Here is a 72,089-nt window from a genome sequence, read left to right as displayed (position 1 = left end):
TGGCTGAACTCCAGGGATTCTCGCAAGGATTTAAATTCCCGGTGTAGAAGCTGGACAATCGTTTGTCGATTGACTCTAGGATGTCTGCAATATCTTTGCCGGCTGGCGATGTTGTGCTGGGGGAATCTGCCGGGCGACACCTTTTCGATGATGGCGTCTCAGTTTTGGCCGGGGAAGATGCACTCTGAGCCTTCTTCATTACAAGATCCTGGAAGCACCGATCGATGTAATCTTGGAGAGCCTCTAAGCTCTCCCCGTTGTTCTCCAGGGTGTTGGAGCTGATTTAGACAAATGTTGTTAGTTATAAGACAATTGATAAGTGTATTTGGTGATACTGAAGCTTAAAGAAATTTGTTCAATTCTAAGCTACCATTTGCTTTAATTTTCCGCCAAAATCTCCGGCGTCTGACATCAGTTAGAACATGAGTCGCTTACCTCTCCTTTTCTGCTCTGTTTCAGTATCCATTGTTGTGGAAATCTTAACAATAGCCCGCAACACTAGCCCACTTCAAATCACAGTGAGCGTGATTTGAAGTGGGTTTAATAAACATAGTGCAATGTGGAGAGAAACATCCCAGCCAAAACACCAGGGTGATCTCTGACATTTGGGTGAAGTTGCTCATCTTATATACCCACACAGACAACATTTCACAGCGCTTACATGTTGGCCCATCTCACGGGAGGGGGGGCTATACCTTCTAGACCTTGTTTTCGGCTTAGCATCACCTAGTGATTTACATCCCTGATAAGCAGAAGGATTCTCACTATCTGTTTAATGTCTCCCATGAACTTACAATGACCCCACTGTGTCTGTGTGTAGGTGTGAGAGAGCGTAAGGCCCATTTGTGGTGGGCATCTATACAACTGGTGACAGTGTAATTCTACAATTACTAAGTGATATGGTAAAATATGTGATCAATACATGAGAAAAGAAATCTGCCACCACACCATCCACCTAAAGTGTCTGATGCCATCCTCTCATTTTAAATAAACATTCCCACATGAAACTATCACAGCCTCATCGGGACTATGATGTGCTTTTCTTTAGTGCAATTTGCTGCAAATCACGTGTCTTAAACATTACAAATTAGGTTTGCATAATTCATCTGTGAGAAACTCCTACAAATAAGGTTAGCCATCTCTGACTTTCAGTCTCAAACTGACACGGTGCCTTATTTAGTGATTCAGCAGCTTTTTAATGTCAAAACAAGGCTCAATGCTGCTGCCCCTTTGTTCCTCCTTCCTCCGCCTTTGTGATAAAGCAAGTTTTTTGTTTTCTTTGGGTTTTTTTTGCCTGTGCTGGCATTTCTCCTGCGGTGTTGCTATCAGTGTGTGAAGAGTGGGAGAAGAGGGTTGCATTGACAATCCAACACAATGGGCAGCACATTGAACACATTTTATAAGTGGTCAGAAACTTGTAAATAACTCATGAAAGAATAAAGTTACGTTGAAACCAAGCACACCATTGTTTTCCTTGTAACATTACCAATAAGTTTGATGTGTCACAGGGCCCTCTTCCTATTGAAAAAACAAAAGTTGTATCCAAGATGGCCGACTTCTAAATGGCCACCATGGTCACCACCCATCTTGAGGAGTTTGCCCCCTCACATATACTAATGTGCCACAAACAGGACTTTAATATCACCAACCATTCCCATGTTATTACGGTGTATCCATATAAATGGCCCACCCTGTATAACAGTACACTGGCGTAAATTCTCGACCATCTCACACTTGTGTTTAATCAGTTTTCTGTTTGTCGTTTATTCAGCTGTGTGAAAACCAAGGAGGAACCCACCCAGGGGATTATTAAAGTTTTATTTTATCCAATCTAATCTAATAAATTTATTCTCAGCCAAACCGATTTGCTCGCGAACAAATAAAACACTTAAGTTATCTAAGTGAGTTATATATCACATTTAACCTGAGTAGCGAAAGACCGTGGTGATCTGAAAATGATGTGCCGGGAGTTGTGCCGTTCTCGGCGGTTCTAGTGACCCTCAAGCTCCCGGCAAGCTATCGAGCTGGTGGTAACAGACGTTTCCGAAAACGTTGGAGCACTTTTGCAAATATGTGATATCTTGATAAACTGAGCAGATATTTGAAGTTTACACACCCACATTCTCGCCTGGAAATATGTTAAAATTTTATTTTGTGACCCAGAAACATTAATAAGAGTAATATTAAAACTAACTAGCGGCGGCCATTGTTGAAAACTGGAATTGGCTGGGCCGCGCTATGAATTCTGGGATATGGTGGGCCACAAAGGACACACCCGACCCATCCTTCAAATCTGGGGAAAAGGAGGACGCATTTGTCGGCTGCATTCGGAGAAGTCTACGAATTTGGACAGCCTTCGTTGCGTCAGTGTGACGTAATCGGCCTACAAATGAGGCCTCAGGAGGATGCAGCCCATGAATTTGGACACGACCATTGTGTCCGAATTCAGTACACATGTCAAGGGAACTCACAACTGTTGTTACCATGTTTACTCAGACAATGAGGACCTAATGTACTTACGCATCAGGAACTGACATACCAGAAAAGCAGTCGAGCTACCCTGCAAAACGTGCACAAGTAATTATTAGTCAAGTAGCTGTAAAACTTGCATACTATAATTACTCCAGTCGCTTTTACTCAGGCTCAGGACTCTAAAAAGTCCTAAGCCTGATGTTCGGAGAGTCATGTTAATGTGTCATTTGTAAAATGACACATTTGTAAAATGATTCCTTTTGCAAAAACTATTAGAAACGTCACACCTACGACCACCTTAGCTTAAAAACACACAGAACCTTTTCAGACAAAACTGCCTGACTATTTAATCAGGTGTTATTTAATCAGTCTCTAAAAGGACCCTGTGGAGTGAATGAGACACGGCGGGTCCAGGGATCATACGTTTGAGCCATTTTATTCACTATTTGTCACACCACAACACCCCCAACCCCTGAGTCCCCGTGTTTTTAACTAGGCGGGCGTGATTAAGGATGCCGTGCAGGTGCGTCCGCCCTCCCTGCACGGCACCGCAGACCACGCCCCACCACAGACCCTTTGAGAGAAAAAAAAAAAACATTAGCAGTGGAGCGTCCTGGAGGTCAGGCCTGGACCAACAGATCCCAGAGGTGCTGCTGTAAATCATGTGGCCAACAATCTGCTACTGTGAACACTGGCTTCAACACAGTATATTTTCCAACAATATAGTGTGAGACCATAACCAACACACAGCAAGTAAAAACACAGTTTCCTTCACACAAAAATCAGTAACACAGAAATGTGGCAGTTAAAGGGTTAAGTCTGCAGGGCCCACACACAATCATGTGAACCTAGAGTCTCCCCTCTCCTCTGGTCTCTGTCATCCTTCTGCTCTTGCAAAAACACACATCCACCCTTTTTTCACTGTTTGCAGTGGATTAGGAATTAGATGTGACTAATCCAAAAATAGGTGCAGTCTTTAATCTCAATTACAAGTCAGGCACACTTAGTGTACATCATCAGTCCATCACAGTCCAGTCACATGCATTCATACCAGTTATTACTGATGCTTTCTTCCTGGTCTAAAACCAGACTTAAGAGTCACTACATCTGCTCATTTTCCCCACATCATATTTACTGTGATATTCTGGAGCACAAGTGCTGGAGAGTCTGGGATCAACTGGCATAGTTTCACATGCTAAATACTCAAATACATTTTTTCCTTTTTTATTAGCAGCTGCACAGTTCACACAACACTAATGTTCACCATTAAACACTTCCTAGACATTTCATGGCAATGTCTCTTTACTGGAATGTGAGTTTCTCCTCTAGGTCTGTACTGTTGCATTCATTTTGATCACAGACCCAATCAATTGATTTATTTTTTATTTTTATTTTTCCCCAAATAAAACATGTAACATGCTGTCACATATTTCACAAAACAAGTTTGTTCCCATGTAATCAGAGTGTGTGCCTGGGTGCAAGCTTCACCCGAACCAAAATCAACCTGTTGTCCTGCAATCTGGAGAGTTAATTGTCAGCAGTGAATGAACTCAACATTTTATAAAAACTGTCAAGTTTTCCCTGCTTTAACATTGATGAGAGATATGGGCATGTTCATGAGTTTAAGCTGAACTTCATTGCATGTGTGTGCTGTAAACAGGGCTGGACTGGGACAAAAAATCAGCCCGGGCATTTAGACTAGAGACCGGCCCACCAGGTATTATAGGAAAAACCATAAAGCCTTTGAATGAAAACAAACACTGTTGTCACAGTGATATACACTGTCTTGTTGGCATATATGTATCAATCTAATAAACTTTAAGTTTATTAGATTGATACATATACACCATCCTCCCTATGCTGGCATACTAAACAGTACCCGAAACCCAAAGACTGCTTGGTTGAGTTAACCTCCTGAACTATCTACAACACATGGTGGGAACCTGAAATTAAGACAGAGAAGACTAGAGGTGAGACATGACCATTAGTGAATATTAAAAATAATAAATGACAGATTTAGAGATATTTTCATAAACTATTCATTTACCACATAGGGGCGATCGTGGCTCAAGAGTTGGGAGTTCGCCTTGTAATTGGAAGGTTGCCGGTTCGAGCCCTGGCTTGGACAGTCTTGGTCGTTGTGTCCTTGGGCAAGACACTTCACCCGTTGCCTACTGGTGGTGGTCAGAGGGCCCGGTGGCGCCAGTGTCCGGCAGCCTCCCCTCTGTCAGTACGCCCCAGGGTGGCTGTGGCTACAATGTAGCTTGCCATCACCAGTGGGTGGATGACTGGTTGTGTAAAGCGCTTTGGGGTCCTTAGGGACTAGAATAGTACCATTTACATCAATAAACGGCAGGGCAAGATATTTTTTCTAACATGGCAACCTTTAAAAAGTGAAAGGAGACAGAGAGACAGGTGAGAAAGAATAAAACTTAATTGACTTTTTGATGGCATTTTACACAGTACTGGTACAGAATCTAGAAAATGTGGGAAAATACTGGCATCATATACAGTACTTATTTCTGAAGAAATTATGATGGGACCCTGAAAAAATTGCTATGTACAATAATGGATTTCTATACATTTAGTCAGATGACCACTTTTGTTGTAAGATTCAGATAATTATGTATTCAAAGTTTTTAAATGACATAATGTCACAGTTACCAGCTGTCAGCTACATAGAAAAGGATCCTGGTGTTATTTGTCGCTCCAAAACAGTTCATAACTTCCCTTCAACTCATTCATGTCACCTAAAAGGTAAACCTGTTTCTCCATCACCTGTTCAGCTCTGATGATTCAGTAAGGACATCTCCTGGTTTCATCTTCATGTTTCCCTCTCACCACATATCCAAACTGACATCATGACCAGCAGCTTTTACAGCTGTGTCTCCAGCAAACATCAGATGATACTAGAAAGTAATATTAAATAAATTCTAACAACAGCTGATCAAGCTTAAATGCGCTGCTGTTGTTTAGCGCAACATCCGCTGCTTTCTTCTTTCTGGCGCAAAGTGGGCGATAAACAAACAAGAGAGAAAAGCGTTCAGCTGATCATTGATCAGTTTCATGATTGAAATAACAACAGGGGGAGAGAATGAGAGAAGAAGAAACAGCTGTGCACCATAAAGACACAGGATAACTCCAGCTTTGTGTCTTTTTCATTGTAGCTGAAGTACCGGACAAACTGTGTTCCTTTTCAGCTCAATACGAAACGCGTCATATTTTCTCTGAATACGGGCCGATTCCGGGACGGTTGGCAACTCTAATAATTAACCTTATGAATTAAATAAAGTTCACTATCGGTAACATCATAGCACCCACCCAGCTGTATAGAAACTCCATCATGCTAGCTAGCACGCAGTACGAGTTATTGTAACTGACTGTAAAAAGTCAGCATAACGAAAATAAACTCCACCTAAACTTGGTTTATATCTGACCCAGATAGACTGCAGGTCACAACTTCTTACCTGAAGTTCAGTTCACCTGACACTCAGACCGGCGGCCGCCTCGGGTCTCTGCTCCTCCTGCCTCACCTGCTGGCCTCCACCACTTGCTAATGTTACTGAATCTGTCGAAGCTCCGTGATAGCCACCACCAAACAACTGAGTTATTTTTACACATCTCCCAGCATCTGTCCAATCCACCACCTTTCAGTGTTTATACCATTACGGAAAAACAAACAAAAAAAAAAACATCAGCCCATAAAAACGAAAAATCACATCGGCCCACCAGGCCAGTCCAGCTATGGCCATAAAGCAGCAGTTTAGTTGTTGACGTGTCTCAGAGGCCCAGTGATACATTCTTGTTCAGCTTTGCCTTGTTTTATAAGTCTTTACCTTTGCTATTTCAACTCCAAGTGTGGCAAGTATCAAACTCAGACAGTCTTTCCAAGTCCATTCACACACAGTGATGTCGCTGGTGAACCTCCCAGCTTGTGATTGGGAGAGCATGTTTCCATCTGAGGCAGCTGGCCAAAATTAAGCACTTTCATGCGCGACAGCCATTTGAAACAGTAATCCATGCCTTTGTAACCATTCGGCTGGATTACTGTAATTCTAATGGGGTGAGTTGATCTTCTGCTTTCCAACTGGAGCTAGTTCAGAATGCTGCTGCACGTCTTTTAACTGCCACTTGTAGATGCGAGCATATCACCCCAGTTTTATTTTCACTTCATTGGCTGCATTTTTAAGATCCATTTTAAGCTGTTTTTAAATGTTTGTCCAATGCTGCCCCCCTGTACCTCTCTGAGCTTCTTCATCCATACATACCTTCCCGGTCCCTCAGGTCGGCAGACCAGCTCCTCCTGAGTGTGCCCAGGACTAATCGTAAGCTCAGAGGGGATCGGGCGTTTGCTGTGGCAGCACCAAAATTTTGGAATAAGTTGTCTTTACATGTTAGACAGGCACCTTCCTTATTGTGTGGCATTCACACTATTGTGATCCTGTTTCTCTTTAAACTGTATTCTTCTGCCTTATTCTAGTTGCTCCGACCTTTGCTGGTTAACTACTCCGTCAGTTTTCATCCGATTTTCACCATTCAAATTTTTAACTGTTCTGCTCCTTCTGCTAATGCCAGCTATATCTTTTGGCGCTCATAACTTTTATACTTTTTGAGATATTAAGCTTTTTATGCCATTTTTTGGCCCATTTTGCTGAATGGGACCACATTATCAGTGTGATCACCGGTTTTGCTTGCCGGGCTGAGCTATGTTTTAGCTCAGTGAGCTAAGGAGCCATTCTCAGGGTGAGAGCCCCGGGTTCGAATCCCGCTTATGGCAATATTTTTTTTGAGTTAACAGTTCAGCTTTTTTTTTTTTTAAACTCTTTTCAGCAAAAATTTCTGCTTCTTCACCTGTTTTCAGCAGAATTTTCAGTTTCTTCACGTCCTTTCAGTACATAGTTTTACTTCTTCAGCTGTTTTCAGCAGATTCCACTACACGGCATTCACACTGCATTTTCGCAGAAAATGCAACTTTTTCTAGTCTGTTTTTAAATCATGTCTTAAAACATATCTATTTACCTTGGCTTTCAGCACAGTAGGACTTGTTGATGTTTTTTAATATGTTTCTTATTAATTATATTGTTTTTAATTTTAAGATATTCTCTATGTCATTTAAACTGTTTTCTCTTTGTTTTATATTTGTAGCACTTTGGCCAACATTGTTGGATGTAAAGTGCTTTATAAATAAAGATTCTATGCTATCTACAATGGTATTTGTACATGCTGCTGAACCCTTTAAGGTTTAGGGCAGTGCTGCTATCTGTTCACCTGCTGTTGATTCTTGAAGTCAACGCCGTTACTCTTGAACTGCATTTTGTCTTCAGGAAGAGGTTGACCATCCTCAAAGCTTGTTTTTCAGGATAAGGTGTACATGGAGGTGAAGCTGTAAAATATTCAGCCAAAACACGGCCCGAGTGTGGTTCCAATTATGTTAATCTATCATTTTGCTCCAGTCACCGTGCGCGTAGAGGAGTCGTTCCCAAACTTTTCACAATGAGTACCACCCTTTAAAATAAATGGCTCTTGAAGTACCACCCTTATGACCAACATTAAAGTACAGTAGTATAGGCCTATTTAACACCACATACAGCTTACACAGAAAATGTTATTTCTTATATGTGTCACGGTCCTGGGTCGGTTCGACCCAGCATTTTGTGTTTCTTATGTTTTGGTTTCGTTTTGCATTAGGTCTTCTCTGGGGATGCTGTTTTGATATTAATTACGTTCTGTTTCGTTAGCTGTCTGATGATGATGATGATGGTGATTATCATTGTTTGAGTTCTGTGTTATATATATTCTGCCTTAGTCTGTGTCTTTGCCTGTATATGATGTCACCCCGTCTGTTTATGAATCTGTTTAGTTCAGCGTCCTGTCTGGTTCCCCGTGTCTGAGTTTCCTGTTTTATTGTGAAAGTCGGTGTCTTATGTGAGTGTGCTCAGTTTACGTTTCCCCTGTCCCGTCAGCTCTGAGTTCTCCCAGCTGTGTTGCCCTCCTGTTTCTCATCCCCTGATTACCGGTGTGTGTATTTAAGCCCTGTGTGTTCTCCTGCCTGTTGCCGGTTCGTCTGTGTTACTCTGTGTTACTCTGCGTTGCTCCGTGTTCCATGGTTCCTGTTCGTCGTCTGCATCTCTCTGCCTCTCATCCCTTTTTCGTATGTTCCCAGGTCTGTTATGTTAGTTCTCCCAGTTTAGGTGTCATCAGTTATTTGTTATACTCCACCCTGTAAATAAACTTCACCAGCATTTTCATCCACTGCTTGCGTCTTGGGTCCTCCTTCCTCCAACACCACACGGCTCGCCTCAGCAGCCGTGACAGTACGAACCGGCCACTATGGACCCAGCAGCATTCAACCCGCCCGAGGAGCTCCGGGAGGATATTATTTATTCTGTGGACCGTTTAATTAATTTATGGCTGGGGCATGAGGAGAAGGGATTCCGCCAAGCCATAACTAATAGATTGGAGCAACTGGTTTCCGGTCTCCCCTGGCTGTTCAGCTCACTCCACCCACTTGTTCAGAATTTCCTTCTGAACGAGCTGCACCTTCACCCCCCTACCGCTCGTTTGCTCAGCCCAACGGAGGATATGCAGTCCGAACTGCCGGATGCGGAGTTACCCGGCCCGTTGGAGCGTTCTCCGAGAAGGAAGCAACGTCCGCGTCGTAGGCGCCTCACCCCACAGCCGGATGGTGGGACTTCAGAACTGCCGGCTGTGGTGAGTGAAAAAGACACTCTTTCTGTTTCACCAGACTTTGGGACTGTTAATTCTGGGGCTGTGTTTATTCAGTTAGCCGCCCGGCCCGAGGCTCAGTTAGCCGCCCGGCCCGAGGCTCAGTTAGCCGCCCGGCCCGAGGCTCAGTTAGCCGCCCGGCCCGAGGCTCAGTCGCCACCTCCACCACATTCAGTCTCACAATCCATAGCTCAATTACAGCCACAGCCGGACTTATTACAAACCATGTTACAAGCCATAGCCCAGTCTGTAGCTCGGTTGGCAGAAGAATCATTAGCCCAATCATCAGTTCAGCCTCCTGTTCAGCAGCCACTAGCCCTGCTTCCTGTGTCACCTGCTCCTCCAGTACAACAAGCTAAATCCATTCTATCCGAAGGGAATCCTTTGTCATCCGTCCATTGTAAGCAGAGAGACAAACAAATAAATAACAGAATCATCCATCAACAGCTGGCCTGTTTAGAGACTGTTACTCGCCCCAGGGCCTCCCCAGAGGCTGAGTTTCTGCCCTCAGCCGACTCTGGACCCCTGAAGGCCAAGACGCCAGCTAAGACTTGCACCGTGCCAGCGCTGCCTGGGCAAAGCCAGTGCCCTGCGCAGTGTCGGTTACCGGCGTCACTGCCAGAGGCCCGTGTGCCTGCTGGTTCTGATCTGTTCCTGCCAGAGGCCCGTGTGCCTGCTGGTTCTGTTCCGTCCCTGCCAGAGGCCCGTGTGCCTGCTGGTTCTGTTCCGTCCCTGCCAGAGGCCCGTGTGCCTGCTGGTCCTGTTCCGTCCCTGCCAGAGGCCCGTGTGCCTGCTGGTCCTGTTCCGTCCCTGCCAGAGGCCCGTGTGCCTGCTGGTCCTGTTCTGTCCCTGCCAGAGGCCCCCGCGCCTGCTGGTTCTGTCCTGTGCCTGCCAGAGGTCCCCGCACCTGCTGGTTCTGACCTGTTCCTGCCAGAGGTCCCCGCACCTGCTGGTTCTGACCTGTTCCTGCCAGGGGCCCGTGCGCCCGCTGGTTCTGACCTGTCCCTGCCAGAGGCCCGTGCGCCTGCTGGTTCTGCTCTGTGTTATCCAGAGGCCCACGTGCCTGCTGGTTCAGCCCTGCGTGTGTTAGGGGCCCCTGTGCCCACTGGTTTATGGACTGTTTTTGCTGGGGGGCCCGAGGAGCCCGTCCAGCCACCTGCCTTGTCTGCTGGGGGGCCCGAGGAGCCCGTCCAGCCACCTGCCTCGTCTGCTGGGGGGCCCGAGGAGCCCGTCCAGCCACCTGCCTCGTCTGCTGGGGGGCCCGAGGAGCCCGTCCAGCCACCTGCCTCGTCTGCTGGGGGACCCGAGGAGCCCGTCCAGCCACTAGCTGCTCCACCAGCAGCCTCATCCACGCCTACTGCAGCGCCTCTGTCGCCTGCTTCCACGCCGCCGCCAGCTGCAGCCTCAGGGTCGTCATCCTCGCCAGCTGCAGCCTCAGGGTCGTCATCCTCGCCAGCTGCAGCCTCAGGGTCGTCATCCTCGCCAGCTGCAGCCTCAGGGTCGTCATCCTCGCCAGCTGCAGCCTCAGGGTCGTCATCCTCGCCGCCAGCTGCAGCAGCCTCCTCATCTGCATCCTCGCCGCCAGCTGCAGCAGCCTCCTCATCTGCATCCTCGCCGCCGGCTGCAGCAGCCTCCTCATCTGCTTCCGCGCCGCCGGCTGCAGCAGCCTCCTCATCTGCTTCCGCGCCGCCGGCTGCAGCAGCCTCCTCATCTGCTTCCGCGCCGCCGGCTGCAGCAGCCTCCTCATCTGCTTCCGCGCCGCCGGCTGCAGCAGCCTCCTCATCTGCTTCCGCGCCGCCGGCTGCAGCAGCCTCCTCATCTGCTTCCGCGCCGCCGGCTGCAGCAGCCTCCTCATCTGCTTCCGCGCCGCCGGCTGCAGCAGCCTCCTCATCTGCTTCCGCGCCGCCGGCTGCAGCAGCCTCCTCATCTGCTTCCGCGCCGCCGGCTGCAGCAGCCTCCTCATCTGCTTCCGCGCCGCCGGCTGCAGCAGCCTCCTCATCTGCTTCCGCGCCGCCGGCTGCAGCAGCCTCCTCATCTGCTTCCGCGCCGCCGGCTGCAGCAGCCTCCTCATCTGCTTCCGCGCCGCCGGCTGCAGCAGCCTCTGCGTCATCTGGCCCAGCTTCAGCTTCACCCACGCCGCCGCCTGGTCCAGCCTCCTCATCGGCTTCATCGTCAGCTGGTCCAGCTCCGGCTTCATCATCAGCTGCCTCGCCTGGTCCAGCCTCCGCCTCAGCACCGCCTGCAGCATCCACATCACCGCCTTCAACAGCCCCGCTGTCGTCAGGTTCCGCCTCTGTGTCTTCACCAACGCCTGCAGCAGCCCCCTCATCATCCACGCCAGCCGCAGCCTCCGAGTCTTCGTCCACGACGGCTGCAGCCTCTGCTTCTGCTTCATCGGCCTCGTCTGGCCCAGCTTCATCTCCGCCCTCGTCTGGCCAAGCCCCCGTCTCAGCTTCACCCACGCCGTCGTCTGGTCCAGCCTCCGTCTCAGCTTCACCTGGTCCAGCTCCCGCATCAGCTGCCTCATCCTCGTCAGATCCCCAACGGCCGCCTCCACATCGTCGGTCATCTGTCAGGCCGCTTGTTGGGCCTCTTCTCCGCTGGGGACATCCTCCTAAACGCCGCCACTGCCTTCCGCGTGGCCGGCCTCCGGACTGGAATTGCCGCCGCCGTTGCCATCCGCACGGTCGGCCCCCTGAACTGCTTTCTCGCCGCCGCCGTTGCCGCCCACACGGTCGGCCCCCTGATCTGCTTTCTCGCCGCCGCCGTTGCCGCCCGCACGGTCGGCCTCCTGAACTGCTTTCTCGCCGCCGCCGTTGCCGTCCGCACGGTCGGCCTCCTGAACTGCTTTCTCGCCGCCGCCGTTGCCGTCCGCACGGTCGGCCCCCTGAACTGTCTCCTCGCCACTGCCTACTGCGTGGCTCGCCTTCGGACCTGCCCCGCTACCGCTGCTTTTCGCATGGTCGGCCTCCGGAACTGAACTGTTTTGGCCTCCGGTGCTGTCGGCCTCCGGGTCGGCCCCCTGAACTTGGCCGTCTGGGCCTTTTTGGACTCTGTCCCTCCGTCCTGGGCCCCCACCGCCCGCCCTGGTCGGGTCGTTTTCTGTTCTTTGGTTTTTTGGGGGGGGGTTTGGGCGGTTTGTGTTTCTGTTGGGCTGTCTGGAGCCAGCCCTTGAGGGGGGGGTCCTGTCACGGTCCTGGGTCGGTTCGACCCAGCATTTTGTGTTTCTTATGTTTTGGTTTCGTTTTGCATTAGTTCTTCTCTGGGGATGCTGTTTTGATATTAATTACGTTCTGTTTCGTTAGCTGTCTGATGATGATGATGATGGTGATTATCATTGTTTGAGTTCTGTGTTATATATATTCTGCCTTAGTCTGTGTCTTTGCCTGTATATGATGTCACCCCGTCTGTTTATGAATCTGTTTAGTTCAGCGTCCTGTCTGGTTCCCCGTGTCTGAGTTTCCTGTTTTATTGTGAAAGTCGGTGTCTTATGTGAGTGTGCTCAGTTTACGTTTCCCCTGTCCCGTCAGCTCTGAGTTCTCCCAGCTGTGTTGCCCTCCTGTTTCTCATCCCCTGATTACCGGTGTGTGTATTTAAGCCCTGTGTGTTCTCCTGCCTGTTGCCGGTTCGTCTGTGTTACTCTGTGTTACTCTGCGTTGCTCCGTGTTCCATGGTTCCTGTTCGTCGTCTGCATCTCTCTGCCTCTCATCCCTTTTTCGTATGTTCCCAGGTCTGTTATGTTAGTTCTCCCAGTTTAGGTGTCATCAGTTATTTGTTATACTCCACCCTGTAAATAAACTTCACCAGCATTTTCATCCACTGCTTGCGTCTTGGGTCCTCCTTCCTCCAACACCACACGGCTCGCCTCAGCAGCCGTGACAATATGAGTGTTATTTATTTTAACTGTCATAAACAGGATGTGATGAGTGATAATAATAACAACTGTATTGTATTAAAACATTCACAGCAGGTGTGATATCCGGTCTTTAAGTGATGACCTGATGAATCCTGTTTTTGGGTCCAAACTACTCTGCATTTATTAAGGCTGTTGTGTTTTTAACATGTTTTAATGTTTTGTATCTTGTTCTATTTCATCTAAACAAGCCCCTAAAACAGTCAGTGATCACTGTCGGCTTCTCTCGGTTTTTATCATCACTGTTCATTTTAAAGCAAATTTTTTAAACCCTTACGATGTAGCTACAGCCCAGCCCATGCAGCAGTATATTAATGACTAACCTCGTATTGTGGATGGATTATCTCAGTTGTTCTCCTGACTGAAGTTTGGTCCGTTTACGGCATCCTGTTGTGCAACTGCATTTGTCCCTAACCATCGGGCACCGCTAGCTATCACGTAGCACATCATTATATACCAGCTAGTCCAACTTCAGTAACCCTACAAACGTCACTACTGTTTAGTTTTCTGACTTCATTTAGGTTGGAAATGATAGCAGAGCTGTACGTTTTAATTTTTGCTGTGGCGGTTAAGCTGCTGGATTTTTGGCTTCACAACCCTCCTTCATGGTTCGTGCACGTCAAAGCTCAGTTTGCTTTCGTGGGCGTTTCAGCCAACGACATGAAATACCATCATGTTATGGCCTCGCTGGATCCGCTGTCAACCCGACGCGTGATGACCCTCCTCCGTGATGCCCCCATCCAGGGGGGATCCCAGGGAAATACACCGCTCTCAAGGTGCTGCTGCCGCGGTGCAACTTCGTCTCTGATGCAGAGCAGGCTGAGAAACTCCTCTCTCGGGCCTGGGTGATGGTACCACTCTCGATGGAGCTCATGGAGAGCACGCGGTCTTTGCTAGGAATGGATGAGGCGGATTCCTCTTCACTCACCTCTTCCTCCAACAGTTGTCGGCTCCTGCGTGAGCTGGCTGCGAAGGATTATTGCTCATTCACATAAAAACCAGATCGCATTCTCCTGGCTACTAGGAGCTTCACCATCCAGGTAATAGTTCGACGACATCTGCCGCGCCCCCATCAATTCTCCCGGGGGCCTCCGACTCATTGATGGTGGCTGGGAACGCGGCACCGCGGAAAAGGGCATTTGGCACTGCAGCACAGCGTTGTCTGCCACCTTGCAGTTTTAAGGTCCAGGGAAACGAGCCCAACAGCACTCTGTTGCGGTCGCAGTGCTGGCGATAAAGAAAGGGCGCTCTTCATAGAGGACTCATGCTTGGACAGACGTTTTCTGGTTGACTCCGGCTGCCAGAAGAGCCGTTAAACCCCGAAGAAGAAGAAGCCGTCTCTGGTATCGTAGCTGGGTCCAAATTCAGGGGCCGCATCCTTCGGAGGCCGCATTTGTAGGCAAATTACGTTACAGCGATGCAACGAAGGCTGTCCAAATTCGAAGACGCCTCCAAATGCGGCCCACAAATGTGTCCTTCATTTCCTCAGATTTGAAGGATGGGTCGGGTGTATCCTTCGTGGCCCAACCTATCCCAGGATTTATAGCGCATCCCAGCCAATTCCAGTTTCCAACAATGGCGGCAGCTAGTTAGTTTTAATATTAATCTTTCTGGGTCACAAAATAAAATTTTAAGATATTTTCTGGTGAGAATGTAGATGTGTAAACTTCAAATATCTGCTCGGTTTATCAAGACACCACATATTTTCAAAAGCTACTCACATTAAACATGATATAAGTCACTTAGATAACTTAAAAATGATATTGTTTGGCTTTTTTCAGTGTTTTACTTGTTCCTGAGTAAATCTGAAATTAAAGTTACAGTTTTTACACAGCTGAATAAATGTCAAACAGAAAACTGATTAAACACAAGTGTGAGATGCTCGACAGTTTACTCCAGTGTCCTGTTATATTTTAGATAGTAAGTAGCAGACGGCTAAGTTTATTAGACTCCACCGACGCAATCTGCAAATTTCATTAAAAGTTTAATAAACTATCATCTTGTCTTTCTTTTTAGTTAGCACATACCTTAAGCACTTCAAGCTGTAAGCTAATGATAGTTTTATAAGAGCAGATGCTGCTGGTGCAATAAGCTGTATGTTTTATAACCAATGGATGCATGATCTGATTAGTCGACTAATCGCAAAAATAATCGGTGACTAGTCGACTATCAAAATAATCGTTTGTGGGAGCCCTAGTAATTATACACACAGTCACAGTATAAAACCAAAAACTTATTTTTTTATTACCAATTTTCAACATCAATATTATGTGAAATATCATGGTTTTATTACCAAAACTGCACAAATTTATTGTTTAGATTGCAGAAAAACAGAAACAAGCATCACTACCTTGGATGTTTTATCAGTTTTCTGATAATTCAGTGGAGAAAACGTGTATGTCTATTTATTGATCGATAGATACACATATAGATACACGGATATATAGTATTACATACAGTATGAAATAAATTTCAAAAAAATCATTTCTGAAAAAATAAACAAGCAAAAGTGCATAATTGTTGGACTATGATACAATTAACAGCATTCACAAATAAGAAAGCAAAGAAGTCTATATTAATACCAGTAAATGCAGCCATTAGCAAATATGTGCATATTCTTAACCTGTGAGCATTAGAAAGAGTCAGACATAACTTGGATAACTGTCTGTTGTGTGTACTGCAACAATAGCCCTCAGTCTCCACCAGTGAATGTAGGATTGGCCACAGTGGTGGTGGCGGTCTGGAACAGTGGATTGTCAGCCTGTAACAGAGAGAGCCGAGTAATGAGAAAGAGATACTTCCATCTGTATCTTAATCTTTTTTATTCATCGTGACTTGAATTTTCAAAGTAAGTTGAAGTAAGCTTAAATCATTATAATACGATACACAGGTTGATCCCAATATGCTGGACATGTGCTCATCTTCTAATTTCAGTCACTTTTAACTTTACAAATTTTCAAACCCTGTTAATCTCAAAGAAGTGACTGCTACTGTGCATCAGTGAGTCACAGCTACATTCACTGTACTGCTGCCAGAGCAAACACAATCCTTTTCAATGCTTAAACTAATAAAGCCTACAGACTGGTTGGCAACCCCCCAGAGAAAAATGAGTTGTGAACTGCTGACCAAACTGTACTGAAATTGAAAAAGTGCATTGCAACCAGAAAAAGACAATGTTTGCTTTCAGAGTAAAAGATTTGCCTGACCACTAACCCTAACCCTCAGAAGGAACAACTTTTATTTTGATGACAAAAATTGTCTGTTTACACTTCTGTTTGCCCAGTTGTTTATTTCTTGCTTGAACTTGCAGTGCTTGCTTGCAGTGCTCCCATTACTCGCTACAGGAGCTGACTGTCTGGGATTTTGAATCCATGTAATAGTCATTCTGACAGGTATTAGCTCTCGGGGTTTGTTCAAAATCACTACCCTTTCAGCTTGTTCATGGCCAAAAGTGGCCACCAACAGATTAGGTCTGTAATTTTTATTATTTTTATGGTTTTTTTGCCATTTTTTTGCATTAAGCTTTTAAGTAACTTCAGTTCTTTTCATAAATATAAAATAATTATTACTTTTTAAATTTTTAACCCTTTAAACACCAGTTTGTTTGTCCACTGCACAAAGCTGGAAGACAACCTCAAATCTCGCAATTTTATATAATTGCATTGCTACTGAAATTTCTTGTATTATTAATAGTAGAGTCTGGGACATGTAATTGATTCACATCAACATTGATTATAATGCATTGTTATTTTTGTGCAGGGAGAGCACAAACATAAAAACTCCCTCTCAGCTTGTTCGTGGCCAAAAATGGCCACCCCTTGTTTACATTTACAAAATGCTATAAAATTCATATATATTAAGAAAAAATTCCACTTTTTTTGACTTGATTTTTTAGATTAGCATCAGTGCTGTTCATGAAAATCAAAATTTCATTCAAATTCAGAATTTTAACCCTTTAAATACCAGTTAGATCACATAATCCTAGGAACTCATAAATGGAAAAAATCATAAAACCCACTTTTTTTCCAAATAAAACATGCCATCTGATTTATTTTCTAACCATGATGGAGGTTAGATGTATAGCAATAATTAACAGTATCAATGACTTTTAAACATCTTTGTTTTTTTGTGCAGTGACAGAAAAACAGAAAAACTCCCTCTCAGCTTGTTCGTGGCCAAAAATGGCCACCCCTTGTTTACATTTACAAAATGCTATAAAATTCATATATATTAAGAAAAATTTCCACTTTTTTGACATGATTTTTTAGATTAGCATCAGTGCTGTTCATCAATACCACAATTTCATTCAAATTCAGAATTTTAACCCTTTAAATACCAGTTAAATCACATAATTTTAATGATTTACATAGGGATAAAAGCATAAAATCCCCATTTTTTCCTAAATAATACATGCAAACTGATTTATTTTCTAACCATGATGGAGGTTAGATGCATAGCAATAAAAAACAGTATCATTGAGTTTTATGCATCTTTGTTTTTTTTTTGCAGTGACAGAAAAACAAAAAAAATCCCTCTCAGCTTGTTCGTGGCCAAAAATGGCCACCCCCTGTTTATGTTTACAAAATACTATAAAATTAATATATATTAAAACATTTTTCTACATTCATTGACTTGATTTTTTAAATTAGCACCGGTCCTAGTCATGAAAACCAAAATATAATTCAAATTCAGATATTATACCCTTTGAATACCAGTCAGATGATGTATTATTACTACGCTTTTGGGGGGAAAATAGTAATAAAGTTCCCCTTTTTTTAGCATATGAATGAGGAAACCTAATATTTTTTTTTATCATCATTGCAGGTCAGTAACAGTAAAAATGATTTATTTTTACTTTTTTTTAAGGGGGGGGGGGGGGGGGGGAGTTTGAATGAATGGCCAAAAAGAAAATCACAAATGGTGTGTTAGTGGCCAGAAAGGCAATTTAATGACCAAATAACCACTGAAATGACCAATAAAATGATCAAAATTTATATTCCAGTGTGTGCTTCTGTGTGCATCCTCATTAGCAGCAAGATGTACTAACCACAGTAGAGTGGTTTTTGTAGGCACACTTTCTACACCTGGTGCAAGGGGCTGCTGTTCCAATCCTGGAGGTGCACCTATTGCACCTTCTCATTTTGTTGGTGAGGTGTGGGTTTTACTCTGGTTCAGACTACTGTATCTTGAGATCAATGTCAGAAGTGGCTGAGAATCAGGGACAAGGGTGTCTTGCAGTTGTTGAGGTCACCAGCATGTGCCCCAGCTCTTCCAGGATCACTCTTCATTTGTAGGTTGTAGAGGACTCCCCCACTTCAGTGAAGTTGTTTCCAGCAGGACAAAGGCATCGTATCCCAAGACATCCAGGAGATTGGAGAAAAGAGCCAGCAGCCATCAGTTAGTTTTCCTTCAACAACTCGAGGTGCCAACATCCTCTCTAAGTTATCCAAGCAATATTTGTGCCTATTGTAGTCCAGGATTGCTTCTTGCTTTCACGCATCCTTTATTCCCCATCACTGACTGGTTCCTTGTGTGTTGCTGTCAAAAGAAGCACATTCCTCCGTTGCTTTGGCATGTGGGATATCGCCGTGGTAGTTTTGATGAAGCCAAAGACAGACAACAAAATCTTCCTCTGTTGCAACTGGAGGAACTGGGGAGGAAGCTCTGGGTTGTTTCCCCTGTGCCAGTTTTCATCTGAGGAGGTCCTCTGCCAAGGTGGCCGAAGGAAAGACGTTGTCCTCGGAGCTCCTCCGTCAGTTGGAGTCTGAACCCCATGCCATTTTTTACTTCCTGAGAACTTCCAGTGTTGTCATCCAACATGCTATGTATTGCTTTATCCTGGTGTAGGCTTACAGCTCCACTTCATCTATAATCCTCCAATCCTCACACCTTCGCCTCCCGTGCAGGTTTGTAAGGGTTCACAGCAGCTAAAAGATCTCCTTTGTTATAAAAAAGTCAAAAGTAGATCTCAGGCTGCTAATGCAGGGAACTGCATACAGGGTGAGCCCTGGTTTGATACCAGTGGGTACTGGATTGTAGAGCAGTCTCTCTTCAGTAGTGGGACCCACATGGTTTTCCTTTCATGAGGGATCCACTCAGTCACCGGCTACTCGGTCTCAGAAAATGCTCCTATGTTCTTTTCCATCAGCTGCTCGGCCTCCACCTCCATGCCCCCCAACCCCAATCCTCCGCCAAAGAAGAGGATTCAGGCACTGGCTAGTACTCATCATCAGTGGTGATACAGTCAGCCTCTTTGGAGATTGTCCCCTCATCTTCTGGAGAGGAAGTTTCTTCATCTTGGGCAGATGTCTTCTCTTCAAGGGCAGAGGGCTGCTTGCTGTCCTTGCTCTCTGACCAGATCATATAGACAGTGCTTGAAGCAGTGATGATCTAATTGCCATATTGCCAGAATAAATGATCTGGAAGCTGTTAGGCTTACTTACAGCAGTAGCTCTGTCTGCACCTGCATAAACTCCAGGACACGTTTACAAACAGTGTTTGTTGTTGTTTGCGCTGCAGCTGCAGTTTTGAACTCTGCAAAATGTCCTGTGATTGGGGTTTTTTTTGTTTTTGTTTCTAGAGTTAATATTTTGGGTATGGTATCTTTTTATGAAAAATACAAGAGTAAAAGTGCTTTTAACATGTGCTTCAAAGCTAAGTTTGACTGGGAACCTCAAAGCTCAATAGCCTGCATCGACAGAAATTCGCTGCAGCCTATGTAATGTTTGATGCGTCATTATTTATTCCAGTCTATCTTGCAAATACATGTTTGTGCTGCAATGTCATGCACAAACACAAACTATTAGATCCTTAAGATCAAACCTATGTCAAAATTGTTTCATTATTTTGGTCCATTGGAGTGTGGTAGGCCATCAAAGGCCGCTACTAGAAACTCTGAATATTACATGAAATTGCTTGCTTGGCCAAAAATGGGTAAATGATGTAATTTGGTAAAAAACATTAAAAACTAAAATTTTCATGTGTTGAGTTTAGAATTAAAGCAATTTTACCTAAATCGCATGATATAGTACTGTCAATAACAAGGACTCAAAAAAGGTGGTTATAATGGGTTTCAATTGGCCAAAAATGGCTCTATCGTGGCCATTTTTGACCAATTGAAACCCAGAGAGTTTTAGTTGACTGAAATGTTGTATCTGAATTACATGAATCAAGCAAACAAAAATAACCAACACAACACAACACAACACACAACACAGTCACTGTCCAAAGAGACCAATCTGAAATGTGTGACAGCTATTTCTGTTTGCACAAATAACTCAGAATGATGTCTCACCTCTGCCCATCTGGCCTTCTTCTTTTCATTCTCAAACTTCCTGAACTCTTTCAGGTCTTTCATGTAGAGGAGTAATTTAATAAGCATCAGCAGCAGAATGCCGATGAGGGCCACAGCTGCGATGGAGCCTCCGATGATAGCTATGACATCAGGCGGTTTTGGACAATCTACAGAGTTACAAATTAGACAAGTCTGAACACTGAGCTGTAAATGAATGAAATGTAGAAAATGGAAACACAGACATTATATGATGAGGATCAGATTTGACTGGCGATTGAGTTTGATGATTCATAGAAATAACTGTCCCAATAAGTGCTTGGAGGGGTTTCAAGATGGCTACTGAGTGGCAAGTTGTGCTTCTATCAGGGCTTTGAATCTATGTCTGCTGACTCTTCTTAGCCATGCTAGCACAGGTAGCTCTATGAAGCAGGTTGGGCTCACAGAGTTGATTTAAAAGCTGTTGATGGATAAACAGACATTAACTTTTTTGGCCTGCAAGGTCCTAATGTCCCTCAGTCAGCACATCCCAGCCCTGTGCTGATCCTCAGTGTGTGCAGTGTGACAGCACAGTTATCACTGCAATGAATCAGTGAAACTGTTAATAAATTAAAATTGTTTTTTGTCTTTTCATCAACATCCTACCTCGTTGCTTCATAATTTCAGCCTCGTAGTTATCCTCTCCAACCAACTGAACCAGCTTAAATGTCATCCAGCATCCCTCGCTGTCTTTCTGCCGACAGTCCTTGGATGAAAAGGTGAACTTTTCCACTATTTTAGAAGAAATGGTCTTACAAGCCTGACTACAGTTTTTTTTAAAGGGACCTGATTCAAAGCCGAGGCATTCAATGCAGTTCCTGAAAACACAATTACATGTATTAGTTCAAAATTCAAAGTCAAAGGTTTTGTTTTATTGCTTTACTACACAAAACAGTGAACACCACGTTTAGAGGAAAAGCTCAGTGGAATTAAGAAATCCTTACACTTTGGTCTGGCACGGGTCAGTGCAGCCAGGACATTCCAGGCAGTGAGGACGCTGATATCCTCCTTTACATTCACACTGATTGCACTTGCAGATCCCTCTGCCATTGCAAACACTATTGTTTACGGTACGGCAGGCCTCGTCAGAGGTCTTGCACTGACAGGCAGAGCCTTCAAAGCCAGGATTACATTCACATTTTCCACACTTGCATTTACCTTTTCCTGCAAATAGTAAGAACAAAATACATTTTTTGCAGCAGGGAGTCTGTGCCACATGACAACCAAGAGCATAAAGAACATCACCAGCAAGAGACAAAGCCTCTCCCAATGCCTGTGGGTTCACCACATAAAGCACAACCTGACTGGAAACCCACACACACGTTCCACAGCACCGTCTGATTACTTTTGAACCCAAAAACTTTGGGCAAAGTTGTAAACCTATTCAAATTACCACAGAGGCACAGCACTTTTAAGATAACATCTATTATTTTGTTCCAAACCAAACGGGCTAAAAGTAGAACTCAGTTTATTTGTATGGATTTTAGGAGCATAGTGGAATAATCACAGTGGAATAATCACAGTGGAATAAGAGATGGTTGGTGAGGTTAAGATGATGTTCAAATTAAAGACCTGTAATGGAGTGAGTGTGAGCATGTCCACACATTTAGAAAGGTGTGAGGCCATTGTGAAACACTTTTTCCATCATGGCAGCACGATGGTGCTGTCCTGAGTTTGATTTCACCACTTTTCTCTTTGTCTGTGAGGGTTCTCTCTGGATACTCCAACTTCCTCCCACAGTCCAAAGACTTGCAGTTAGTGGGGTTAGGTTAATTGTTCATGTTAAATTGCCCTTAGGTGTGAATGTGAGTGTGAATGGTTGTCTGTCTCTGTGTGTTAGCCCTGCGACAGACTGGCGACCTGTGATAGGTGTACCCTGTGATAGGCTCCAGCCCCTCTGTGACCCTAACAGGAATAAGTGGAAGAGGATGGATGGGTGGATGTTTCCATCATAAAAATGTTTGCACAAGAAAACAAAGTAACAAAGTAACTTATTTTACTTTTTTATCTTGTTTTGATATAATTAGACCTTCTTTTGAGGAGATTACTGCAAACCTACCTCCACATTGTTGGTTCTGAAACTTCTCACAGTGGTCATCGTCACATTCACAGTAGGGTCCATAGTATTGGCTTCCACTATCTGTGTTGTGGCACTCGCACCGGCCACACACACAGTCTCCTCGACCCTCACACTCAGTGCCATTATCCTTCTGACAGGATGCTCTCAGGGTGTGCTCGTCTTTGTCCCCAATTTTGCAGTTACAGAACTGACCAACGTGACCATCTTTGCACCTAAATAAAGAAAAAATTAGAAAAATACATCAAAAATTTGAACATTAATAAATAACAGAAAATAAAATTTGCCACAAAAATATTTGTTCACTTCCAAAAATTAATACTGATGAATCTGTTAACTGTCCTATCATATGAATCATACACATTATGAAAGACAGCCATTATTAATACATAGATGACTCTATTCAACACACCACAGCACACAAACCATTTCTAAAACTACAAACACGTTCACAATTTTACACCTTTGATCTTGCCAGTAATGCTTGTGTGTTATTAACATCCTACAATACTCACCAAAAGACTCAAAAACAACACAAACTTCCACAAATCTACTACAAACTGAACCTGGGAACAATATGCTTATTTGCACACCTCAGTCATATAGGTATTGAATATATCTAAATTATATATATATATATTATATATATATTTGCACATTTTGTTTATTTGTTATTTATTTGTTATTTGTTATTAGCCATGAGGGCAGTGAAGACAGGCAGACGATGAAGAGAAGAGAGTTCCTGTGTCTAACACTTCTTCCTCTTATTTCTGGTCGGACAACTTGGAGGCCAGTCAGTTAAATAGACCTTTATTTGTTGTTGGCAACATAAGACCACACAAACCAGGTCTCCACGGCTCTACTCAGTCCATACATACATGTGTGGGGACAGGTAGGCGTTGGCACCAGACCGTTACAATGGTAAGGTCTCTCTCTGAACAGATTGCTCGGCTGCAATGGCTGCCACTGCACTCACACACACACAAACCCCGTTTCTCAATATGCGTACTTGTGCGTACTTGCGTTCTCGTGTACTCGTGATACGTCATCAGTCGGAGACCAAGTACTGTTCCAATTCGAAGTACGCATCAAGCCGAGAACGCGAAAAAGTCCCGGATGTGTTCTCGCTCCGCCCGTTTTATCGAGCATGCATCGGTGGTGACTTGTGTGGACTTGGTACAGCTAAATATCCCAGAATGCATTTCGTCCAAAACTCAACAGCGGACTCCCGGCACATCGTTTTCAACCCCCCGCTCGCGGTCTTCTCACTACTCAGGTTAAAGAAACCCCAGCAGCTGTCTATAGTATTGAGTGTCCACTAAAATAAAAATAGAAGCGTTCCAACATCTCACCTGCTTGTTTTTATTAAGGTATGTACACGTATGTACATGTACACTATTTTTATTAATAGAGGTTTCACTACTGAGGTTAAAAATGATATATAAGTCACTTAGATCACTTCTAAATGTTAATGTTTGGTTTATTTCAGTGTTTTATTTGTCCCTGAGTAAACCGGTTTGGCTGTGATTAAAGTTAAGCTTCATAACATGTTACTCACAGTTAAATTAAGAGGGGACGGCAGTAGAAACTCCGGACCTGTGACATCATCATGTACGCTGGTGTTCCAATTGTACAAATCGCGAGTCCGTGCTCGCGTTCTCGGCGAGTCCGTACTCCCATGCGTTCTCGGCCAGTACGTACTCGCCGAGAACGCGAGTACGTACTCGCGTACTTGAGAATTGAGAAACGGCCTAGGAGACTCCCACAACTACTACAATAGTAGGGCAACCCCCCCCCCTAGTGGTGCAATAACACAATAAGGGTTGTTACAAGGGTTCTCTTCCACTAAACCTCAACACCTCAAAAACATGAAAGTTTTCATAAGACCTGACTTCCTGTCCCTCACACTGCTAAACATTTACGCAGATAAGCCTAGAACTAAGTCAGAAGTGTTTATCCATGTGCTTGTCAGTGCAAAGCAGCTCATTGTGGATGGTGCAACTTCCAATTAGTTATTAGTTGTATGATTCCTCTTGTGGCTACTGTGAAACTGTGTTTTACTTCATGTCCATCAACCTGGTCAGCTCTTCTAAACAGTCCAGCTTCTTCTTCTTTATAACTCTGTCTGCGCATTTTCTCTTATTTAGAAACATTGCTGTAAAGAATTCTCTTGTAATGGTCACACACAAACTGACCTTTTCTCTTTTTAACTTAATCTACCAAGTAAGTTTTTATCCCTCAGCTGTAAAGGCTGATCGGGTATCGCCTTCACCCCAGTGTGGATACCGAAGTTTGTGAATGCAATAACTTGAGAACAAGGCGACGAAGGACTTTCTAATTGATACCATAGGTGCATCGACTAAAAATCTCAAATAACTTTGAATCCCGCTGACCATGACCTCAAGGTCAGCGGTCAAGTTTTCTAAAAATCTTCTGAATGAGATAGCTTGAGAAAAAAAGCAGTGTAGGATATTGAAATTAATAACATTGGTGCTTTATCAATAGGAAAGCTACAAAACTTGTGACAATTTAGCTGAAAGTTTCAAATCTATGTACTTCCTCTTTTCCAAAGATCTCCAGTGGGCCAGATCAGAGTCTTTGCTTTTCCAATTCTAGCCTCCGGTCCTTATGTTTGACACCCCTCTTGTAGGCTCTTTAACTTACAATAAAAAGTGTGTTGAGGCCACTGTTGTTGGGATTTGGTGCTATGTGAATAAAACTCTTTGAATATTGTGAACTGAAAGGGACACTGACCCCTACATCTCTTCTTCGCTATCTTTAGAAAATGTGGTGTGTGATGGGAGAAGATAGCCAATCACACGTCTTTTCAGACCAGGACAGAGAAGTACAAAGAGCAACAAAGTCTTTTGTGTGAAGACAAAGGACTGCCTTGACCTGTATTTATGATATCTGACATGAGTTGAGACTGATCACAGATGCTGGTGACAGAGAAGAAGCAAAGCTCTAATCCCAGGTTGTGTTTGAATTATCCACTAGAAGGCTGCCAATCTCTACTTCAGACAGATGCAGTGATTTACTGAACTAAAGAAAGGAGCATTACTTACAGTGTAAAGCAGCTCTGGTTGTCGGCATTAACAGAAAAATAAATGTGACCATTCTTACATGTTTAAACAAATGACTGACGCTGGTACTTTTCTGGCAGACAGAGCAGGCTGCAAGCAGCTTGGACAACATTTAAGTGGATTCAATAACATTTTCAGTCGACACCAAAACACTGAGAATCAAAGCTTACCTACAAATACCACAGCTGATGCTTCCACTCATATTGCAGTGTGGATGGGGGTCAAGAATGGGTCCAGCAGTGTCACATTGGCACTTACATGTGGTATTTATGGTCACTGTCAGCGTGTCTTTAATGCCCCGTGGACTGATGGTAAAGAACTTGTTCTCCATACACGTGTCTGCGGTCACCGTAATTTCAAAAATAACCTGGAATGGGAATTCAGGTGTTGTGAGTCACAAGTTCATATAGTATAACAATACACTAAACGGGTCAAAACAAGAGATTCACTTTGTATAACAGTATACAGTGGTCCCTTGCTATAACGCGGTTCACCTTTTGCGGCCTCGCTGTTTCGCAGATTTTTTTGTGTGCAATTTTGCATGCAGTAGTTTTTTTTTGTTTGTTTGTTTTAAACAGCGCATTGTGTTCTGCGTCCTGATTGGCTGTAGACTATTGTCAATCGATCTCGTGCCATATCTCCTGTACAGTACAGAACGCGTTCAGCTTGTCAAATTTACATAAATCTTAGTTCGCTAGCAGTGTGACTCTGAAGTGCTGTATGTTTGTAAGTTTTCTCCCCAACAAACACAACAAGGTCAACGAAACGTTGTCACCTGCGGGAGCCTTTGGTTTCATTCTATAATACTGGACTTATGTTTCTACAAGGTTTGAACTTTGTGTTTAAACAAGAGAGAAAAGTGTGAAAATGTTCGTGCCTGTCTGAGAAAAGTGTATAAAGTGTGTACTGAGGGGTTTTACAGCCTTAAAACATCTATAATAATTGTAAAAAATAAAGTTGGCCACTTCGCCGATTTCACTTATCGTGGGTTATTTTTAGAATGTAACTCCAGCAATAAACAAGGGACCACTGTACTGGACATGTTGCTCTGTTGTTCAAAACTCACAACAACAGTTTTCTTAAATAAGAAACATGTCACCTTAGACTGCACCTGCATTTTCAATTATCTGAACCTGAAGTCGGGTGTCTACTACGGCAGCTCACTAATATTTACCTAATTTAATATTATTTATATAATACAGGGTTCTAGAGTGCGACTAATTTGGTCACAAATGCGACCAAATTTTTCAATGGTGCGACTAAAAAAAAACTCTGCAACTCTCCGTGTGGTCAACAACAGACACACATTATGCCCCTATCGTGGTCTAAACCAATCAGAGATAGTCAGGGGCGGGACCTCTCTGATTGGCCGTGGTCCAGTTGAAAGTGCAGTTGGAAGAGGGTGGTGAGTAGCTTGAATAAAGCGATATCGATTCATTAAATCCTGAATCGACTTTTAAAATATAACTGTGTTTTGCCAGAAACGCCAGATTCTCAGATTAAAGTTCACAAAACTATTTACACAATCACCAAACAGCAAATGAGAGCAGGTACACGGATTCCACACAAAGACGTAAACACAGAGCGGACCCGACGCATCAGAATCAGCTTTGTCTTTCTCGGCTTTCTCACCCGACGGCCCGTAGATGGACACGCCGTCGGGGCTCACCGATTCTGATGCATTGGGTCCGCTCTGTGTTTACATTTTTTGCGCTCGATTCTGAGCTGCAGGTTTTGTCTCTCTTCAACCAAAATTCACCGAGCCAGCAGCAAAAGAAGCAGCAAACTACGCTTCACATTTGATAAATGTTGTCATGAATTCCCTCTTACTTTTGCTGTTTTGCTTCCACCACGATAAAAATCACACTTCATGCACAGCTCTCTCTCTCTCTCTCCGTACTTCAAGAACAGTTTCCCATCTCAAATCTCTGTTTTCTGCATTATTCATTCGCTTATTACCCACCAGTCTACCGTTGTTTACAGCGCTGTCGGCTGCTGTTTGTCACTTAAATGACCTCGGACAAGAAAGCCTAATTTCTGCTGTTCAATACTGAAGAAATTTAAACTTTTTAAAATTATGCAAAATTGCAGAATATTTTTAAGGTTATCTGCTATAAAAAGCCAGGCCAGGAAAATATCCTTCATGTTTTTCTGTTTTATTCTCAGTTATTTTGACACAAAGGCATCTGCTGTGACGCTTACACCTCTGATAAAGTCTCACAGTATCAGTACTGATAAATGATCAGAATTATAATATTTCTGACTGTCTGAGGCACAATAGAATCGAATCAGGACTTTGAGAACCAGAATCGAATGGATTATAGAAATCAGTGATGATACCCAGCCCTAGTGAGCAGCCTAGGCCCGACAGAAGTGGATGTAGCTGTGGGTAATAAGAAAAGATGAAAAGAACTATTGATAACTTTTTTGTTAAGTTACGCCTGATCCGTCTGAAATTCATAGGCAGTGCTTTGACACGGAGCCATCAATCTCTCAACGCTGAAAAAGCACAGTGTATCCAGAAAACACATTATATGCTGCGATAAATGCACTGCCCAAGTGTCCCCTCTACCCACGGCCTTTCAGCAGCATGCAGCAGCAAACAGGTAGTCAGAGGAGGCCGAGATGATGATTAAGTTTAACATTTTCTACAATATTGACAAAGCACTTTAAGTACAAGATTGTTAGTTAATCATTTACAAATGAATATTGTCTGTATGGACTGCAATTCCCCCCGCCCAAAAAGTGCACATGTAAAACTGCGGTGCTAAGCGATGCGGTTGAAAAATTTGAGTGCGCCTAACTTTTGTGCCGGTGTGCCTAACTTTCTAAAGTTAGGCGCACCGGTGCAACCGTGGCAAAAAGTTAGTCTAGAGCCCTGTAATATATCAATGATACCTAAAGAGCTGTGTATACATTTTTAAACATTACTGGCTCTCAGCATTTGGCTGTTCTGCCCACGTGGTCTAAAGCTTGCAGGTACATGCACTAGTTTGGTTTTCAACTTGAATTAAACTATCTTGTTAAGAGTCAGCCCACCCATATCATGGTACTCAGTATTAGAATGATACTGGTCATCTGGACCACTTTAATAAAGAGTGACTACCTAAGTTACTCTTCATGAGTGTTATGGTGTAGATGGATACTAGGGGTGCAATGATACACAAAATTCACGGTTCGGTTCGATACTTTGGTGTCACGGTTCGATATTTTTTCGATACAAAAAAGATGTTCATGCTTTTTTAATTTGTCATTTATTAAAATTATAAATATTTATTTTAACTCAAAAGTACAGTTTTTAAATTTAATGTTGCTGAAACGACAAAGTAATAAAAAATAAAGATCTGATGGAGAAATCCCTCATCGTTGGAAAAGAGAGTTTATTACAGAGAAATGGCTCTTTCCAAAATAAAAGCTATTCTATACTTCTTCTGTATGGAGGACCACAAGAGCCACGCGCATCGAAATAAAAATTTCTGTGCTTTAATAATGAATTGTAGAATAAATTCTGCAATTGTAAATTCATTTTTGAATTCCAATTTAATAAACTGCATTTCAAAATCCTTTTTCCAATTGCATTTCAAAATCCTTTTTCCAATTGCACTTTAATAAACTGCATTTTAAAATCCTTTTTTCAGTTGCACTTTAATAAACTGCAGTTCAAAATCCTTTTTCCACTTGCAATTTAATAAACTGCAGTTCAAAATCCTTTTTCCACCTGCAATTTAATAAACTGCAGTTCAAAATCCTTTTTCCACTTGCAATTTAATAAACTGCAGTTCAAAATCCTTTTTCCACTTGCAATTTAATAAACTGCAGTTCAAAATCCATTTCCCTTTCCTGTTCGCTCCGGGATTAGCTGCTGGATTAGCTCCTGGATTAGCTGCTGGGTTAGCTCTTCGATTAACAACTTGCTGGAGGCTATTCAAATTCGCCACACCGTGGGATGTAAGGAGCTCTCTGATTGGTTGGTCAGACACAGGCTGTCTGCCCCTGGATTTTTCTAGCTCATAGCTTCTCCCTGCTACGAAGCGTGTGTGCTTGTACAAAGGCCGTTCAGCATCGGGATTTACACTCGGCTCGACACGGATATGTGAAGAATGAAGGGACCCTGCAGCGAAACGGAGAGCCAACCTCTGACTGAGTGCCTGTCTACACAGTCTGACCACCTGTTGAAGGTAAGGCGCTAACGTGGCTAACGCTAGCATCACCGCACGTAGCCCCGTTATCTTAAGATCATCTTAGCTAATGAAAGTTTTACGTCGCAGCTGTACGAGCTCGCTACGTGTTTTGTAAGCTGCTGTGCTCTTCACAAATAAAGCTGGAAGCAGCTCAGACTGTTAGAACCAGCACTGAGCCCCGTTACATTTATACAGTGTTAGAGCAATGGCTGCAGCCTACAGCCTTTAAACTAGCGATTACAATGCTGACAGTAAACTCGTCAGTCCAGATGTTACCACATTACTCTATGGTACTTAGAGTTAAAACAACTGAGACAGGCTGATTAAAATAACAGCTGTCAGTTCTCTCATTCCTTATATCAAGACTGGAGATCACACTACTGATTTCAGTTCATTTAATATGTGAGTGCACAGATTCATTCTCAACTGGACATAAATGATGATCAAAGGTTGTATATATGATGAATTCATCAAATCCCAGCCTCTAACACAGTGCGCTGAATCTTAGCTTTGAATGTCCAGTATATTCTAATCAGTGCAATGTAAGCATTCACTGAACCTATAGTATCTACACCTGTGTGGCAAATGTGTGGTAAAGATACAGATAATGAAATTTAATTATTAATACAATATACATCATGAAAAATGAAAGCTGAAATTGATTCAGTTTAGTACTTTTCTCTGTATGCTCTGTGATTATAAAGGCCTTAAATTCTGTGATATATACTGTAAATGATTTTCACAGAGGTCTTAAAGTACTTAAATCACTGCTGATAGTCTGGTTGTTTATATTTTCACGTTTTTGTGTCTGTAGGGCTGTTGGATGACGATTTGGACTCCTCTGGGAGATGAGGACACACCCATACCTGTTCCATACTGCAGCCATTGATGGTGTTACAGCTCTGAGTCAGCTTTGGGCCATCAGACGCACACACTGGAAAACCAGCACCTGGACTTCATGCAGGAGAGACAGCCTCAGTGATGGACTCTGCATCCTCTACTTTACCTCTAATCTCTTTCTTCTTTAACACACAATTAAAATCACTCCAAAAGAGTGTAAACTTACTGAGGAAGTCTCTAACTTGTACACATTTGTACTTTTACTTGTTTTATGAGTTATTTTTAAGAAGAGTGAAGTTATTCACATAAAGTTGTTATTCTTCTGTATTTATTCTTTTGTATCATGTACCACAGTCATACTGTGGTACATGATACACAAAAAACTTTACAGACCTGGTGAATTGGAGAAAACAAAGATCTCACACACACACACACACACACACACACACACACATATATATATATATATATATATATATATATATATATATATATATATATATATATATATATATCTCATTCAGCTTCAGCAGTATTTCTATTCATCTTATGAATTCCAGTCTAATGTCAATTCACTGAGTTCAGTTTTGGTCTTAAACTCCAGAGAATACCACCTGGTTCAACAATCTTTTTATCTGATTATTGGCAAAATGTTTTCTTCTTTCAGAAGAAAACATTCTTCTGAAAGAAGAAAACATTTTGGGCTCAATTTCAGCCTCAGGCAAAATTGAGCCCAAAGAAACAACAACAAAGTTTAGTTCCTCTGGATTTTCCATGGAAAATTGTTTTATCACTCATCCAGGTGACTTCTCCAGTGTCACGGATGAGTGATGAATGTATCTCCCACTGGAAACCATTGTGTCCAGTTAAAGTCAATCGACTTTTTTTAAGGAGAGTTGTTAGATGCTGTGCTCATGAGGACAATGGGTTTTAACTTGCAGCACAACACAAAGCTGCCATACTGGATCAACGATCAAAACACTTAATTGAGCAGAATTAAGGCAAAATGTAATATCCTCATGATGACACATCACACACGACCCAGCATTGTTCTAAGAATGCAAACTTTCTTATTGGAAGTTTCCACAGCTGCCAGAAAGGGACAGATTTCTGGCTGGTCTTAATGAGTGGTCGTTGCTCTCTCGTTTTCTCTGGAATTGCTGCACAGAGGATGTAACACCCATGATAAGCACTGAGGTTTGTGTCCTTGTCAGAAATCAGCAATACTCAGCTTCCAGGTAAGGAAAAGTGGAACCAGAAGATATTCAAATGCATCTCTCCACAGCTGCTGATGAATTCTACAAAAAACAAAGTTTGTTAAAAACATTTGCAGGTGAATCACCACTGATTTATCAGTGACATCCATTTACTCAAAAATTACCGACAAGTGGATAACTAGGATATATATATATATATATATATATATATATATATATATATATACACACATATACACACACACACACACATATACATACATTATATATATATATAATTTCAAAAATGTCCTGTACAAAATGGAACTGTATATGACAAATGTGGTGTGGTGCTTGTGGAATTTTTAACAAGGACCCTACAAAACTTTACAGTACTCATGCTGCCAAACTTTTGACAGCTAGGTGTGCAGTAGGGCTGGGTATCGTCACTGATTTCTAGAATCGATTCATTTCCGATTCACAAGGTCCCGAATCGATTCGATCCACGATTCGATTCAATTCAATTCGATTTGAATCTGGGAAATTTTGACAGTCAGAAATATTATAATTCAGATCAGTACATTGACATATTTTTGTATCTATAAAAAGGAAGCTGACACACGCAAGACTTTATCAAAGGTGTGAGCGTCACAGCAGATGCCTTTGTGTCAAAGTAGCTGAAGATAAAACAGAAAAACATGAAGGTGGTTTTCCTGGCCTGGGATTTTATAAAAATATGTATTTGCAGTACATCAAAAACGAAAGAAAACCAGTGGAAACTTCCAATAAGAAAGTTTGCATTCTTAGAACAATGCTGGGTCGTGTGTGATGTGTCATCATGAGGATATTACATTTTGCCTTAATTCTGCTCAATTAAGTGTTTTGATCGTTGATCCAGTATGGCAGCTTTGTGTTGTGCTGCAAGTTAAAACCCATTGTCCTCATGAGCACAGCATCTAACAACTCTCCTTAAAAAAAGTCGATTGACTTTAACTGGACACAATGGTTTCCAGTGGGAGATACATTCATCACTCATCCGTGACACTGGAGAAGTCACCTGGATGAGTGATAAAACAATTTTCCATGGAAAATCCAGAGGAACTAAACTTTGTTGTTGTTTCTTTGGGCTCAATTTTGCCTGAGGCTGAAATTGAGCCCAAAATGTTTTCTTCTTTCAGAAGAATGTTTTCTTCTGAAAGAAGAAAACATTTTGCCAATAATCAGATAAAAAGATTGTTGAACCAGGTGGTATTCTCTGGAGTTTAAGACCAAAACTGAACTCAGTGAATTGACATTAGACTGGAATTCATAAGATGAATAGAAATACTGCTGAAGCTGAATGAGATATATGTATATACACATACATATATATATATATATATATATATATATATATGTATATGTGTGTGTGTGTGTGTGTGTGTGTGAGATCTTTGTTTTCTCCAATTCACCAGGTCTGTAAAGTTTTTTGTGTATCATGTACCACAGTATGACTGTGGTACATGATACAAAAGAATAAATACAGAAGAATAACAACTTTATGTGAATAACTTTACTCTTCTTAAAAATAACTCATAAAACAAGTAAAAGTACAAATGTGTACAAGTTAGAGACTTCCTCAGTAAGTTTACACTCTTTTGGAGTGATTTTAATTGTGTGTTAAAGAAGAAAGAGATTAGAGGTAAAGTAGAGGATGCAGAGTCCATCACTGAGGCTGTCTCTCCTGCATGAAGTCCAGGTGCTGGTTTTCCAGTGTGTGCGTCTGATGGCCCAAAGCTGACTCAGAGCTGTAACACCATCAATGGCTGCAGTATGGAACAGGTATGGGTGTGTCCTCATCTCCCAGAGGAGTCCAAATCGTCATCAAACAGCCCTACAGACACAAAAACGTGAAAATATAAACAACCAGACTATCAGCAGTGATTTAAGTACTTTAAGACCTCTGTGAAAATCATTTACAGTATATATCACAGAATTTAAGGCCTTTATAATCACTCATTCAATTCAGTTTAGAGAAAAGCACTAAACTGAATCAATTTCAGCTTTCATTTTTCATGATGTATATTGTATTAATAATTAAATTTCATTATCTGTATCTTTACCACACATTTGCCACACAGGTGTAGATACTGTAGGTTCAGTGAATGCTTAAATTGCACTGATTAGAATATACTGGACATTCAAAGCTAAGATTCAGTGCACTGTGTTAGAGGCTGGGATTTGATGAATTCATCATATATACAACCTTTGATCATCATTTATGTCCAGTTGAGAATGAATCTGTGCACTCACATATTAAATGAACTGAAATCAGTAGTGTGATCTCCAGTCTTGATATAAGGAATGAGAGAACTGACAGCTGTTATTTTAATCAGCCTGTCTCAGTTGTTTTAACTCTAAGTACCATAGAGTAATGTGGTAACATCTGGACTGACGAGTTTACTGTCAGCATTGTAATCGCTAGTTTAAAGGCTGTAGGCTGCAGCCATTGCTCTAACACTGTATAAATGTAACAGGGCTCAGTGCTGGTTCTAACAGTCTGAGCTGCTTCCAGCTTTATTTGTGAAGAGCACAGCAGCTTACAAAACACGTAGCGAGCTCGTACAGCTGCGATGTAAAACTTTCATTAGCTAAGATGATCTTAAGATAACGGGGCTACGTGCGGTGATGCTAGCGTTAGCCACGTTAGCACCTTACCTTCAACAGGTGGTCAGACTGTGTAGACAGGCACTCAGTCAGAGGTTGGCTCTCCGTTTCGCTGCAGGGTCCCTTCATTCTTCACATATCCGTGTCGAGCCGAGTGTAAATCCCGACGCTGAACGGCCTTTAGCTATGAGCTAGAAAAATCCAGGCTGGCAGACAGCCTGTGTCTGACCAACCAATCAGAGAGCTCCTTACATCCCACGGTGTGGCGAATTTGAATAGCCTCCAGCAAGTTGTTACCAGGAAAGGGAAATGGATTTTGAACTGCAGTTTATTAAATTGCAAGTGGAAAAAGGATTTTGAACTGCAGTTTATTAAATTGCAAGTGGAAAAAGGATTTTGAACTGCAGTTTATTAAATTGCAAGTGGAAAAAGGATTTTGAAATGCAGTTTATTAAATTGCAAGTGGAAAAAGGATTTTGAACTGCAGTTTATTAAATTGCAAGTGGAAAAAGGATTTTGAACTGCAGTTTATTAAATTGCAGGTGGAAAAAGGATTTTGAACTGCAGTTTATTAAATTGCAAGTGGAAAAAGGATTTTGAACTGCAGTTTATTAAATTGCAGGTGGAAAAAGGATTTTGAACTGCAGTTTATTAAATTGCAGGTGGAAAAAGGATTTTGAACTGCAGTTTATTAAATTGCAAGTGGAAAAAGGATTTTGAACTGCAGTTTATTAAAGTGCAACTGAAAAAAGGATTTTAAAATGCAGTTTATTAAAGTGCAATTGGAAAAAGGATTTTGAAATGCAATTGGAAAAAGGATTTTGAAATGCAGTTTATTAAATTGGAATTCAAAAATGAATTTACAATTGCAGAATTTATTCTACAATTCATTATTAAAGCACATAAATTTTTATTTCGATGCGCGTGGCTCTTGTGGTCCTCCATACTTCTGGGGTATACTCTCAGCAGCATATTAAACATATCAGGTCCCCATAAGGAGAATCATGTGCTAACGGCTGTCTAAATGACACGGGTAAAGTTTGTAGCATGCGTGCTTGTTGTTTTTGTCTGCTTCCACTTGTCTTTGCACTAGGATGATGTCGGAGTAAATGTGCAGTCATATTCATTGTGTTCCCACTAGTGCTGTCAGCGTTAATCTGAAATGACGTTAACGCCACAACACGGCAAATCTCCGTTAACGAGCTACCGCGGATCGCCCCGTGCGTGGGGCTGGACGGCGTCAACACGTTAACGAGCAAACTGCGCTAATACAGTAGTTCCCACCCATGTAATTGAGCATTGCGTGGCACATCCGACATACTGTTATACTTTTGTCACAGCATGGCTGGGTTTGTCCTTAGAGTTTAGGCTGAGGAGTTAGCTTGGTTGGTTTTATTTAAAACAGCCACTTCGAAGGTCAAGTCAAGTCAAGTGGCTTTATTGTCATTTCAATCATGCGCAGTGGTACACTACACAGTACTGTACTGTGTCCCTCCAAGACCATGTTCCTATATATGGCAGTCAATCAACAGGATGACATGAAGTGCAAGTGTGCAAAAATTGCAAGAAAAACAACAACAACAACAACAAAAAACAGTGCAACACCAGACAGAACAGAATGATGGTCGTGTCCAAATTCATGGGCTGCATCCTCCTGAGGACCGGGCCTTCGCAATCTAAGTGGGCCGGGTCCTCAGACGGTCGGGTAGGCCGGAAGTAAACGGCAGTGAAATTGGACGGTCTAGCCTTCTGATTAACGTCACCGCTGTCTCGGTGGAGTTTAATAAACTCGGCCGTCTGCTCCTTGCTATGTAAAATATAACAGTACACTGGCGTAAATTCTCGACCATCTCACACTTCTGTTTAATCAGTTTTCTGTTTGACGTTTAGTCAGCTGTATAAAAACCAAGGAGGAACCCACTCGGGGGATTAATAAAGTTTTATTTTATCTAATCTAATCTAATAACTTTAATCTCAGCCAAACCGATTTACTCACGAACAAACAAAACACTGAAAAAGCCCAACAATAACATTTTTAGGTTGTCTCAGGTACTTATATACTACGTTTAACCCGAGTAGCGAAAGTCCGCGGTGATCTGAAAATGATGTGCCGGGAGTTGTGCCGTTCTCGGCGGCTTCAGTGACCGTCGAGCTCCCAGCTAGCTATCGAGCTGGTGGGTAACAGACGTCTCCGAAAACGTCGAAGCACTTTTCCAAATATGCGATATCTTGATAAACCGAGCAGATATTTGATGTTTACACAGCTACTTTCTCGCCTGAAAATATGTTAAAAGTTTATTTTGTGACCCAGAAAAATTAATAAGAGTAATTTTAAAACGTAGTACCGGCCGCCATTACCGGAAACTAGAGTTTGGCTGGGCCGCGCTATGAATTCTGGGATATGGTGGGCAAAGAAGGATACACCAGACCCATCCTCAAATTCGGAGAAAATGAGGACACATTTGTCGGCTGCATTCGGAGCAGCCTATGAATTTGGACAGCCTTCGGCGCGTCGCTGTGACGTAATCGGTCTACAAATGCGGCCTCAGGAGGAGGCAGCCCATGAATTTGGACACGACCGATACTGACCCAAAGTGCAATAGAAAAGTGCAAGAATGACAGTAGGTTGTGCAAAAAGTGAGCATTTTGCAATAAAGGGCATCTGACAAGGATGTCTTCAGCCCACCTACCATTTAAAGTACTCTCCTAACTAGGTGAAAACTCGGTGGGATCCTGGACTTGGTGAAAAGGTTAAAAATTCCATATCATATCCTTTCAGATCTCCTCAGCAATGTTTGAGGGTCAAAGTATCATTAATGCTAAAGGAGGCCGAGGAGTAACTAAACACCTGACACAATGAGCAGGAAAGTGCAGGACGGACAGGTGAAGAGGACATGCTGCTAGCGAGTCTGCTACGAGCTAAACTAGCAAAACAGTAAAGACACAGTGAGTGAAAACTTTGGCTATAAATTAGCGAGCGAGTACACAGAGAGTGTGCTTCGGATGAAGCACATTAAGGTTTTATTATGAAATAAAAAGTTATCTAAACAATTTTCATTAAATTATTATGCAGATGAGCTACTCAAACACACCACTGTGTGTTGGAATAGGAACAGGAAGTGATACTCTACTGCAGAGAGGGCGAACACCAAGTGACAGCTCCACCCAAAGGATCGAGAATCAAAGATTCTGAGCTACAAAATAGGTGCCACCAAGACTTGGACCACCCATCCAGATCGATCATCCAATGTTCACTGACATGTGGGTGACATGTGACTATGAAAAGTTCAAAGAACACTGACCTCGTCTCCCACGTGCACTTGGTCACAAACCCCCTGTTTCTCGCTTTTTTCTCCATGGCTGCATATCGGCCTGTAGACGACTCTCACGTTTTCAGGGAGACTGTCATGAGTTATGGTCACTTTAGAGGATAATGCCTGTCATGAATTTGAAAAGATGGTAAATGGTCTGGTATGGTAAAGATAATGAGAGAGAGAAAAAAAACCCACCTCCAAATCATTAGAAATATTCCACTCATCACAAAATGTGTCAACTTACATAGTAGGCTCTTTCAATCAACTCAACAACATTCTTGGAGTCTGATGACAGAACTCCTACTTCTGATTTTGGAATCATCTTAGAGAGTTCCTTGGAAAGACATGAAATGTAAAATCAGTCACAGTCCGACTATTTTTGCCCCACAAACAGGTAGAAAGTGAAAGGTACATCTTATTTACCTTGTACACAGACTCAACATTTTGTGTCACTGCAAATATCGTCTGAATCCTGTTTTTTTCCAGCTGCATAGCTAGCTGTCCAACAGAGGGGTAGTCCTGGAGATGTTTGGAGAGTGGAGAAGAGATGGAAAAGAAAAAGTGCTATGTATGTGTGTGTGAGGTGTCAGCGTATTTATAGATGCAAGTATGGATTTTATATCACTGTTGTCAGTGCAGTCTGATTTTTTTTGTCCTTATTCAAAAAAATTTAAAGAGAAGGAAAAACATTGGATGCTTATAAATCTGATCCATGTTCTTCTTAGAAGCTGAACAAAACTCACATGACTCCATACATACCATCTCAGTGCTCTTGACATAAAGATTGTTTTCCATGTGACACTGTTCATCATTGGGTTCCAGTATACCGGCCAGCTTTCCGTCCCCAGCCATATGGAATCCAGCATCAGTGGTAAGCACAATCAGCCGAGTGCTGTTGCTGTTCCAACCAATTTTGTCCTGAACAACATGTCAGGGAACATTAAGACCCAGCTGTCAAAATCAACTTTGGCTAAAAAAAACCAGCTGTATTTACTTTTTCTACCCTGAGAAAAATACATCTAGATCTGATTTGTCTAAAACATTTAGTTATGAACATAACTGCTGTGTGAGCCATGTTTGGCTGGAACTTCATTGTTTCATCCTGTTTCCAGTCTGTTAGCTTTGACTTTTCAGAACATGTGACAAGTCATAGATGAGTAGAGCCCTACATGTTTGGCCATATGAACTGTGAGCATTGACTGTGATGAAGTTTAACCACTGCATGTGTGTATATGTGTTTGTGCGTCTGCTGCACTGTGGTGCTTGTCTCTGTGGTGAGTAGGTTAGACTCAGATCATGCAGAGACTTATATGTAATGTATACGTATGTACGACTGACCAAGAAAGCTTGTAATTACCACTTTATGGAAAAGCGACCATCATTTACATTTAGAACAGAGGCCGACCTGTTCAGATGCCACCGGATCAATGGTAAGGGATGTGTGACTTAAAGGACGGCACTGTATGGTCTTCAGCAGAGGTCTTACCTCACACACAGCAGCCTGCATCATGGCATCCAGACTCCCCTCTGGAGAGTCCAGATTCCCAGAGATAAACTGCTTTTTCACTTCAGCTTCGAAGTCATTCTTATTTGGTGTCAAGCTAAGGACATGTCTGTAGCCAAAGGCAGCTTGACACTGCTGGTCGTTCTCATCACACGGCTTCAGCAGTTTTTCCTTGTTGGTATTCGTGTAAGGAAGGACTGTTTTATCAACAAAGGCACCAAACCCTGGAATTACAGAAATAGTAAGGTTTATAAAACATACTAAAAAGCAACATTATAGGGCAGAAAAGATAATACATTTTGTGTTAACTCTTTGTTGGCAATGGACTTCAAATTCATTTCTGACTTAGTTTTCATTCATATCAAAAGCGACTGGAGAGCACAAACCTCTGTAGGACAACCTCCTCCCTAATGAATGAACACCACTGTGTCATTAATTAAAACCTCTCTGTAGCCATATTTAGCTACTGAAAAGCAGGAGGTACATGTTCAAATCACACAGAATCCACCAGCAGAAGAGCCCTACACTCCACAGCTGATGCACTAATGCACTATTACAGCAGTTTTGAAGACACTGACTAATTTGGATTTAAATCTTCATTCGTTGCTCTTTGGCTGGAGTTCCTGTCCACAGTTAGTGAAATCTGTGTATACCAAGTTGGGAGATTATGATGTAATGTTTTTACCTATTCTAGCATGGTTTGTGATTTTTCTCAGTGCAGCAAAAAGATCTGTTCCTAGTCCTTTGACATTTGCCAGGTCATCCTTCATGGAGTAGGACAGATCCATCAGGTAGTAGAGATCCACTGGATGGCCCTCAGCTGCCTTAAAAGAAACATTGAATGAAACTGGAAGTCCTGCAAACACAGTTAAAAAAAGGAAATAAATAAAGGCAAAACCAAAGCTACTCCCACACACATACAGTAGAACGATATATGAAGAGTAAATGGTACATACAGTACACAGCATACATAGGCACCAGTAATATATACAGACACATAATTCAGATTGTTGTGATAGAGTGAGTTCATGCAATTTTTATAAGCACTTTCTGCTTGGAATGAATCTGTGAGAAACCAAGCCTGACATTCCCTTAATATTGTCGGCAACATTAACCGATTCCACTGACCAGGTCGCAGGTCAAGGTCAATCTTCTGAGGCCTCATTTGGACAACTTGCCCATTTTGAGATGCAGACAGAGGATCATTCTTGGCAATGTTTTGTTTGTTTTTAGGGGAGATGATTTCATTTTCTTTGCAGCCTTTACTGATCAAGTTAGCTCTGGTGTTACAGCGCACTGCATCCTGTTCTCCTGCTTTGGTGAAATTCTGCATGAAGGGAAGGAGACAAAAAGAAAGTTCTTCTTCATAATAAATCTTGATACATATCAATTATCTGTGTCTTGTGCCCAAGTTTAAAAAGAATTTTGTCAATAATCCTCAAGCCAAAAGGAAAAATATTTTCCAGCAGCTTACACTCACTATAGTAGTGAGTGTAATGTACAGTATGAGCTCCATCAGGACAATATCACAGTCACATTACAATCACCACTTATTATAAAAGTTATAAAAGCACAAAAGTTTGCTTGATCTGTATTATCACATAATAACCATTTAATGATAAAAACGCATAATGTTCATAGTTGACCTGAGTTTAGTTCCACACAGATTATAGCATGAAACTGAAAAAGCATTGTTAACATTTCTAAGATCTGCACCACTTGTCATATATATTTATCACTGCTTTCAATGGTCTGTATCAGAGTGAATCATGGAACTGTTCTCTTGTCTCCCCTTTCATAAAGCCAGGTCCAGTGTATCTCTGAAGCACCATTCCTTTGTAATATTAGAACTGGACAAACTCTTGTTATGGGTACAGCCAGTTAGTAAAATGTGGTTTTTGATGCAGCCTTGGTGAAGTATGATAATTGTAAGATTGTTTTTTAAATGGGATATGCCATTTTTCCAAAAGTTTTCACGAGGTTTACACTGCTGGGAAGGGTTAAGGAAAACCTCTAGAACAATGGAAAACCTGGGTGCTATCAGCCATGTGTGTGGGCATGGTGGTTGTGTCTAACAAAGACAACAAAAAGCTAGGTTTGTGTGAGGATCTATCTGATTTGAAAGAGTATGTGCGCTGTAAACTGTGCATACCAGCAGAACAAAGGTGTTGTGTGAACTTGATGCCAACATGGGGTTCTGGTAGATTCCACCATTAAGTACCCAAATTCAATTACACACTTTACACTGTCTTACTATATCTTTAACTATCATCTTGGATTACCTCAAAACCAGAACTTTTCAAGCACATGAAGCCTGAAGAGGGTCTGGAAAACTGTGGTGTGTTACATTGTTGATCTGCTGGTATAACGGCAGGACCAGGAAGAGCATGACACTGGACTTAAAATTAGTGGAATTAGTGATTACACAGTGTAGTCTGAATTTGATGCACTCCATCTCTGGTGCAGAAATATCCAATATCTAATAGTCACCCAAGTAACAAAACGTGCCATCATAGTAAGAGTAACAGGTAGCTGACCTAATGTACTGGTAGTGGCTCAGTCTTACACCAAGTTCTGGATTTGAACCTACGATCACCTGAGAAGCAAAATCAAACTTGGTTGTAGGAAGTGTGAAGCAGCACATGGTGTTGGACAGAATGGAAAAAACGTCAACTAATTAGAAAACTTGAGGGTCTATTGTGTGGATTGAAACTGAACTCGGCTGCGACTGAGGTGAAACACACCAGTGTGTATTTCTACATATGTATTTTAATGGTATAACAGGTAATAACTGACATGCTACCACAGGCTCAGCAGTGGATTAGAGGACAGCTTTTCATTGTAGATAAAACGCTGACGTTACCACTAAAACAGAGACAGTATTTAGATTTTACATAAACGTTCTTTCTCACCAGTGTTTGGCACCATGCACAGTATGGCCCAGATTTTATACAGTCATCACAGGAGTTGATCAGTGACTTTGAGCAAACTTCCTCTTGTTGGCACAGCCCTGGAAAGAAACCCCCAAAAGTTTATCATGTATATCATGTTTACAGAGTCATTGACAACCTCAAAATCATAAAACGCTCAAACGTACATTTTACACATGCAGTCATTTTATTAAACATCACATTAAGTAAAAGGTAAAGGTTGATAAGGTTTATAAATTTGTGAATAAATATTGTAATGTAGTATTTATGCTTTACCATGTCTGCCCATCAGCAGGAGAATAAGTAATGGCATACACCGATCCATGTTCTGCTGGAAAAAGACAGTCAGCTGATTTAAAATTGCAGAATTTTCATAAAGGCAGAGACACAGGACAACTACAAAACTAAGAAGATCCTATAAAATACTTCCTCATGAATTTGCTCACGCCCCAAATATCTCTTATTATTTCCAAATAGGTTCTCTTATACTTTGTAAACTCTGTAATATATTGTATTATTTAATTGGTTCTTGGACCAACTGTAACCCACATAATTTCTTTAGGGATTATTAAAGTGTTCGGATTCTGATAAATAAACCTTAATTGCTGATGAACCTTTCCTTTGTCCTACAAGCATCTGAACAGAAGAGCTCTGAATGCTACAAGCAGCACAGACAACAGCACCACCTTCAGGTCTGTAGCTGTAGTACATCTTGGCAAGCTGCTGCGAGGATTTGCTCATGTGTACAGTTTGACAACATTGATTTAAAACGGCTTATCAAGATAAAACTATACAAAACACATACACAAATATTCAGCTAACCATTCGTGTAACTGCTGTAACAAGAAGAAACATTTTATAAGTGTCCTTACAGCAGCATTAACTCACAAGACTACATTAAAGACCATGCTGACATGTGTAACACACCCAACTTTCAGAGCTAACAAATATAATACCCAATGCAAAGGTTTCCTGTACTCAACCACAAACCACCCAGTTTTGCGAAATGTGTCAGTATTCCACGCCATAAAAGGTAAAGGGAAGAGTGAAGTGTTAGTTCATCAGTGCATTTCCGCTTTCTGAAAAAGTGCTCATGAGAAAGAAGGAAGCATTTCTCTCGTATGTGTCTATAAATGACTGACTCCACCAGCCTAAAAATACCTTATCAAATGAGACAAATGAGACAGAGGTTGAAGAGACTGAGGTGGTGCGTGAGACTTTTTCTAAACCCTTATAGAGCATCATTTTAGTCTGACACAAAAGGCCTCAAATTATCATTTGACTTAATTCAACACAGACACAACACTTTGTGTTTACAGTTTAAAATTCAGTTCAATCCAGTGCTTGATGCAGCATCATCTGGCCCTAGCCCTACTGTGTGCTAATTAAACAACTTGACTGAAAGTGTATGCACCACACACACACACACACACACACACACACACACACAACATGAAAAGCTCATATTATATTAGATTATAACATGAGCAGAAGAAAAAGAAACTTGATCATGAGCATACATTACAATGCACTTCCGTGAACAGAACTTTATTGCTCACCCTGTGTTAACCGCTTTTTTATTCGAGAAGATTCTACTCTAACTCTGCAGGTGACTGATGAGACGGATTTTAAGGCACTGATACTGATATGAACTGCTCTTAATCTGTAATTTAACGTGGAACTACTAAAGTGTTTTGTTGTGACTTTCTTTCTTCCTGTGTTGTTGCTGTTGTTGTGTTTAAAGAGCTGGAGAAAAGTTCCAACCTGTTAACAACAAACATGATTCTGTTTAGTAAAAATGTTAAATGTAATTACTTCAATATAGTCACTTCTTGGCTCAGAAGATACGGTGATCATAACATTCCTATGTTATGGTCAAAGATGCCACAGTGGAATTAGTTGTTACTAGTTGCAGCAAATGTAGCTTCATGTGTTTTCACTTAAATGACATTCAGATATGTGGAGGCTACGACTTAACTGCTGCTCTTCCTGTGTGCATGTATCTATCATCAGGCACAAGAAATAATCAGATAGTTCCTTTGTGAAGGTGACATATGATGCAGAAAACAGGAGGGGGTGATGATACAGCTTTGTATTAACTCCACTTAATACAACACTGACACAGAAACCCGGTTAAAAAACTGTGCAACCCTTTCTCAGAAAAATGTCAGGCAGTCAACTTCCCCCCCAAAAACAGAAGCTTCTCTTCCGCACGCTGCTTATTATAACTTTAAGTGTCACAAAGCAGTTGTGTGGCTGCATTACATTAGTCTGGTTCTCTAAGGTGTTGTCTCCGTTTTTCACTGATGATATAAACTATAAAGTTCATTTTGTTCTTGTACAATAAACTTGCTTTTTTAATGTAAGAAGAGACAACAGAATGTGACATGACTCATTAGAGGTAAAAATCTATTTTCAAACAGAAACAATTTCTTGAAAAAGCGCAACTTACCAGAAGCAGGAAGATTCAGCTCTGATGGGTGGCTGACAGTTACACTGAACACTATGTGGATGGCAAAACTCCGCCCTCTTGACAGGAAATGTGAAGCAACCAGTGTTAAAGAGAACACGATGGGCAGGGCGAAATATCACAATTTGATGTTAAATATAGATGCTGCTAGATAGGACAGCAGATGTGACACAAATGTGACTACACAAAGAGTACTCATTTTGTGTGGGTGTATATATTAAATATAAAAATAGAAAATACATCTAGAATGCATGAAAAATAATTCAAATGAAAGGTATATTAACTGAACACAAAAGTCCTCTAGGCACTGCTGATAGTTGTTGGGTTGTGTTACTTGTTAAAGAAAGTCTTGTTGTTGTTGTTTTACCTTTAGTTAGACACTTCATGGTAGAATGCCTGCTAGCTGAGCATTTCAGGGCTGTTTGGGTTGTTGATTTTAACCACATCTAAATAGAAAGAACATTACCAACCACTATGTCACCTGTCCCAACAGGAAAACACAGCACTGGACCTGCTGTATGCTCTTAATGCGTACACTACCACTATATCCTACCTGATATCTAAAATAAAAACAGCATCTCATCACATACGTTCATAGAGGTACCTCTCCTGAGGAAGGGCCTGCTCTTTTCAGTTTAATATACAATTGCACCAAATCAAACAACAATCATTTGAAGGTGTGCTATATTTTATATTCTACAAGAATACACAGAAAACCCCAACAATTAAACATTTCCTATGAGCCAGCACTTGACGACAGTGAGAAGGAAAAAAACTTCCTTTTAACAAGAAGAAACCTCCGTCAGAGCCTCGCTCAGGGAGGGGCGGCTATCTGCCATGACCAGTAGTGATGTGTCATGAGCAGAAGCATCAGCTCTGTAGTGAATCAGAAGAGCCAACTCCCATCGAGTGAGAGCCGGGTCCCCACTTTTTTTAACAAGGTTTGTTGTGTTGCCACATTATTTAACTGCCTTCCCACATACATCGCACACATCAATTTCTATGCTGAAATTGTGGTCTAATGTTTTGTGCCTCGGGTTTCTCATTGGCTCACACTCCTGCGGAGCTGCAGCAGGGACATAAATGAGAGACGGAAGGCCATTTTAGTTCCTATTAACAGGGTGCCGATTATCCCACTAATTGCAGAGTTTACTTTTGTCTGTATGTCATATTTACGATTAAAAATCAAAAGATTAGAAATTAAAAAAGTTTAACCAAATTAGACAGATATTTTCATATGGGAATTGATCCTGCAACACTGGTAATGAAAGTATTGATATTTCAGGATCACTACCCCTCAGTCAGTGAGTGAGACGGTAGACAGTGGTGAGGAGGAGAGCCTCACAGAAACACGTATATATGACTGACACCCGTATGCAAAGCAGCATCTGACTGCAGTTTAAAGAAGAAGCAGATACTAACTAAGAGGAGAAACCGCATCAGCCCATCCGAGCTGAGGCATCTGATTTTTCTGAATGTCAACCTGCACTGACGACAGACTGTTTGGCTGTTGAGTTTGGTTCTATTTCTGTTCTGTGGATTTGTTTGTAGTATTTTGTTGTTGTGTTAAATTATTAAAAGTTTGATAAAAATATTAAACAAAAGTAAGAATGCCTGCTTTGGTATCAGAACAAACAGACAAAATTAAAATTATAAGGCTTCTCATTAAAACACTAAATGCAAAAAAGTTTATCAGCACACAAAGCATTCATATTTGCCAAGTAAGGCTAAAATATGAAGCTACGAATGATAATAAATTAAGAGCCATTTGGGAAAAGAGCCAGCTGTCCTTTAGGAGCTGTGCCACAAGAGCCGGCTCTCTGAAAAGACCTGAACTTCCCATCACTAATCACCAGATGGGGGTGAAGGTAGTAAGACATCTGTGAGCTGACTAATCCAGTCTGTCATCAAGATGGACCACTAGATATTCATTACACCATGTCCGTGTAATCCACCCAGATACTGACAGGCTGGAGGGGGAGTTCAGATCCACAGAAATCCAAAGTCATCTCCCTCGTCACCTTCTGTGTTCAAAATCAGGGAGTTATTTCCACTCCAGTCACAGAAGGCTCCAATCAGATTCCTACATTACCCTTCCTGCCCATTCCTTATATATGCCACAATAGTTGTATGATCACAGTACTGATCACTTGTGGGGCCCCAACATTGCTCACTACTATCCCAGAGATGGAGTTGCCTAATTTGCAATCAAGGCTGTGGGGAGTAGGGGTGCAGGGGTTCTTCAGTTTTTTTATTCTGTTTTTTTGGTTACCTACTATATCATAAGAGGAGCACAGCAGAAGTGGATCAGATCAAGGCCAACACAGGAACACAACTGTCACAATGTTGGCTTCATCCTAGTGTCATTCTCCAACTGGTGATTAAAAACATGGTTATCAATAATCATGACGCAACAGAGACTCTCACACACACACATGTGATGAATGTCCTCACAGACACTGAACACTCTGGACATCAGTGCTGGAGTTTTATAACCTGAACCGAGATGATGGGAACACTGTGGCTTATTGTGAGCTGACGCCAAGCAGTTTAACTTTATAACTAAGCAATAATTTCACAGTCCTGCCTTTGTTGGAAAAAAGGGTTCTTGATGGTCTGTGTAAAATTTGGCTTTGTGGCTGAGTGAAATATTCCTGTTTGGATGGGCTCTGGACAGTTGTGTGCAGATTATTGTAGTCTACATTTTGACTGCTGTGTCTTAGTGTCGTACTTGGAAGAATGGTACACTGTTCAAATGGTTTCAAAATGAATCTGTTATCCCAGAAGGATGGACAAAGAACGATGTTTAATATTTTACTGGCAGCAGGCAAAAAAGCCATCACAAAAAAATGGCTTTCTTCTGAGAGCCCAAATATGAACATGTGGATGGACATCACAATGGACATTTACAGGATGGAGAAAATGACAGCAGATGTGAACTACAAGAGGGACCTGTTTGTATCACGATGGAAGAAATGGATGGACTATATAAAAAAATCGCAGGCCAGTTTTTGATTTTGACTGTGTTAACTATTAGAAGACTAGAGGATATATAATAGTTATATTAATGGAAACAAAAACTCACTCCCTACATGCTTTTTTTTTTTTTTTTTGTATTTTTATTTATTTATTTTTTCTTTCTTTCTTTCTGTTTTGCTTCTTTTTCCTTTCTTTTTTTTCTTCTTTCATTCCTTTTGTATGGATATTTTAGTTGTTTAAAAACAGAAAAAAGGAAAAATATATCTAGTAACAAATTGCTGAAGTTGATGGTATTGTACAATGATTCCTAAATGTCAATTAAAAAAAACCAAAAAAACCAAAATGAATCTGTCACCTGTGTGTGTCTGTGTGCACCTGACACGTGCACCCTGTGAGGTTTAATTATAGTCGCATCTGAGTTAAAATATCATGTGTGAGCCTGTATATTGTTCTGGGCAGTGGGGACCAGGCCAGCTCAGTTTGGGCTTTTTTTCTTGTCTTCTGTGTGCAGCGAGGTCTGGTAGTTGCTAGACTGACATACTTTGTAGAGTGATACTGAACATAACAAATGGAATACAAACTAAATACATTTTATACCTTACAATGTAATGTTTTGGGTGAGGAGTTACTTGATCTTACTGATAAGGAAGGGTTTACTAATATTGAGAAAGCAGTTTAGTTCTTGCTGGTACAAAAATATCCCTGCAGAAATTAATGAACAGTATTTTGCAGTTTTGACTCAGCCCTCATTTCTTTATATGTTTCTTGCAAGAAACCAGGTTTGTTATATGTATATTTTTAAGTGGTCTCTAGTTCTCCAGCAAGAAATTCAACAAAAATGTTTAGATTTTTCAAAACCAGTTGAACCCCAAACCCCTGGTGATAGCAGAAAGAAAAAAACTCTGATTTCAAAGCAAGAAAGCATATGTGAATATGTGACTGAGCTACACAAACTGTCTTTATTTTGACTCTAAAGAGGGACAGACTGGTATTGGGCATTTACTGTTCAAGCACACAAAAAAGGCTAATGTCAGATAGGGATCTGGACTTTGATAAAGCATTAAGTATAGCCATTTCAATAGAGACTGTAGCTAAGCTACAACCCCCCCCCCCCAAAAAAAAATAAGATGCATTACAATGTCCTTAAATAAATCCAAAACCAGAAATGTCCCTGATGTGTCAAACTGTGATGCGGATGACTGTTGGTATCTTTTTAAGGACAGAAACCTGCAGAAAGTGTCACAAACAAGGCCACATAAAAAGAGCAGGTAGAAAGAGAACATTTTCAGATTTTTGTTTCTGTATAAGTTTCAAGAACAAAGAAAAACAAGTGCAAGTTAATTGGTGTACTTGCAAGGTACTTGCAAGAGAATGCAACAAATTCTGATAGCATAAATACAGATGAAGATGACTTATTATGCTTAGATTTTCATAGCATAACGGAAATGGACGGGAAAAGATTACGGATAACAAAAAAGAAGTCTGGTGTAAACCTGAAAATGGAGCTGGCTCAGCTTTGTCAGGAATTTCTCCGGCTGACTTCAACACACTGTTTTCCAAGATACCCTTAGAAAAGACCTCAGTCATGTTAAAAACATACACAGCTGAAAAGGTGTCACCTGAGGGTAAACTTAAGGTAGATGTGACCTATTGTCACAAAACACACCAGTGCTACAAAGAGCAGCACCAGCTCTTCTTGGATGTACGGGGTTCCAAAAAATCCAGCTTGACTGGCTCACATTTCAAGCTCTCAACAGTTCATCAGGCCTGTGGTGTAGCATAACTTAAGCAGCAAGGAAGGTGATAAGTAAATAGCATTAGCAGACGATTGAAGTTCTTTTAAGCATACTTTATTGCTGGCATCTCCATTTTACCATAAAACAATCAATAGGTATGCAAAAATCCCACTTGCTTTATACAGGACTTTGCCCACACCTGACCTCGTTAGTCCCTACCATAGGTCAGACCAAACAAATAGGTCAGACTAAACAATACAATTCTAAACAAAGAACAGGAATAAGATTATGCATGAAATTGACAAACTCATTTACTCAGCTAAATGGTTTGTAAAGTAAAACACTGCATACAATATAACTCAAAAGGCTACTTTGAAGAAAATAAACAATACTATACAAAATGAAAAACCCTCCATTTGGTTACACCCAATGATGCAATCATTGACCTCATGACTCTATATAAACAGGAAGTACTGGGCGGCCCTTCCCATATACCTGTCTTAAATATAGGACCTGAATAAACAACATGGACACCATGGTAAGTATAACCAAAGCAACATAAAGAAACATAATTTACCAGACATTTGCCTGTGAACAGAAGAAAATACTAACCATCAGGTCATTTGAAGTGTTTGCTTTAAAAAACATGCATGGATGTAAAGAATGTAACTACTGCTACCACAAACAAAACCCAGGATAGTGTGTGTTAAGAGAAGTTACACCAGCAATGTCTAAATTAAAGCATTATGGCTGACTGTAAAATAACAAAGAAATAAATTCTCAATATGGTTAAGGGACAAGTGGTAAAGGAGTTCATGCCTAACCACTTTGTCACAAGGCCCAAGAGGTCCAACAGCAGTGCTAACTACAGACTATCGTTGCTTTTAAATGCTAATGCACAGGAGCTTCAGAAAGGTATTGGTAAACTTTGGTAAACAGAAAGGCAAAAATCGAACTAGATAGTAATGCAACACTGAGATTTCAAAAAGCACCCCTGGTGCCATATGCACTGTGTGCAGAAATAGATGCCAAAAATAGATGTATTCTCTCAAAGGTAGACTGGAGTGACTAGGCTAAACCTACCGTTCTAATGATCAAGGAAGGAAAAAGTAGAGGTGTGCATATATGTATAGATTTCTAAGTGAGCATTAATCTGTGCAATACCCCCTGCACGAATTGAGGACGTCTTCTCGTCTATAGCTGGTGGAAAGATTTATCTTATCTTATCTTCCAGGGGGCCAAGCAATGTCGATGGCTTGTCACACGTAACACTGTTGAGAACTGAGGAAAAAAAATCATCAGGTCAGGATCCAGTAGAAGTGTTGCATACAAGAATAGTAAACCAGTTGCCAAACATGAAATGATCCAACACTGTCGAAAGTTTATGGCATGGCTGTACAAGGATGGCCAGCCCATGGAAATCCCAGTTTCCCTGAGTTTTCTGACAAACGTGACCAGCTGTCTGTTTGCAGAGGAACTCTCATCTGTGGACCATGTGTGTTAGCGCCCTCAAAACTTCATTCCAGAGTGCTGGAAGGACTGAACGAGGCTCACTTGGGCTCTGTGAAAATGAACAACTTAGCTCATAGCTATTTTTGGTGGCCAGGAAGAGATAAATAGATTGAAGATATAAACAAAAAACTTCCCTGACCCACACAATGTGCTTACGCATAGCCCACATACCACAAAGAATGACGGCCCTTTGGTGGCCCAGATCTGGTTTGCCAGATGTGGCCCACACATGGGCCAGCACAAGGCCAGTATCAGACACACTGGTGGTCCTGTGCTGGCCCATGTGTGGATTACCTCTGGCAACCCTGATCTGGGCCACCAAAGGGCCGTCATTCTTTGCGGTATGTGGGCCATGTATAAGTTGTGTGCAGCCACGGGCCAGTCGTAGACACACTGCCGGCCCTGTGCTGGCCCAGAACAGTTTCAGCTCTGGCCCCAGATGTCAGCCTAATGTGTACCTTAATCAAGCCATGTAATACCAACATGTGCCAGAATATAATAGTGCAAAAGTAACATTACAAAACTCCGTTCAGACAGTGAACGGACAGATTCTTATATAATGCTTTTCTACTCTCCCGGATGACTCTATACAACATGCCACATTCACCCAATCTCTCTAAACTGAGTGCTTCCTAACTATATTCATACTCTTGACCTGCAGACTGGAGGAGCCAGGGATCGAACCACTAACCTTCCGATCAGTAGGTGACCTGCTCTACCTCCTGAGCTACAGCCACCCACCGGCAAAGCTGAGTAAACCGTCACTAGGTTTTGGATAAAATGTACACTCACAAACCTGTCAAACCTGCATTTGAAACATTGGCTACCATAGCAGTATAGTATTACAACATGGCATTTGGGTCTTCAAACTAAAATAGGAAAATAGGAACATAAATAGTGCCATCATTGCCAGACCTGGCCCACATCTGGTTGACATACACCCTGCCATGACAACGGTCAGTCAGAAGTGCCAGCTTGATGCCGGATCCAGGGAAGACCTGTTTTCTATGAGTCTGGGCCACATACACCAAACCACAATCGGGCCATAGACCAGAGCTTCCCAAAGTGTGGGGCCCGCCCCCTAGGGGGGGCGTGGAGCCATTGCAGGGGGGGCGCGGTATGACAAGGAAAAAAAAAAACAAAAAAACGCTTGGACACTGCTAGCACGGGGCGCCCACACAAACGCAACCAACTTCATTCTAAGCCAAAGACTAGAAAATATGGTGAAGCATATCTTCCCTTTGGCTTCACCTGCACAAGAGCCAAGGTAGGTCTCCCCTGCAGAATTAGTTTTCCCTGCGTCGGGAGCACGCGCTGGGCTGTCCAAATCAGACAAACAGTATCCCACATTCTTGATTTTTAGCTCACAAACACTTCTTGTCATGACTAACTACTCCTGACATTTTGGAGATGTTAGCTCTTTATACATTAAAGTTACAGTGGGATACAAATAACATCAGGCTGATCCTGCCACAATTTGTTCCCCTGGTTCAAATCACAGACAAACAGTATCCCACAGTTGTTTATGTTTTTGAACCCATTTTGCACAGAGAGGCATTTTTTGAAAAATGTATTGATAGCAATGTTGAATATTATTACACAGGAAAAAAAACAACTACACGTAAAATAATCACACCGTGACGCCTCTGCCTTTCTAAATGGAGGGACAGTAACTGCGTGTGTATATGTAAGCGTGTAAAACCTGCAGATAGTCAGATTAACAGTATTTCGTCTCTATCTGCCATTCTGCAATTCATCTCATGTAAACAATAACGTGGCGCACAGCGTGACGTGAAAAAAGGCACATACCTTTGACGTTGCATGACGAACTCTGTATTCCTCGTCTACACATAAACGCAAAAAAGGACTTTTAAAAAAATCTCAGTTTTCTGCGATTCAAAACGTCGTTTACGTGTGGAAGAAACAGCTGCGTTTTCAAAAATACCCGTGTAGGTGTGGACGTAGCGTAAAATAGTTAGTATTTATTTCATTAGTTTATTTCATTGCTACCTGTAATTTATTGCAGATTACTTGTATTTGCTTAATTGTTTACTAAATGTTTGAGGTGTGAAATAAACCGCAATGGAGTTTGAAAACAAAATATGGGTGTGTGTGGTTGGAGGATGTGTTTGTGCGCGCGGGGGGGCGGGGGGGCAAACATTTTTCTTGTAAAACAAAGGGGGGCCCAGCAAAAAAAAGTTTGGGAACCACTGGCATAGACAGTGCCATCTATGCCAGGCCTGGCCCATATCTGGATGACATATCTCTTATCACGCCAGACGTCAGCCAGCAGTGCCTGCTTGATACTGGATCCGGGCCAGACCTGCTTGCTATGTGGGTTGCTCAGGATGTTATAACGTTTAGAATGCCCTCTCACAGGCCCCTATATACTTGGTAATGGCCACATGCATCCTAGCAGAGAGTGCACGTTGATTTTACATTTTCTTCATAGCAGTAGATTAATACTCAATATGGCCAGAGATCAAACCCAGGAAATTTACAACCGCAGAACAACGATTTCTGTTTTGAGGAGCATTTCCAGGAATTGTCTGCCTGAGCAAACTGTGAGCGGTAACACCCAAGAGTATAGTTCTGATGAGTTCAGTGTTTTCATGCAGAAGAATGGCATGAAACACTTTCAGTCACCACCACATCATCCAGTGACAAATGGGTTAGCAGAGAGGTTTGTACAAACCTTTAAAATTTCAATTAAAGCAATAGGAAAAGGGGACATCTCTGCAACACAACGTGGACAACTTTCTTCGTAAACTCTGTTCATGTAACAACATATTAAACATCAGCAATGCTGTTTATGATCAGACACCTGAGCACTCATATTGACCTCCTTCAACCAAATCTACAAAGCGAAGTGCAGATGCAGAATAAATAATTTAGCACACCTTCAAGCAAGACACCAAGGAGTTTTGATGTAGGACAACAAGTGTTAGTACGTGATTATCGAGAAACGAGTGGACACCTAGACAGTCACTAGAAGTGGACCACTGACGTCTGATGTGGACACTGGAGACGTCATACTGATCAAATATTGAATGTTCAACCAAAGAACCTGATCAGCCGACATCCAACAATCAAGACACAGTTTGTTCACAAGGCATTTCTTGTTGGTGATCTGCGCATGGACCCTTCAGTTATACTTTTGTTTATTATCTGTTTAGTCAAAGTGATTAATGGTTCACGAGTTAACCTACATCTGCATCTTTGATATAAGCTACACTGATGCAAAGACACAACAACGGTGACATTCCACCACCAAACTCCCAGCATGCACCAGAGTGAGTGAGAGAGTGACAGAGAGAGAAGATGATGACAAACAAACACATAGTGTAATAAAGTATCATCTTAAAAGTATAAATTACTCCAAACACAAGTGGGGTGCCAATACTAAAAAGAGAGAGGGACAGAGAGAGAGAGAGACTCCTTATTGAGGTTTTACAGACACACGACCACTAACATCACGTTAACTTGTATGTCATTATTGTCATATATGACAGTCACAGTGACCAACCTGAGAGTGCAGCTGGCAGAGGAAATAAACGGCTTCTTCGCCCACTTAGAAACACCACAACAGCAGCCCTCATTGGCTCCAGCCCTGCTCCCATCCTCACCCTCACCTGGTTCCTGCACCGCTCCACTCACTGTAACAGAACACAATGTCAGACGCGTGTTCCTGTCAGTGAACCCCAGGAAGGCTGCCGGTCCAGACAGAGTACCTGGCAAGGTGAGGAGAGCATGTGCCCACCAGTTCCCCCACAGCGGCTGCACTCCCTGAAGGTCCTCAGGAAGTACAAACTGAACTCTAACCTGCTGCTGACCTTTTACCGCTCGCCCATTGAGAGCCTGCTGACATACTGCATCACAGCATGGTACGGCAGCTGCACTGAGTTGGACAAAGCGAGACTGTAGTGTAGTAAAGGCAGCATATGATCATTGGCTGCCCTCTCCCCTCCCTGATGGACATCTATTCCTTCTGCTGCCTCAGCAATGCCACAAACATCATCAAGGACAGTTCCCATCCTGGTTTTAACCTGTTCAACCTGCTTCCCGCGGGGAAGCACTACAGGTGCATGAGCACAAAGCCATAACCACCCTGAACTCACACATGCACTGAAGACACAGTTTCACCCCCCATTCTAAGGATTTCCCTCTATAAACCACCAGTGTGCAATAACCCAAACTGTATATAACACTATTTATTTACATATTTATTTCCTTTTTTTTACCAGATTGTATTTTTGCATATTTTTATACTTTTTCTGTAAATACTGTTCATATGTATATAACCCCCCCCCCCCCCACACACACACACCCATGTTTGCACTGAGATTCTCTGTATCTCATTGTACATCTGTATAGTGACAATAAAGGCATTGTATTCTATTGTATTCATTTATGATCACGTGACTAAGCCCGCGGTCACACAGGTCGGTGTAAGAAAATGTGTATTCTTGACCAGCTGACAAAACCCTCCATGTGACTGCTTTGGTCACCAGCTTATTGCTGCAGTCTTAGTCTCAATGGAAGTGAGTTGTCTACAGTTCTCTGAGCTATAGTGAAAATGCGAAAGTACAGCCAAACCTGAAACGGTGATTGTTTGCTTTTAAAGTCAAAGCTGGAATAGAGAAAAATGCAGATCAGTGCCTCCCAGTAGTCAGGATTAAAAACCTCCAGTTCATGCAAATGTATAGGGTCATCATGAGGGCTTCAACTCAAATTACTTAATTACATTTTTTAATTTATTTATTTATTTTTTAGTCGTCATCATAAACATAAACACTAGTCTTTCACCCACATTTAAACCTAAAACTGACCAGCAACACAAACATACCTATGAGCAAAGTGCAAATGCAAAATATGGCAGCATTAAGCCAGTCACTGAGTCAGTGATCAGCTACCACCCCTTTTGGAGCGGTGTTACTGGGGTTGTTAAATACACACACACACACAATTGTTATGAGGTATTTCTGATGGTTAGGGCATAAACAGGAAGAAAAGGTGTAGTCTATTGATTACTGGGTAGTGGAAAGGGGGTGGGATTAAATAAGTTTATGCTTCTTTCTGCTCCTTTTTGAACATGAAAGCTTTTTGTTGTTGTCGTTGCTTTGTTTTCCTTTTGTTTTGCTTTGTTTGTTTGTCTCTTTTTATTTCTCCGTTGTTGTACTTTTTTTTTCTAAATAAAGATTCAATTCAATCCCCGAAAGAATTTGTTTCCCCTGCGTCGGGAACACTCGCTGCGCAGGGAGCGCGGATTGATTACAACTAATTAGACGTGGAAGTAGAAGTGGAAATAGTGTTTTACTTTGGTAAAAAATGAGTGTCGTTACATTACCGTTCAGTTTGTGGGTTAAAACAAAAAGTGATACATTTATTCTCATGTGTTATCGGACAACAAACCAACGACATTTTTCCTGATAATTATCCTGTAACTTTACTGAATAAAAAGATAAAAACCTCCAACATTTCAGGGGTAGACATTCATTATAAGAACTGTTTGTGAACTAAAAATCAAGAATGACGGATACTATTTGTCCGTCATTTGGAAAGCCCAGTGCGTGCTCCCCACGCAGGGGAAACAAATTCTCTCGGGGATAACTACCGTGAGGTTGACACGACACCTGGACGTTCCAGATCAACGAGCGACGGTCAAACACATGTGTGGTACACTTGCTTTTCAGGAGCTGCTACCGACAAACCAGGAAATAACAGCTGAATATTTCATCTGTGACACTTATGAGGTTGTGTGAGGATATGTTGAGCAGTGCAGCATCAACAGCAATGAATTCGAAGGAAAAATGAGGACTGAGTCAACAATATCCGTAAGTTTTAAACACCGATACACAGTCCATCCTCTCTTTGAAGGCTCACTTGGTCAGTTGCGTGATGACGTAGCTCACGTACCTTCACGGCGAAACTGTGCACCCCTGTGGTGACAACTGAAATACTGCGTTTCAGTTAAATAACAATAACTACAACGCAGCCCAACACATTTCACAACTAGAGAACACAAATTGAATATCTCAGCATTTTTGGTCTTGACCAATAAAATAGTAAAAACTGTTTCGACTTTACCTGGTGATATTCTCATGCACGAGGGGACCGCGAAAACGCCAAACAAACGTCACCACACCGATTCAGTTCACAAGACGGTAAGAGTCAACGATCTGGAAAATGTTGTCTTCGTGTTTTACTCCCCCGCATTTTGTTGCTCCGATTCACAGCGTTCACAACTAAAGTGTGCAGTTTAGTTTGTGTGCACTCAAACGGAGTCGAGTCAACTACTGCCACCTGTAGCCAAGTGTCATAGACTACAACCAGACACACATCTCTGTCACCACGTTTTTATTCCCGTGTCACGCACAATACATTTGTAACTTTGCTTTTTTCGTTGTGGCGTCATGCAAAAAAAACCATTAAACTAAGTGAAATTGTGTTGTGTATTTATTTTTGGCCTTCATTGGTAATAAATACCTAATTATAGCTATACACAAAGTTCTAGAAATCACTACTCCTATTCACAGATGAAATAGTCAGTGTTTATTTCCCTGTTTGTCGGTAGCAACTCCTGAAAAGCAAGTCTACCGCATTTCTGTTTAATCGTCACCAGTTGATCCGCGACTCCAGTTAATCTCGAACACCGGACACGCTAAAGGTCTCAAAAAGAAGAAGAAAAAGAATAAACGATGAGAAAACTTTGTGTTGTAGTACTGCTACTAAGAATAAGTATTAAGTTTGAATCTGAAACGAAACGAAAACCGGAAGTGAACGCCTTGAATTGGGTTTCCTGAGTTGTTGTTGTTGTTTTTCCTTTTACAGGGAGTCAATCTGGGCTTCAACCAGGGTTCAGTATTTTCGTTTGCTTACATCCTGTGTGCTGGTTTGAAGTGTTGAGGACAAATAGCAAACTGGATCTGGATTCACTTGCTCTAATGTGGTGATCAGGATAAATGGTCAGATGAATTTGGTCATCAACCCTGTATGTTAACTCAAGGTTTTCCCTGCACTTTCATAGGAAATGGGTGGTGTTGGCAGTATCTGACCAGTTTAAAAGGGGCATTTCATGGGTCAGCTACATCAGAGATATTATCTAATGGTGGTTAAAAGTCTTTATAATGATCTTTATTCAGAGCTGGAACATTACCTGCTCTGGAGCAACAATGAGTGAACCACCGTCAAAGAACAGAAAATCCAGGGTTAACCCAGAAGTAGTAGTGTATCTCCCACTATTATTATTATTATTATTATTATTATTATTATTATTATCAGTAGTAGTAGTAATAGTAATAGTAGTAGTAGTATGTTAAACTTGTTTCTGTCTTACCTTACTATGTTGTGCAGTTGTTAATATTTAGATGGTTATTCGTTGATTTTGATATTAAATGATTTTACAATAATGTTAGTGTACTATAGCATTAATAGATCACCATAAAACAGAACGCCTGCACTGTTCTTGCTGTCCTCATTTCACATTTGTAGGTAGACTAAAGGACTTTTCTATAGGAAACAGCAGGCTAGATGGAGCAAAAAGAGGTTTTTTTAACTATTATTTTTATTGAAACTTTATTGCAGTAGACAAGTTATTCAGAACTAAAGCTGCTTTCCAATAGCAGGTTGGTAAAAGTCAAAGCCTCTGGAGGAGGCACAAAAACAAGAATTTTGCGTTAGCACTCACCCTGCCTCAGCTCCACTTTTCCTCTTTCTGCTCTCAACACTAAATGGAGGCTGAAAGGACTTTCACTTTGGCTGCCGTTTTCTCCTCCCCTCTGCATTTACAGGAAAATTTTTTCCCCAAAACTTTATTAGCAATTGCCAAGTATATACAGAACATCTTAATGCCAGGAATAAAAGGGAATAACAGTGGAGAAATACTAAAAGAATAATAACAGAACAATAATACTAAATAAATATAATAGAGAATCACAACTTTGCATAACATTTCTACAACATATCATTCATTTTAATTGCCTCTTTGTTTGCAAGTACTTTGACTGTGGTGCTGCATTGGAGAAGTTCTTGACAGACGTGATTAATATGTGGTTTGGTGAATATAAGATAAGATAAGATAAGATAACCTTTATTAGTCCCACACGTGGGAAATTTGTTTTGTCACAGCAGGAAGTGGACAGTGCAAAAGTTATGAAGGACAATTAGAATAAAATAAAATAAGAATAAATACAGTACACAACTGTACAGAATAGAATAAAAATAGAATACTATATACAGTAGAATAAAATAGAATAAAATATGCAATAGGATAAAAATAGAATACAAATGCTATATACAACAGAGTGAAAAATACAACGGTGCCAGAAAGATTATTGCACATTTGTGTTATTGCACATTTGTGGATGTGTGTGTATGATCAGTTAAAGTCTTTGTTGTGGAGTCTGACAGCAGTGGGGAGGAAAGACCTGCGAAATCTCTCCGTCCCACACCGTGGGTGCCGCAGTCTCCCACTGAAGGAGCTGCTCAGTGCTGTCACAGTCTCATGCATGGGGTGGGAGATGTTGTCCAACAGGGATGACAGCTTAGCCACCATTCTCCTGTCACTCACAACCTCCACTGGGTCCAGAGGGCATCCTAGAACAGAGCTGGCCCTTCGGATCAGCCTGTTCAGTCTCTTCCTGTCCCCAGCAGAGATGCTGCCGCCCCAGCAGACCACACCATAAAAGATGGCTGAGGCCACCACAGAGTCATAGAAGGTCTTCAGGAGTGGGCCCTCCACTCCAAACGACCTGAGTCTCCGCAGCAGGTACAGCCTGGTCTGCCCTTTCCTGTAGAGGGCGTCTGAGTTATGAGTCCAGTCCAGTTTGTTGTTCAGATGAACACCAAGGTACCTGTAGCTGTCCACAGTCTCAATGTCCATACCTTGGATGTTCAGTGGTTGCAGTGGAGGATGTTTGTGCCTGCGGAAGTCTACCACCAGCTCCTTGGTTTTACTGGCATTGATCTGGAGGTAGTTCAGCTGGCACCAGTCCACAAAGTCCTGAGTCAGTCCTCTGTACTCCTTGTCGTCCCCATCAGTGATGAGGCCGACTATTGCAGAGTCATCAGAGAACTTCTGCAGGAAGCACTGGGTGCAGTTGTGGGAGAAGTCTGCAGTGTAGATGGTGAAGAGGAACGGAGCCAGAACCGTTCCCTGTGGGGCCCCCGTACTGCAGACGACCCTGTCCGACACACAGCCCTGAGTCCTCACATACTGTGGTCGGTCGGTGAGGTAGTCCAAAATCCAGGTAGTGAGGTGATGGTCCACTCCAGAGTTCTCCAGCTTGTCCTTCAGAACCGAGGGAAGAATAGTGTTGAAGGCACTGGAGAAATCAAAGAACATGATTCTCACAGTGCTCCCAGCGGTCTCCAGGTGAGCGAGGGAGCGATGTAGGAGGTGAATGACGGCATCATCCGCTCCAATGCCAGGCTGGTAGGCAAACTGAAGTGGGTCCAGTGATGAGCTCACAAGGCACCGAAGCTGAGCCAGGACCAGCCGCTCCAGGGTCTTCATCAGGTGGGATGTCAGAGCCACCGGCCTGTAGCTGTAGCGGCCTGTAGCTGTTGAATATGATATTTTCCCAGGAGCAGCAGAAGTTGAATGAAGCAGGTGAAGTTTTTTTTCCTCAAAACATGATACAGTGCCCTCATTGAGTTATTTGTTAAGTTTTCTGCCTAATATAATGTTGTAAACAGTGATGGGAATAACAGCGTTACAAGTAACGCCGTTACTAACGCCGTTACTTTTTTCAGTAACGAGTCATCTAACTAATTACTATTTCTATCGTTACAACACCGTTACCGTTACTAACAAGAAAATGCTGTGTGGGTGCGTTACTATTTTTCAACACACACACGGTTGAAGCTGTCTTCCGCTTACTGGGAGGTAGGAGGGCAAAACAATCGCACGAGTGCTGCTGATTGGCTGAGTAAGAGTAAGGTAGTAAACCAATCAGAGGTAGACTTGGGCGGATGTTCACATACAAACAGATAGCACAGTAACAAAAGTCATGGAAAGCCCGGATAATTCGAAGGTAGCATTTTTTAAGTGGAGGTACAGACATTATTTTTCACTCAAACAGATAAAAGGCAAGAATCTGTATGTAAAATGTAGCCTATGCCCTGGAACAAAGTGCCTTTCCACATCAGTTACAAGCAATTCAAATCTTACAAAGCTCAAAGTCACATGCTTCAACAAAACTGGTCGCCAAGAACGACATGAGCTCAGCGAGCAATGGAGATGGAGTGACGCAATCCAAGCAGTCTAAGCTTGATTTCTCTTCTCCACAAACATCTGTGACTGTGACACAGACTGAATTAAACAAATTCATAGCCAGGTATGTCGTTGAGAACATGCTGCCTTTATCAACAGTTGAGTCAGATTCCTTCAAGTCTCTTATTGCCAAGATACCAGCAAGAGGAGGGGTTGGCCCGCCATGCAGAAAGACTTTTTCCAAATACATAGACACCAAGTATGCTAAAATAAATGTCGAGCTCAAAAAGACATTTAATAAGTTAGGATACGTCTCTACTACAGCAGACATCTGGACTGCATATAATAAAAGCTATCTTGGTGTAACAGTACATTGGATAAATCCACACAGCATGCAGACAGAGAAAGCAGAAGATTCAAGGGTCGCCATACGCATGATAATATTGCTGTTGAGTTGGACAACATTCACTCACACTATGGCATATCCCACAAAATAACATCAACTGTGACAGACAATGGCTCTAATTTTGTCAAGGCCTTCAAAAAGTACCAGCCAGTTTAGCAGGATGACTCTGAGAATGATGAGGACGAGGTAACTTTTACAAACAGTGTTGGTGATGATAATGACAACGATGATAATGTAGGTGTGATGATCACTCTGCCGCCACACCAGAGATGTGCATCACACACATTAAGTCTTGTTTCTTGTAATGATGTTGACAAGTGGCTACTTTCACAAACAGAAACAAAGGCAGTATATAGAAGCGCTACCACAAAGTGCACAGGGTTATGGAACGAGGCCAGTCGTTCAACAGTGGCTGCAGAGACAGTGGATGGCATTATTGGAAAGAAACTGCTAGTTCCTTGCACTACAAGATGGAATTTGTTTTATGATTCCCTGCCTCGAATCTGTGACATTTCTCTGGTTGAGCTGAACACCATCTTCTCCAAGTTTGGGTTGACAGCCATGACAGAGCGGGAACATCAGTTCATCAGGGAGTACTGCACTGTCATGAGGCCACTTACAGTGGCCCTGGACATTCTTCAGGGAGAAGACAACACTTTTTGTGGGATACTCCTACCCACACTGGAGACATTGATGTTTAAGACCCTGGAGTTGAGCAGTGACCTGCAAATTCTTGAAAATCTTCCAGGGGCAGTCGTCACAGTAAGAACTTGTGTTTTTAACCAATTACCCAACAATTGCATTTTATACATATGGATGGAAAATGCATATTGTTAGTTTATACATCTTATTCTACGCTTTAGAGTTGTATGACTAGAGAGCAGACCTTTTGCTGTAAAGAAAGAACAGAAACCATGTACTTTAAAAAGAACAATTATGAAAAATGTAATGTCAAATGCAATATATTTTTAAAGATGTACATGATATATAATGTGGTGTGTGTGTTTATGTGTATAGATAGGTTGTATAATATATGTTTCACATACTTTACTTTCAGGCAATCAAAACAAGATTTTCAGAGGTGTTGGAAAGTGAAGATGCTCTCTTGGCTGCTGTGACTCTGCCCAAGTTCAAACTACATTGGCTGCGGACACAGGAAAGGAAGGACAAGGCCAAGGCAAGTCTGCTGGCAGGGTGCTGGAAAATTGTCCTTGACAAAGACCAGCGAGCAGGTACCAGCACACCAACATGCCAACTTAGCACAGACTCAGCCACAGAGGATGACTTTTTTTCCTTTGAAGATGAGGACGACACCTCTGCTACTGCAGAAAGTGAAGTCATAGATTATTTCAAATCAGGATCACATGGAATGGACTCTCTGAATAGATATGCACTGATAAAGAATATTTCACTCAGATACAATGCAGCCACGCCATCCAGTGCCCCAGTAGAAAGACTGTTTAGCCTTGGACTGTTTAGCTCGTCTTCTCTCCAAAGAGGAACAGACTCTCTGATGAGAAATTTGAGAAGCTCCTTGTTTTGAGATACAACCACTGTTTTTTTTAATGGCTAGGATGAATGGATGTAAGGGGTTTGTGGATGTCGCAAATAAGAATTCTTCATGTTTTAAAAAAGCAGAGGACATTAAAACAGGCTCTCTAATATACGTCTACTGCAAGAACTTCAAATAAATTGTAAAGTAAATGGGCATGGAGTTGACACTTTGTATTACCTGTTTACATTTTTATACCTTATAAAAATGTTTTAGTTTTATTATACAGTGTACTTTTTCAGTATTAAATTGAAATCACCTCAACTATTTACTTTTGCATTGAAGAAAATACTTGTTTAGCCAGAGTTCTCTAAAGCTGTTACAGTTTGGCTCATTTAATTTGCACTACATTGCTTAAAAAGCACAATTTAATTTAATACTTATTTGATAGTCAGCTGCAGCCTGTTTATGTTTTATTGTATTATTTATTACAAATTTTTTTTAAATAATTCTCTCTACAATTATAAAATGTTATCTGATTGGTGTTTTGTCATATTATCACAGTAACATTTGAATAGTTTGTATACATATATATTAATGTTTACTGTTAGTTCTTTCTGTTAAGTGCCTATTTACTTCAATTATATATTTAGTTTTATAACAGAGAGTTGCACATATGTTTTAGTATGTTCAAGTATGTTTAGTAATTTATTTTTTATTATTTTAGTAACTTTGATTAAGACTGGATCCAAGTTGTTTTACATATTTAAACATTTTTTAAAGAAACACAATAGTTACTTTTCCTAGTCATGAATTACTTTTATGATATTGTAACTCAGTTACTAACTCAGTTACTTTTTTGAAGAAGTGACTAGTAACTGTAACTAATTACCTTTTCAAAGTAACTTGCCCAACACTGGTTGTAAATCATTATAACACATTCTGGCATATATACACTAATAAAACAAAGATATATTTTGCAGATGATATTTTAGTGTATAACTCATATTAAGAACATATTATAACTGAGAGAGACTATGTGAGGCGATCACCTAGCATACATTGTCACATAAGACACTGACACTGAATTGTTAATGCAGGGCCTAAACTTCTGCAATGTCTTTAACTGGGTATATATTATCTAGGACTTTAAAAGAAACTTTCTTAACTTTATTGCTTAAGCAAAATTTCCCTATATGTAGCCAAATTTAGTTCAGTTTAATTCTGTCCTTCCTGGGCTTTGCAGCACACCTCTTGGTATCGTGTCAAACACCACTGAATATTCTTTGGGGGTAATGGGTAAATTAAACTTTGATAAAAAACACAAAAATTGCCTGTTTTGCAGATGGCTGCTGGTTATTTGTGAATCGCCTAGGCCTCGCCCAGAGAACCACCACCGCCACTTCCAGGACAACTGGATGGGCCTGGCCCTTTCCATACGCCAGGGATGTTTATGATGTGGTGACTCGATGGCTACAACCTGGTCCCAGGAAAAGGGAGGCTGAGCTGGCTAAGCTCGTGGTGATGGAGCAACTCGTGGAGGGACTGCATTCAATTCTGGTCCATCAAACCCTTGTTCGGTCAGAGGCAGAGTGGGTGGAGGTTAGGTGTGTGCATGGGGACATTCATAAATATCTCATAGTACTGCCAGAAATGAACTACAAGGGCAAAACACAAAGAATTTAGGCCATGGTCAGAATCCCACCTGATGCATCCCTTAATTCTGGGAACAGATTGGTCGGGGTTTAATAATCTTTTGGGGCAGTGTGTGTTCATGACTGATAGAGATCTGTAGTGTTTTTGTTACACTCGGTCAACCTCGTCCGACTCTGGGAGGAGAAGATGGCTGTGATGTCTCAGCAGACCCTTCTACAGTAATTCACTCCACAGGAAATTTCCCAGTAAAGCATTCTCGTGATGACATTCTACGCTCAGCCTTTGGCCAAGAAATGAAAAGTTCAATGGACCGCCCAGATGTAGTGCAGAACTGCCGAAAGTGAGTCATGACACTTGCATGGAAGACGAAAACAAGAAGGAACAACGCCAAAAAGAAATATGAAGGCTCATTGTAACCCCATGGCAAAAAAATCTTAGGGGGTAGTGCGCCAATAGTGTGTGTCCTTCCTGGAGTGTCAGCTGGTGAATCATGCAGCCAATTATTGGATTATGGATATGGATTATATGGATTAGTTCTTCTTTTATTTTCTCTCTCAGAAAGGGGGGGGCTCAGAAAAGAATTACCAACCAGCGCCAACACAGAGAGATGGGAAAAAGGGACAAGGGAGCAGGCCCGCAGGGAGGACCCTGGGGCTGGAACACACAGGCAAGTACAACACATGGGAGGCAGATCAATGGAAAGAAAAGGGAAGGGAAGGGAGAGCCAGAGACCCAAGTCGGAAAGAATCAGGCAGCCTCCGGCCCCACTGCCCCACGTGTTCAGTGCCACTCTCGACCCACCTGGTGACAAGAGACAATACAGGAAAATAAAATAAACCTCCATATGACCAACCCACAAGTCTCGTAACCCCTATTCTCCCAGTTGATCCTGCAACGTGACTCCCCAACAGCATCCCAACCTGCTCTTAACACCTACAGAGAGTCCTACTGTGCATTACATAGATATAGTTATGAGTTAAATGTGTCAATGTGTGCTAAACTAGTACTGTGCATTAAAATAATCAAGACAGGTGATGTCCAAAACCAACCCCACGTCAGACACGGAAGTGGAGTCAGAGCCATCAATCCTGACTGGGCTCTTGAAACTGCAAAACAGAATTGAAGAGTTAACGATAGAGCAACATAGAGACCCAATTAGTATTAATGATATGCTTAGAAAGGACAATTAAGAATATCCATTGTGGAATTCGATCACAGGCAAAATCAGGTTTCTAGAGTCATATCTAATAAGTTAATGAATGGAGACCATGTTTCAATAAAGTGTGTCATACTTTTCTTTAAAGAGGCAGATACTCTTTCCATTGATATGTGCTCAATTAGGATATTCAACCAATGATTAATGCTCAGTGATTGTTTCTTTTTCCAGTTGATAAGTATTATTGGCTTTGAGTGTGGGTTTACCTTGTTTGGTTGGAAGACTAATTGAAGTTATGTGAATGAGTAAGCACAAATGAGGAGACAATGGGATTCTGCAGCCCAAGACAGAGGAAAGATTTTGAGTGCTGAACAGGTGAACACAGCCGTAGCGCATGAAAATATGTGCCTGCAGTGTTTTGAATACATTGAATACAAAGTCAAGTATGGAGATGGGTATGTATATTGATTTTGTGACAAACATTTATTTATGTAGTTGAAAGAGAGTTTTTTTGTTTTTGTTTTTTGGGAAAAGAGGTGAGATGTCCTTTGCAAATGTAGGTGTTTGTACAGTTATGTGAAGCATAGGAAATATTTTCTTAATTGCATTTTTAAGTTGTAGGTAGTAGAGAATATTTCTTTTGTCTAATCTTTGAAACAGCTTAGAGACTGACATGAGCCTAGTATCTATAAAGGTGTGATGAAAATGTGAGATTCTTTTCTGCTCCCATGTTCTAAAGTGAAGAGTTGCTCTGTTAATCTGAAAATCTGGATTGTGCCAAATTGGAGATTATGCCAAAGAATTTGCAGTCCCAAGGGTTTTCCATCAAGCTGTTGAGGTGGAGGAGATCAACTGTTTTTTGAAACTGTTATTGCATTTAAAAGAGTCAGAGAGGAAATTTGAGGTTGTTACAATCTATTTGTTCTAATTCTATCCAGGAGTTGTGGACTGGATTTGAGTTAATCAGTTTCATATTATATGGTATCTGGTTAGCTAAATAGTAATGTAAAAAAAACAATGATGCCCCACCAGAACCCTGTTACATTTGTTTTTCTGGAGAGTTGAGAAACTTTTTAGCTTTTCTGTTTTTCCAGTAGAACTTTATGATGTTGCAGATTTTAACATCCATGTAGTTGCTAAAAATAACCCCATCAGCACGGCATTTAATCTGTTATTAGACTCAACTATCTTCTCTCAAAATGGAAACGAACCCGATTATTATCTTGTTAATAATTTTACCCCATCACTATATGTATGACTCTGGATACTGTAGCTCCTATAAAAAAGAGAGCCTCAAGTCAGAAGTACTTGGCTCCCTGGTAAAACCCTCAAATGCGCAACTTACAGCAGATAACTTTTAAGCTGGAGAGGAAATGATGTATCCCAAATTTAGAAGATCATCATTTGGCCTGAAAAAATAGTTTGCTGCTTTATGAAAAAGCCCTCTGAAAAGCAAGAACATCTCAGTATTCATCACTGATTGAAGAAAACCCTAGGTTTCTCTTCATGACTGTAGCCAGGCTAGAGAGAACTCCCCCACACACACTTTCTGTGAAGCAAATGATTTATGACACAGGACACAATAAAGGAAGTAATAAAAAGTTATGACAGTCATAATTTATATGACATATGGTAAAAATATAATATTTTATAATGGAGTAATAATCATATGATTCATTCATATGGCTCAATCATATGAATGATGTACCACAGGCCTTCAAACTGGTAGTAGTTAAACCCTTACTTAAAAAGCCATCTCTTGAGCTTGCTGCCTTAGCTAATTATAGGCCAGTCTCCAACTTTCCTTTCATCTAAACATTCTTGAAAGAGTAGTTGTTGTTGTTGTTGTTGTTGTTCTCCTATATTGGCTTCTCTCCACTGGATCTCTGTTAGATCCAGAATATAACATACTCTTTGTACTTTTAGCTTCTACTTTTTTACATCACACTGTGCACTTCAGGACATTCAGATATGAAAGGGTTTTTTTAGAGAGTCAAACAGGAGCTTGTACTTACAGTCATGTTACTGCTGAGTGATCTTATGAAGTGATGACTTTTATTCATGTAACCGGACAAATATAGACAGCTAAAGTTTTGAGCACTTCTCCAGTTTCTCCTCACTCTTTCATGTTTCATTTAAAATTCTTTAGTCCATCCACATAAATCCATCCACACACACACACAGACTAAATCGATTTTGAATTGTCCTGTACTTGAAAGAGATTTGATGGAGGAGGAACGGAGGGGAAAAGTTCTTCTTTTATATACGGCTTTTCTGTGTTTTTGCACTTTTTTCTTTCTACAAATCTCACCTTCTCTCTTGTGTGGCAGACGCCCTGCACACAAAACAAAGAGCGCTGTCACTGGTTCTGAAACAGCATGCTCACTGATTTAGTCAATCATTAAAAAAAGTTTTATAAATACACAAAGATTAAACAGACGAGAAAGTTCAAAGTTAGATGATGAGACTCTGCAGTACACCTGCTGCACTTTCAGGTGTAATAAATCTATGGAAAAGGAAGTACCTGAGCATTAAGTTCACCTGTTAGTCTTTTTATTCACTTAAAAAGCTCAAACAGTCAACACAACACAGCATTTCAGTCAACCAGTAAAATAAATTGTAAAGATCACTAGGCCAGAATTAATAATTGATCCTTTAATTTCACTCCATTTTAAATTTGTCACAGCTGTCATTCAGTTTGCCATCGCGAAGGAGACTGAAGAGCCTCCGGGCTACATCCGGCTGACTGAGAAACAGCTTCGACTCACCCATACAAAACTCTGAGCCTCTACCAGCGCCCTCACTGATTTCCCCACCCCACTTGCACACGAACTCTTGCCCACAAACACTCCTCATCATGCAATCAGTGCTTCACCTTCTGTTTGCCATCTCTGTGCATAAATCACAGCTTTTCACATGTCTAACAAAAAAAGGTCTGGCACCATACCATAAAGTCCTGCATCAAAATCACTTTTGTTTATATGAAGCAGCAGTAGGATCATCTTCCTGGACGGGGACAGCAGCAGCTTCTTGAACGTCCTCTATCTGCTGCAGGTTGAAGGCTCAGTCATCAGTGGAAGCCTGGGAAGCATAACTCTCCCTGCATCTGTAATCACACAAGCAGCAAGCAAACTTTAATAAATCTCTGTTGAACACATCAGCTGATAATGTTAGTGTGAGCAGCAGCCTTTAATCATAAAGTCTGTATATACACCTAAGTAGAAAAGGCCTGAATCCTTCCACCTCTGCATAAATAAAACTTCATATGCTTATTTCATAACTTGCTACAAAGAGATATCTGTGTTTGAGATCTTCTTAGATGTCAGTTCACTAGCTGGGCCCACGTCCTCATTTTAGGTTTGACAGCGTTTTAGTAAGTAAAAGTGAATGCTTTGACATGAATTGAGGTGCGGTTTGGGGAAGGCCTCAAAGGGGACAGGCGATGTCTCCCGGGCCTGGCAGATCCCCAAATAAAGGCATCCCCTGAAAGTAGTAATAACTGTGCGTTACAAAGGTCGACGACCATGTATGTGGTATTTGCCGAAAATGCACCCTGTTTGCACGTAAACAAGAATGAACAGCTTGCAGAACTGGGGGAACCTATATAGATGACAACCAGAAGGAGCATGTTTGGAGGCGTGGTCCTGCTCCTGAAATTCCGATACTTAATCTCCAATACAATTTGTAACCAGTGAACGTGATGATACTATTGACTGCTGTGAAATCTCTGAAAAGCAAAACCTTTAGTCTGATTGAAAATTTTAGTTTGTCAGATGTCAGCCCATGGAGTCAGTGCAGTGGTCTCAATCAAATAAATAAGCCGAGATTCTGGTCAGGCTGAGAAACACAATTGCACCCCACTTCCCAGCATTCTTCTAGCAAACATCCAGTCTTTGGAAAACAAGCTGGATGAACTAAGGGCCAGGATAACTTTCCAAAGGGACATTAGGAACTACAATGTCTTTGTTTTCACAGAGACATGGCTGGACCGTTCCGTCCCTGACATGGCCATTGTCCCTGAGGAACTCTCCTTTCACCGCCAGGACAGAACAAAGAACTCGGGTAAATGTAGGGGAGGTGGCGTGTGCGTAATGACCAACAAACGGTGGTGTACTGATGTACAGACAGTTTTGTCGGGGTGCTCTCCTGATCTTGAACACCTTATGATCAGATGCAGACCCTTTCATCTGCCCAGGGAGTTTACGGGGGTATTCTGTACCGCTGTTTACCAACCAGAAGCCGTGGGTTAACAGAAAGGTCCGCGCAGCGCTCAGAGTGCGGACTGCAGTCTTTAAATCGGGAAACCCAGATGAATACAAAACATCCCAGTATGCACTCAGGAAAGCAATAAAGACGGCCAAGGGACAGTACAAAGAAAAGGTGGAACTCTGCTACAGCAACTCCAACACCAAGAACATGTGGAGCGGTCTGAACACCATCACAGACTACAAAGGAAACAGCGGCAGAGTGAGGGAGGTAACTGCTTCTCTACCTGATGAGATTAACACCTTCTATGCACGCTTTGATAAACATATATCTCAGGAGCTTTTGCTGGAAGAGGAGAGCTGCCCTCTTCAAATATCTCAGGTATTTGTGTGTAAATACTTCAGGAAAGTAAACACTCGGAAAGCCGCTGGACTAGACAACATTCCAGGTCGGGTTTTCAAAGCATGTGCCCATGAGCTGGCAGGTGTCTTCACAGACATTTAACCTTTCCCTGCTCCAGTCTGCTGTCCCAAAATGTTTTAAAGTCAAAGCTCACATCACATCTTCACTCCCTGCTTCATTTAATCCGCTCCAGTTTGCCTACAGGCCCAACAGATCTACAGACGACACAATAGCAGTTTCACTTCACACTGCCCTTTTCTTACCTGGACCAGAAAAACACATATGTGCGAATGCTGTACATAGACTATAGCTCTGCCTTCAACACCATCATACCATCCAGACTCATCATGAAACTCCATGACCTGAACATCAGCTCCTCCATGTGCACCTGGATCCTAGACTTCCTGACAGACAGACCTCAGGTGGTTCGGATCGGCAGCATCACCTCATCCACACTCACACTCAGCACAGGTGCTCCCCAGGGATGTGTGCTCAACCCCCTGCTGTACACCCTGTTCACCCACGACTGTACAGCAACACACAGCTCCAACACCGTCATCAAACTTGCAGATGACACCACCATCATTGGCTGCATTTGTGATGGAGATGAGATGGCATACAGGGCAGAGGTGAGAACCCTGACATCATGGTGCCGCGGCTACAACCTGCTGCTTAACATCAGCAAAAGCAAGGTGCTCATCATGGATTAAAGGAGACTGCAGAGAGGAGGCCACACCCCCATCCACATCGAAGGGGCAGAGGTGAAGAGAATCATCTGCTTCAGATTCCTGGGCATCAACATCAGCGAGGATCTGAGCTGGTCACACCATGTTGGTGTGATCACAAAAGCAGCAAGACAGCGGCTCTTCTTCCTGCAGCGCCTGAGAAGATTCAGCATGAGCCCCAGAATAGTAACAAACGTCTACAGATGCACTATTGAAAGTATTCAGACTGGCTGATGGCCAGCCATCTCTATAGACAGCGGTGTGTGAGGAAGACGCAGTGGATCCTCTCTGATCCCAGCCACAGACTAATCACACTCCTGCCGTCCGGCAGACAGTTCAGGAGCATTCAGACCCGCAATACCAGACACAGAGACAGTTTTTACCCACAAGCCATCAGGCTTTTGAACTGCTGACATTCTATATAAACCATTACACACTCACTACAATTACAGGACTCTACACACTGTCACTTCAACAAATGCCACTTAAATGCTCATTTCACAAGTTTTGCACAAACTGTAAATACCAACTTGTCTTAAATTCTCTAAATATTTAATACTTTTTTCCCCTCTTTATCAATATTATTATTGCTATTTTCTGTTATTTTCTTCTTAATTTAACTGCACACTTTCTTTATGCTCATGTAAAGACAAACAGACAACAATTGATTCTCCAATTGATCTTTCTGAGTTAAATTCAATAATTACTTCCTCCAAGCCATCAACATGTCTTTTAGACCCCAAAAAAGACCCTCCTACAAAACTGCTCAAAGAAGTCCTGCCATTAATTAATGCTTCAATCTTAAATATGATCCTGTCTTAGAGTGATGCTGAAAAACTAGTTCATGCATTTATTACTTCCAGGCTGGACTACTGTAAGTCATTATTATCAGGAAGTCCTAAAAACTCCCTGAAAAGTCTTCAG

General features: G+C 41.8%; 1 protein-coding gene across 7 annotated transcripts; it reads right to left on the bottom strand.

The window, feature by feature from the left end:
• Positions 1-15,331: 15,331 nt before the first annotated feature.
• itgb2 (integrin, beta 2) lies at positions 15,332-58,653 on the bottom strand. 7 transcript variants are annotated; one of them, XM_063498538.2, is made up of 18 exons: positions 58,597-58,653; positions 54,436-54,565; positions 44,665-44,741; positions 42,489-42,543; positions 42,195-42,292; positions 40,411-40,609; positions 39,968-40,138; positions 39,265-39,506; positions 38,538-38,696; positions 38,202-38,297; positions 38,023-38,112; positions 37,767-37,901; positions 25,772-25,968; positions 22,501-22,733; positions 21,386-21,605; positions 21,048-21,259; positions 20,406-20,572; positions 15,332-15,872 (listed from the first exon to the last, which is right to left on the bottom strand). In XM_063498538.2, the coding sequence occupies exons 4-18, from the start codon at positions 42,535-42,537 to the stop codon at positions 15,804-15,806; spliced, it is 2,337 nt and encodes a 778-aa protein (XP_063354608.1). In that variant the 5' UTR covers positions 42,538-42,543; positions 44,665-44,741; positions 54,436-54,565; positions 58,597-58,653; the 3' UTR covers positions 15,332-15,803. The 7 variants fall into 7 exon arrangements, with proteins under 7 accessions (XP_063354608.1, XP_065328170.1, XP_063354610.1 ...); XM_065472098.1 differs by having other exon boundaries at positions 42,489-42,540; XM_063498540.2 differs by lacking the exon at positions 44,665-44,741.
• Between the last annotated feature and the right edge of the window lie 13,436 nt (positions 58,654-72,089).

This window comes from Pelmatolapia mariae, linkage group LG16_19 (assembly GCF_036321145.2).
Source record: "Pelmatolapia mariae isolate MD_Pm_ZW linkage group LG16_19, Pm_UMD_F_2, whole genome shotgun sequence".
In the NCBI taxonomy this organism is placed as follows: Eukaryota; Metazoa; Chordata; class Actinopteri; order Cichliformes; family Cichlidae; genus Pelmatolapia; species Pelmatolapia mariae.
This window is presented reverse-complemented; position numbering and strand designations above follow the sequence as displayed.

Bases quoted from the DNA above. Each gene is read 5' to 3' on its own strand.
- itgb2 (XM_063498538.2), bottom strand. From the start codon at position 42,537: ATGGATCGGTGTATGCCATTACTTATTCTCCTGCTGATGGGCAGACAT. The intron at 42,293-42,488 runs GTAAAGCATAAA...GTTTCTTTCCAG, and splicing joins CCTGCTGATGGGCAGACATG to GGCTGTGCCAACAAGAGGAA. The intron at 25,969-37,766 runs GTCAGTGTTCTT...TTCCCATTCCAG, and splicing joins AAGTGCACGTGGGAGACGAG to GTTATTTTTGAAATTACGGT.